This window comes from Phragmites australis, chromosome 4, assembly GCF_958298935.1.
Source record: "Phragmites australis chromosome 4, lpPhrAust1.1, whole genome shotgun sequence".
NCBI classification, from domain to species: Eukaryota; Viridiplantae; Streptophyta; class Magnoliopsida; order Poales; family Poaceae; genus Phragmites; species Phragmites australis.
In genome coordinates this window covers 3,198,151-3,252,018 of record NC_084924.1, presented here as the reverse complement: position 1 = coordinate 3,252,018, position 53,868 = coordinate 3,198,151, and the positions used below count along the sequence as shown (strand labels likewise).

Genomic DNA, 53,868 nt, shown 5'->3' with positions numbered 1-53,868 from the left:
TTACGCTTAAAACTATGCCGTAAAGCCTTATCCTTGAAAATATCCATTATGCATTTATCAACCCCTTTGAAGTAATATAGGACTTGTTGAGTACCTTCCGTACTCACTCTTGCTGTCATTCAGATGAAGAAGCCGATGCTGACTTCGCCGGAGGAGAAGCCAGAAATGAAGAATAGTATCTAAAGTCGCGTTCGCACCCTCGTTGCTTGTGGCTTGAGCTTTTGTTCCGCTGTGTGCTTTGATGGCCGCTAGGCCAGATATGTAATATACAGTATGGGTTGTAACCTTTTGTACTCTAAACCATATTAATTATGCACGAAGTTTGACTGTGATATCATTCTGTTGAATTCTGTGCGTATCAGCTACTTGATCCAGGGACTGATACAGGAGGCACAGGGGAACCCGGGATCGGGGTCCTGACACTTACCCTCCACATGAGGGAATATTTATTCATCATACACATGTTTTAACCTTCGCATGAGAAAGCCTTTATTACTCATTTGCAGGAATTTATTATCTTCACAGGATGGGGCTTATCCCACATATACCGAAGGTTTTATCCTTCACTACTGCATATATTCTTATACTAAAATATTTGCTCTTCGATTGCACCTTGCGTGCATTTATTTCACACACGCGCAGAAGACAGGGGCTAAGAGTGCTACCCCCGCACCAAAGGAAATTCACACATTCAGATTACAGAAGACTGGGGCAAAGAGTGCATGCCCCCACACCAAAAGTAATTCATGCCTTTAGGTTACAGAAGACATGGGCTAAGTATGTCTGTCCCCGCATCGAAGTCAAAACAGATCTCCAGAAAGAAAAGGTTGAAGTGTTGCTCAACCTTACATAGGCAATGCACCTTCGTAGGAAAAGTCAAAGTGTTGCTCGTCCTCGCTAGAGGCAATGCACCTTCGCGGAAAGAAGAAGTCAATGTGTGAAATACTTGCACTTCCATGAATTGCATTACATGAATACATCAAATTGACTTCTCCATATGCATGTGTTGAAATCATTTACTTTCTGCACACACATTATATCAATGCATTGAAGTATTTATTCTTCATGTGCACACGCCAAATCATACATCGGTTATAATGTGTATTTCGTCTCCAAAAAGGATGTGAAGCATCTATTGTCCTGTAGGATAGGAAGTCGAAGTGCAATTGGTCCTTAGGTAAAGGCAGCACAATAATCGACTTAAAAGGCGGACAAAGGCCCACCAAAGAGGACCGAGGTGATGCTCGATTTTACGTAAAGGCAACGCTCCACTCGGACCTCACACAATAAGTCTTGAAGACACAACCCTTTGCGCTCCGTTGAGCCGAAGGTCCCTTTGTATACAGTACATTGCCGACCACCCTTCGTCGACAATGGCTACTCCTTCGGCATCGACTCAAAGAGGGTCATCGTCGCTTTCGCTATCGATGTTGGCCCATAGGGGGTCGTTGTCATCTTCAACTTCGACATCGGCTCTGGATGGAGTTGTTGTAGCCTTTGGCTCTAGCAATGACTCAAAGAGAGTTGTCCTCGCCTTCGGCTTTGGTTACGTCTACGAAACTCTAATCAAAGTCTTCATCGCCTTCAACTTTAGCATCGACTCAAAGAGAGTTACCCTCGCCTTCGGCTTTGGCTACATTGAAAAAGCAGTCAGAGTCTTCGTCGCCTTTGACTTTGGCATCGGCTCAGAGAGAGTCATCATCACCTTCAGTTTTGGCTACATCGACAAAGCTCTAATTAGTCTTTGTCACCTTCGACTTCAACATCGACATAGAGGGGGTCGTTGTCGCCTTTGTCACATCCCAAATTCCGTAATCTTGTGATTAAGCTTAATCATGTGTCATTAGTGTCATAATTAAATTCGATGGAAATTATTTTGGCACATTAGAGCAATTCATTTTGGGTCAATTGGATGAGAGAAAGAATTTAGGGAGAGAAAAGAATAGAATTCGTAGTTAAAACAGACCTTTTTCTCTTATACGTGGGACCCACCGGCCGGTCCCACACCTTACCTCTCTCTCCCTCTCACTTGGCTGCCCCCACCAGCAACCCCACCGTGCTCACCTAATCCCACTCCCTCTCTCATGTGCTCAACCAAGCTAGCAAGGGCAGCAGCTCCCTCTCACTCCCCTCTCAAGCTCTCTCTCCATTCCTCCCTCAAATCCACCCACAAGAGAAGGATTTAAGGTATGCATGTAGTACCATTGCATTCTCTAGTTCATGAGCTACTCATCTATCCAATTCATTTTTGTTTTCATGGAAGAATCGAGTAGTTCTTGAAGTTCTTTAGCTTTTTGGAGCAAAAATAGAGTTTTGTGCAAATATGAGCTCTAGAGTCGTGTTGCTAGTTGATGAGTAAGTTCCAGAACCCTTGGACTATCCCTAACATGTTCCCTTTAGGCTTGAAAAAGATCGCAACTCGAATCGACCAAAAATCCACTCGAGAGCAGTTTTTTGGGCTGACCCAGATATTCCGGCCTCACCCGAATACTCCGGGTTTAGCAGAAATCGTCCGTCGAATTGTGTTTAAAATTGATTAGGGTTTAGGGTGCAAGTTGGGTTTAGAATCCTTTGGATAGGGCATATACACATTTGTGTAGCACATATTTGTAAAGTGAGTTGAATTGACCGAGGGAAAAGTTGTGGAAGAACCCAAGTCTGCATCACCCGGATAATCCGAGTAATCCCGGAGACTCCGGGCAATTACGTTAATGAATAACCGAGAGCCTCTCCTGGAGTCTCACCCGAAGTGTCCGGCACAGCTCGGATAGTCCGAACCAGCCCGGAGGTTCCGGGTTAAGTTAGAATAGTGGCCAACCGAGCACCTTCACCGAAGGGTGGCCCGGAGGCTCTGGAACCCGAATTTTCCAGATTCACCTGGATACTCCGGGTCAGACAAGCAAATAGGAAGTAACTGAGCGCCTCTTCCGGAGGTTCACCCGGAGGGTCCGAACCCGGATACTCCGAACCAACCTGGATACTCCGGATGACTGTTAGTTTCCATATTTCGTTTAGATCGTTTAGTGTTGCATTGATTTGCATGTCTTGTACTTCTAGTATGTTATTGAGCATTGTGGCATACCTTGTTGCATTCATTCATACTCATCATTGCATGCGTTCTTGTTTAGTGAACAAGGAGCCGAAGCGGGAGACGACCGTGGTCGAAGACGACTTCAATCTTCCGAATTTCTGCGAGTATTGCGTGGGTAACTATAGATAACCACCTGAGCAGTAAGGCAAGCAACTAAGCATATTGCACCTTTGCTCAATCGAATGAAGTCTAAAATTGATAAACTATGTTTATGTATGTTTGCATGTGTCGAGTCAAGATCGGGTACAAGTGGGTAGCTCCTATGTTGAATGCACTACTTCTACCTTGAATTGTTGTTCATACTTTCCTTATCGCATTGAGTATGTTGTTGGTGTCTAGTTTACAAGTTAAATCAAAATGCTTAGTAATGCATAGGTCATTCGGTAGAAGTAGAGCGATGAATTGTTTCATCATTCACGAGCATAGACGTTACTTACTTTTGTAATGATTACAATGTTGGTTATGGTTGATGATGGTTGGATGAATGGTGAGTATAAGACGAGATGTGGGCGGTGCTAGGGGTGTTATCTGCTCCGGAGGAAAGTCCTGGATGCAGGCCGGGAGAAGATCCTGAACACCGTAGACCGCTTGCATCGTTTAAGCACCGATCGTCGATGTAGTCGGCTTTAGCACTTATCTTACTCACCACATGCCGATCTAATGGTAAGACGAGCCGAATATCTTTGTAGCTGTGATCATTTGGGCGTGAACATTGACGGTGTGAGCGAGCGGGCTTGTAAGAAGTACTAGTTTGCTTCGAGAGTAGTTCTAGTACCTCCGCGCCGAGCGATACATGATCTAAATAGTTGGAGCTTATTGGGAAAGGTTGACATGAGTACCCCTTGTATGAATCTGTGTGGTCATGCAAGCCGTATGGTTCTCAAGTCGTGTGGGTCCAGGAGTATCCCCATGTAGGGTGTAAAAGCATTTCGAAATACCGTGCTCTCGGTCATGAGCATGCTTATGTCCATCTGCATCGGTCGTAGAGTTTTCGCTTGTGGTTGATGGTTGGATCTGTGGGAGATGGTTGAGTTGGTCTTTGTTACATGTATGTTCTTATGGCTCTAGTTGTATGTTCAGTTGGTTTTGGCATGGTAAATTTATTTTGTTGTTGGTTAAATTAGTTGCTCACACATATGTATTTAGGTTGCTTACCGCTTATATTTAACTTAACCGTATGGTTTTTTCTTACTAATGGCTCAATGCATAATCCTTGGAGTCGAGCTATATATATGTGCTCTATATGGTTTAAGTCTTGCGAGTACCTTCGTACTCATGCTTGCATTTTCAGGTGCTGCTGGTGAGGAATAGCCGGTGTTTGGCTACTTCGTGTGTGCCGATCAGGTTGGTGGGCAAGAGTAGTGCATCCTACTCTCGGAGGTCATGCTTTTGGGGTGGAGCCTAAGGGCATGTGGCTACACTCTCTTTTGTTGTATAGATTTATATTTCCGCTGCGTAGATGTTGTTAGCTTGATGTAAATTGTTGGAAACAGTTGCATGTTAAAGACTTGTAATATAAATGTTAATTACTTGCTCTTTCTTAAGCTATATTGTGTTGCTAGATGTTGGAAGGCATGTGTTCCGATCTTGGGTAGAAAACACGTGCTGGGACTACCGGGATGATATTCTGTTTAATCATCGAGGTTATGATTATAAATAATGATCCTTCTGGTGGTTAATTAGAATATTATTTAGACGGTTCCTCACAGCGTGGTATTAGAGCTTTGTTTAATGAATTAGCATAAACATAATTAGAATGTTGTTTAGTAAGTGGTTAACTTCACTAAGCAACTCACTAAAATTTCCTTCGTGCATTTTCTTGCCAATATGTATGAACCTGCTATATTATGCCTGTCGGTGACATGGGAATCAGGGGTCCCCGAGTCCCGAGGCCAGGACAGCAGAGTGCCACATGGCGCCCTCCCTCGGGGATTGTCTCCCCGAGGTCCGAGAAGGCCAAGTTCTGGGAGAGGGTGCTCAGGCCCACGAACAGTGGTCCCTGAGCACCCGAGTTCCCCGAGGACCCGAGCAGTCAAGTTCCGGGAGAGGGCGCTCGGGGCTATGAACAGTGGTCTCCGAGCACCCGAGTTCCCCGAGGACCAAGAAAGGGCATATTCGGGAGAGAGTGCTCGGGGCTATGAACAGTAGTCCGCGAGTACTCGCAGTTCCCCGAGGACCAAGGAAGAGCATATCCGGGAGAGAGTGCTCGGGGCTGTGAACAGTAGTCCCCGAGCACTCACAGTTCCCCGAGGACCTGAGAAGTCCTTCACCGGTGGTCCCCACAGGGGCTCAGCAGTGAGGTGTCAATTGGTGAGAGGCCCGATGCTGCATCTAAGAGGACGCAAGGCCTGTCACTTCCAACCACTCCCCCCCACGCCTGCTGTCAGACCCTGCCACGGTCTAGCGGGGAGGCGTGGGGACATTTAATGCGCATGTCCCATCGCGCGTCATCCGACGCGTCTTGGGATAACGTCGCAGGGCTCGAGGCGTATCGCCTACCACTCTGCTGTGTCAGGTTCGCTCTGACCAGGCGGGGACGCGGGGTGCTCGGTGGCTGTCCGGTGGGCCCTCCCTGTGGCACCCGCTGAAAAGCGGAATGATGACGACAGGACCGGACGGGGGCACGTTTTCAACCCCCCGTCACATCGGATTGCAGCCCATGATGGTTGCTTTCCATTTATGGTGCCTCGGAGGTCGCGTCATCTTTTCTGGGCACGCTACCCGCCCTAACGGGGTATAAAAGAGGGGCAGCTCCCCGGAGAAGGGGGACTTGGATCGGACAACTCTGGATTGATAGACCGAACTGAGAAGATCGAGACACACAGAAGGCAATGGCTTCTTCAAGACCGAGACAAGCTCACGAAGCTCTAGTTTTAGACAAACATCCTTGTAACACGAGAGATCCTCAGAGAGACATTCCCTGAGCATTTATAGCATACACGCAGGAGTAGGGTATTACGCTCCGTGCGGCCTGAACCTGTCTAAAATCCCCTGAGCATTTACTTCCTCCGGTATCCGATCATCCATTCCACCTGCATCTCATTTACTCTCATTTATTTCACGTACGAGGTAGATTCAGAATCATCCCCCCGACCGAATCTCAAATGGGGTCCCTCCGGATCCCCGCTTGTGGAGTTCATCCTCCGACAATGCCTCTAAGTATAACGTATGTAGTTGTGATGCTTGATGGGGTGAGATGCATTCGAGAAGGATACGTGTAGTTTAGAAGCGAGCATGCTTTCATGTTTCATTGCTCGTTTTGTATCATGCCTTTGAACATACATCTTCATCAGTATGTGGTATACGGGTCTAAGTAAGCAAGATCTGACACAGTAAAGTAGCATTAGTTGGAGTTTGATTTTCCACTTATGTCGGAGTTTCACCTTTTTCCTCTCTTTCTTTTCATCGTCACAGCAGGATGAGAACCCGTGGCAGTTTGGGTGATCTTCCTGAAGGTTCTAATGAGAATAATCCACCTCCACAGCCGAGCATGGTGGAGGTACTTAAGCAAATCGAGTAAAACCGTCAAGCTCAGATGGCGCTTCTCGAAGCTCTCGTGCATAACACGGCCCCTCAAGGAGGAGGTGGGGCCGGGCGTCGGGATGACTTCTCGGATTTTCTGTGGACTCAGCCGCTAACTTTCACGCGGGCTGAGGATCCTCTGGATGCCAACCACTGGCTCCGGACTATCGAGCAGAAGCTCGCGCCTCCTCAAATGTGAAGATCACGACAATAACCTTATTTGCGCTTACCGAAGCCTCGGCAACAGCCTTGGTCGAGCACTTCACCGAAGACCCATTTGCCGAGCATGACGAAGATGTACCTTCAACTTCAGCTATGAAGGAAGAAGTACCTTCGCAAAGCACCGGAGTCTTCAGCCTTCGCCGAAGACCCCTTCGCTAAGCAGGACGAAACGTAATTATAAGAGTGTATATGGCTCTAGCAATCATGTAAAGAAAAGTCTATGTGATATACGTGCTCTTTTATCCATGCCATTTTTTCCACTGGATTTTTGGGATGGAGTTTGTAGCAAGGCGTATATGTCAACAATAAACATGGATCTTTTTCTAGTTGTAATTGTTCATCCCGCTATCGCATCAGAGCTTAAAGCTATGGGGCTAATGTTGGGGGAAATATCCAAACTTAGAAAGAATCCCGTGTAATAGAACAACCCATATAAAGACCCAATATCCTCATTGTAATATATGTACCCTACCAAATGATGTAGAGAGAGATTTACCTCCCCTTCATATCTATATAAAGGACTCAAGAGTCAAGAGCAGAGGAGGCTGATTCCTCCCATCTCTACTTCTCTCTCTTCACCTGGAATGAACTCCTTCGGTTACTGTAGATGAAAATTATTTCAACACCGGAAATTCGATCAATAATCTAAATTGTTTGCTGCTCGAGTCATAATTATTATTACGCTTAAATAATGACTACAAATAAATATATTTATAACATATGCTGGGAATTTTCTATAACTTTGCTTTTAATCTTATGGTCGAATTTGATACCAATTAAGCTCAATTTACAAATTGAACCAATTTACGTAAATCGGATTAACAATCCTCAATTCCGGTGACGAATCCGACCATCAGAATTGATCTATGAATGGCTAGAGATTACATATGAGTTATCCTTGACGCGAAAATCATGGATCCGTGATGAATTTGGTGAAAGTCCTGGACTTTTTCTTTCCTTAGTTTTATTTTCCTTCCTTTTTCTTTTCTTTGTTCCCTTCCTTCTTCATCTTTGTTTTTCCCTCTATGTTCTTCTCTGTCTCACCTTACTTTCTTCTTCTTCTCTCCCTGTTGTTCAACACAACAGAGCAGCTGAGGTATCAGAATGCGGCAACTGGGAGCGTGGTGAGCTGACGGGCCGCAACAGTTGACGACGGCGGTGACTCGATATAGATAACGCAGCGGGTGAGACCGTCGCTAGATTAAGATTTGAGAGTGTCAGTTCGAGTTTAAGCTCGGCTTGATAGATGCCGATCCATTTTTAGCGGTGGAGACCGACCGAACAAGTCGGTTGTGTTATTTTTTTCATAATAGTATTTGGGTGCTACAGACTCTACCGGTCGGTATAAAATTTTGTACAGTCGATCTCTCCTCGGTCTCCATAAATTTTGAGGAGTTTTCCGCAGACCCGGACGCAGTAACCCTGGTGGTTCCAGAAACCAAGCCCACTAGCCGCTACGCGTCGTCACTCGCGCCTCGTGTCGTCACCGTCGCACTCACGCGGCCGTGGAAATCGAAGCTGCGAGCGAGCGCAAGGGCTGGGAAACCCCAAAACTCTCGCGACCTCCTCCTCGCGAGCGGCGCGGCGCGTCGGCACCGGAAGCCCCTCGTCTCCCGGCCGGCATGGACAGCGCCTTGCTCGCCTGCGCCGCGCCGACCGCGGCCGCCGACGCCGGGGCTGGAGCGGGAGAGGACGGAGGAGTTGGGGACGTCGTGAGCGTGAAGCGCTCGGTCCTCGCGGCGTGCCTCACGTGCCCGCTCTGCGGCCGCCTCCTCCACGACGCCGCCACCATCACCGAGTGCCTCCACACCTGTGAGTACTCGCCGACGCCCCAGCCATCTCTTGTCACACATGCTGGCAGGTCCGTTTGGGTTTCTGTGGCTTAAAGTATTTTGGGGGGGGGTTGCGTCATAGAGCGTGGAAGGTGGCCGCGCCGATCCTTCCGCGTGTCAGATTTGAACATTTGCAAGTGATCTGTGTGGGTATTGCGTTGATGCGCGAAAGGTGTCAGCTTCGGTCGTTCCAAGCGTTGAGAAGTGCATTTTGGATGCCATTTAGATGGGCAAAGGTGTGTCCTTTTGGTCTGTGAAATTCGCGTAGTCTTCCGCTCTGTATGTTTGTTGTCGAGAGTTTACGTTCTAATTTCGGGCAGTGGAAGGCCGGGCTCATTATTCACACTGTTTTAGGAGGACTTTGAGGTGATAGGAGTGATCATTCGCATGAACAGTAGCGGGTTCTGTGGATGTACTCAGTGATCCATGCGAAATTACATGGATTCTGCCTTTACCTGGAGTGTGGTGTGTGCTAACCTTAATATTCATTTAATGTTTCCCCCTAACAAAAGTAATTACTTAAGTAGTTTATTTGGGATTTCTGGTGATGGGAGGCTTACATAACACGGCAAAAGTGGAGTTTCCACGTTGTAGGCCATACATTTGTCTAGATTGGTCCCCTTATGCTGCTAAAAGAGTTGCAAGCCTTTTTTATGTGTTAGGAATAGGTGTATATCGCAGTGCATGAAAAGCAAAAATATTTTGTAATGGTGGTTATGGGAGCTTCATTCTTGGAACTTTGTTGAGTGGGTTTATCTTGACTCCTGAACTTCTGATACATCTTTAGTTATTGTGTGGTTTGAGATGATTTTACAGTTCCCACCCCAGGTAAAAGCTAATATGTTAATTTTTTTATGCTTGCAGTATGAAATTAGTAAATGTTTAACTCATAGGGAAGTGAAGCTTTCAAATTTGGTGATCATTGACTGCTAGGTTGGCTGTTCATTTGATTTCTGTAGCGGTTGGAAAAAAAGAGAGGAAATGTCTGATGTGGAGGCACCGCTAGAAAATAGAAATAGTTGGTTAACCTGTTCCTTCACAGGTTCTGGTGAGCCTTTCAGTGTGTTTGTAAAGCTGGCTTTTTTGGCTAATGTGCACTTGGCAATATTTTAACCTAATCCTTCCCATCAGGCACAGCTGGAGTATTTGCAGCAGCATTTGCGGAGACTGAATATGCCATTTGCACTGATTCACCCCCCATATCGACCACACCAACCGTCTTTGAGTAGTCCCCTCCCAACTTACCTAAAAGATAGTTCAGAGCAACCTACAGCGCATGCCACATGCATCAATGTTTGCAAAATAAGTACATGAGATACTACAGAAGTTAGGGATGCACATACCCATAGGTAAGATCCTTCTTGACATCCCTCAAGGACACTGATCCATTTGGGATTGTACTGAAATTTGCTCTTGCTGTGGACAAGATCCCGGACCTGTACATATCAAGAGACAATTAACCAAGCATACTTTATTTTTATCTAGATTACGCATAAGACATAATTTGGTTGGTAAGATGATAGGATCAAGCTACCGCTTCAAGATCTCCTCTGCCTTCTCGTCTCCGATTAATCTGAGACCAGCTGTTGCCTGCAATTTTGATAGGTAACAAACACTTAAGTACGATAATAAACCAGACTTTCAATGGAGTGGTAGGATATGCTTATTCTTTAGCCTTATTCATTGCTTAATCTTTAGCTTTTGCTAGCTTCAAGAGTTGCTTGTATGTGAAAAAAATGGTTACAGTTTCACCTATACTGTTCTGGAAATTCAGTAACGCACCACCATATTGAGAAGAAATATGTTATGTTCTTTGGTGAGGGAATGGAGGCCTTGGCCTTAGGCCATAGGCCTTGTTGGTGGCAAGGTGCTATAACATGGCGCTAGAGGGAGACAAAGAAGGACACTAGTGCTATTTATAGGATTGGCTCCTGACAGTTTCCAACTAACAGATGAAGATGTGCTAACTAATTTTAAGTTGTTGTGAACTCATCCTCAAGCCACGCCACCTTCCCCTTTGTCTGTGCCAGCCGTGCAGCCTGGTCAGACCCGCTGCTGGTAGTAGTGCCTGTCATAACAAATGACAGTATTGCATTAGTGTTTATTTATCTGCATTAGACTTGCAACTTCCAAGAAATTTTGTTTGTAATTCATGATTTTGCCTCTGCCATAGATTTTATAAATACCTTTAATCAGTTTGCAGGAAGTGCATATCCGAGGAGTTCGTAAATAAGGAAGTCTGCTGTTGCCCTACTTGCAGCATTGATTTGGGCTGTGCTCCAATGGAGAAGCTCAGGTTTGTTTCTGTTTTCTTGAAATAGTCATATCATTGTTGTTTTGTATAGCATAATCTTGAGGCTTTCTAACCAACTCGAGATATTATTGTATTTTTCATTTCGTATCGCTGCAAATTTAGCTCTTTTGAATTATGGCATCGATGTTAATGCATGTAAGCTAGTGCGAGTGTGCAACACAGATGAACATATATGCGCCAAATATGGGAGAATGTTTTCTCCAACACCTCTCCTCACTGCCTCACTGGTATTTATAAGTGAAATAGCCTTTGCGATCTACCATAGCAAGTGTGCCATCCTGGCTTTTGACATTATCTTGCATGCAACAACATGCCATCTTGGATCATCTTGTTTTCACAATGCCATCATTGCACTACCATTGCGCTGTACTGGTTGCATCATCTAAATTGCTAGCATTTAGTTAATCTCCTTTTAACCTTGGCTGCTGGATGGTCTTAACATGCTATGATTTTTTTTAGATTCCTTAACATGCTATATGTATGCTGTGTTTTGTTTACTTATTTATCTTGGGATTGTAGTTCCTCTGACCATAATATTGCATGGTGTATGCTCTTTTTGTAACTTCTGATGTGCCCAAATTGACTAATTTTAACTCTAATTAATGATTAACCATTCCCTTTTGGTATAAAAAAACTTGACTGACCTAGGAGGAACTAGGTGGCATTATAAATAAGACGAAATAGATACCCAAATTCGCGTCAAAGAGGACTCGAACCTAGGTGGTGTAGGTGTACATCCAAACCCTCAATCAACTGAGCTAGGCTCAGTTCCTAATTCCCTTTTGGTATCAAACAACATATAACAAGCAAGTGTAACTTTTCTTTATGTTACTTTTTCTTGAAAGGTACTTGATCTAATTTTATAGCTTATGGCTCATGCCAACTGATTTTCTGTACAGAGCTGATCATAGCCTACAATATGTAAGGTCAAAGATATTTCCTTTTAAAAGACAGAAGGTTGAGGCCCCAGAAGTCACATCCCCAGTTACATCACCTATCAAGAGGAAAGAAAGATCTTTATCTTCATTGACAATCCATGCTCCTCAAGTGTCTATACAGAAATACTTGACAAAGAGGAGAACAAAAATTTCATGCTTACGCAACATCTCTTTGGTATGTAACTTTTCTTTTATTGGTTCTCCTTAATAACTGATTTTATTAAGAATGGTTCAAGTTCGATAAATCCCACCATCGAAAATGTTTAGTATTGTACCCGTATGTATATGTATAGGAGGTCAGGTAACTTGCACTTCTCCTTTTATTTCTCCTTTGTTTTGTGTGCATGTGGTGTAGCATGTGACTAATAGGCTAATACATATCAATTGAGCCAACTCTTGTCAATCAATCTTGGTGAGCTTAAGAGTTCCTGTATGTGTTAGACCTGGGGACATTAGGGGAGATGCATGCTCAGTCTTCTTTTTTATGTCAAACCTGATAGTTTTCCATATATATCAATATCATGCCCTCATATTGGTAAGGTTGCATGGAACCTGAATGTGATCTATGCATGCATCATGCAATTGCACTATGTGTTAGAGAAATTTCTCCACATCTTAACCTCTTTCGTTGCACGTTTTGTGCTACGACAAAAATGTCTGTGCTGTTTTCTGTTTTTAAAGTCATGTCTTTGATTTGAATTCATAAATATTTTTTGTCATTAGTCTTATTTCCTGTTCTTTACGCAATTGATATGCAGCACTCAACCTTGCGGGGCAGTAACATCACAAAGAAAGTTGGGGGATGGAGACCTTTGGGCTGTCAGTTTAGAGCTACTAAAAATAAAAAGTCTCTTAGATCCAATTCAGAAGATGTAAATAAAACTGAAAATAAGTCTGATGATCCAGTTGATGGAACTCCTGCCAGTCAAGCAAAGACTAAGAAGCAGTTGACAAGATGTGGTAATCTGGAGAAAAGAACTGGAAGCAAGAAACTGTTAATTCTAAAGGGTAAACAGAAAAAGATCAAGGCAAAACTGCCCAGTAAGAAGAGGAGATTGCGAGCATTATGGTTCTACCTCGTTGCTGCTTTTGACCAGTGAGAACCTAGACTTGTTACAATGTTTCTTTTATTGTTTTAAATGAAAATCGGAAATCATGCTGTTGTGTTTTACGTTCATTTCAGGAAAGGACAGCCTCCTCTATCGCAGGTACCTGCAAAATTTTTGAGGATCAAGTGAGTTATCTCCTTGCGTTTTTTTTTTTTTTTGCTCTAAATACTATTTGTTTTTCTGCACTAATTTGTGATGCTTTTATTTCTTCGTCCTAGGGATGTCGATTTACCTGCTTCCTTCATACAGAAGTACCTTGTGCAGAAACTTAATCTTTCAAGTGAATCTGAGGTTTGTCTTTATTTCTCTTAGTGGCAATCAATACCAATTAGTTACGTCTTGTTAGATTCAATTATTAAAGTGTTTTTAAACAAAACTTATCATTTCATGATTGTATTTGAAAGATCGAAGAAAAGGCCAACCTATTGTTTTCAAATGATACTCCCCTGAAGCTGGTTTCACTTTGGAGAATTTCTTGCCGTTCTGTTTGCATTGAGCAACATCTGCAAAAGCTAATAAACAATACTGCCCAGTGCCCAGGGTCCATCCAATCGTCTTCTGGTCCTTGTCCAATACAGCAAAAAACTCCGATTACTTCCAAACTGATAACAAGGTAGCAAGGCAGTGAGCGATGTATAGCTCCCATAAGTGCAGTAGCCCCAAAGTTTTAAGTTACCGAATGCATTTGAGCATGTTTTTAGTCTTTTGACAAACATCATTACCGTTGGTAGATAGTATAATTGGTCACTGTAACAGCTGCCATTTTTGTTCCTCATTTTATCCGGGGCCAACAGAGGTGTGCTTGCAGGTAGAGCTACTGTGCGGTGGCAAGCCAGTGAGCCCAGGAATGACCCTGCACGACCTAGCAGATTGCTGGCTCGACAAAGGACCGAAGGGCCGAGTGCGGTCATCGGTGGGCACGCCCGCCACTGGATTTGTGGCGACGGTGTTCTATGGCAGGCCAGAACCACCCCCACTTGAAACTGAAAATAACAATGACTGATCGAGAGCTTTCCCTCGTCTCTGAATCAGAACTGCGTCATTTCATTCATAGGAGCCCCTGATTGCTCCGAGCATCGATACCAGTTCAGCAAGGGTCAACCCGCAGCTTAAGATGTAAATAGATGTTTGTGTTACAAGCCGTGTTCGGCTTGTAATCCTCTAGTTTAAGGCATTGGCTTCTTATGATCTTATATAGTTTGATGCATTCTTTAGTTTACCCTACTTTTTTCACTGACGAAGTGTCTATGTATATATATGTCATGTGTGTGAGATGATGTCTTCTGATCTCCATGGAGCTCGTAGAGGAGTCTTCTATATGACTGTATGTCGATGTATACTTGTGTACCCTAGGCACTAGAATTGTTTCGGTTAATTCACCGCACTGGAAATTATTGCTTGAGGATGTTGCCTAATATTGAGTACTGATTGAAGATTTTTCGTTGGCCCGGTATTTTCATGACTTGCCGGATTCCAATTTTATCGCTCACGTGCCTGACATATTTGGAGGAAAAAAGTCACAAAACAGAATAATTTCCTGAAACCAAATTCTTGTACGAGTTATCCGTATTGGAGCCCAATACCAATCTACTACTATCGAATTGTGCCACAAATAAAATCAGACTCCACCTTACAGCCCATTCATTTCAGAAATTTAGAATAGTGTTTCCAAATAAAATGGGTTTTTATAAAAGCTCCCTCTCCAATTCCCCAAATCGACGCGGAAAAAAATGGGCTTCCGCGCCGCGCGCCAAAATGGTTCCCCCATCCCCACTCAAAACTGACGTAGCTTGGTAAATACCCTGGCAGCTCCATTTCATCTGTATTATTAATCGTTTCAAAGGGGAATAATAATTTGAGCTTAAGTACACCAATTAGATGCTAGCTCTTTGTTAAAAATAACTTCACATGCATTACAGCTTTGCCCTTAAATTTGACGCTTTATTTGAAGCATAGCATATTGCAATTCCTTTCTAATTAACCTTCCTCCAACTTGTGTCTGACTATTAATACCATTATTCCAGGTACAAATTACGCCAGCCGACAAAACAATATGCTCCATGGTTTGAGCCTGTGCTGAAAACAGCAAAACACACCTGGTCCGAACAGGCTCCAGATTCCTGTCCTTTGCAGAGTATTTCCGCCCCAGATTCTTTCTCTTAGAAAACGTCAGGAACTTTGTTTCGTTCAACAAAGGCCAGACCTCCAGGCTAACACTGGCATCACTCCTGGAGATGGGATACCAGGTGCCTGATGTTCTTCCTACTTCTCTACTCGTAGTTCTTGCGCTCATAGCGTTTCATTCAATCAACGTTGAATCTTCTAAACTTTCCTTTACATGTTCCTAGGTTCGATTCGGAATTCTAGAGGCAGGGACCTACGGTGTGGCGCAGTCCAGGAAAAGGGCATCCATTTGGGCTGCTGCGCCTGGAGAGCACTGCCTTGGCTAGCATCCCTTCCTGAGTGGCCTGAACCGATGCACGTCTTCGCTAGCCCTGAGCTGAATATGAATCTAAAGGGGTCAAATGGACCGGGTCAAATGGACTGGCACGAGGTATGGTTATTTTGATCTGGCTCAGGCATGATAGGGCACGACGGCTAACCGGCCGAGCCGGTACGGCACGACCGTTTGGATTGTGCTTGGGCCAGAGCCGCGGCACGACGGGTCGGTACGACACGATCTATTTAACTGTTCATATTTTTATAATATTTTATATAATTTGTTTAATTTTAATACCATATAGGATATATGGTGTAATGGTAGTGTGTTTGACTCTTAAGTAAAAGGTTGGATGTTCGATTTCGAGTGAAAGCAAATTTTTGTGATTTTTTTTAATTTTTCGCGGACTGATGGACAAAAAAAAAATCGAACCTACCGTACCGTGGACCAGCACGACACAACCCGATCTTAAATGGATCGTGCCTGGGCTGAAATCGTGACATATGAACCAACACGGCACGACCCATTTAACTAACAGACCTAAACAGATCATACCGCAATAGATTCATACCGTACCAAACCGGACCGGACCGCACACTTAACCACCTCTTGAATCTCCCTGTGGCAAATACTACGCAGCTGCCAAGAGCACTGCCGCAGGGGCTCCTTTCCTGTCAATGGCAGTTACAGTTGGGGATCTTCCACCCGTGGAAAATGGCGCCAGCAAACCAACAATACAGGTATGTGTCACACCAACTTGACTGTCCCGTTTCTCCTGTCCATGCCCTTGATTTTGTAGTGTCAGCTGAATTCGCTCCTTTCCCGTGGCGCAGTACGGAACACAGCCTGTGTCATGGTTCCAGAAGAAGATCAGAGGCAACAAGCTTTCGTTAAGTGACCACATACCCAAGGAGATGAACGAGCTGGATTTTGTAACCATCTATAATCATATTCTCTTTATTTCATTACCTTCTCGATTCTCTTTCTCTTTCTCATTCTCTTTATTTTCTCTCACCTCTAATAGCTTTCTTTCGAGAGAAATCGCGAAAGAAAAGGAGAAATAATCTCATTCTGAAAGGAATAACCTGAGAATCTCATCTTTAAGAGAACCATGAAGAAAAACCGTTGAAACGTTGAAGAAAAAAAAAATCAAGATTTTTATCCCCAAAAGGAAACCGTTTGACGTAGCCCATTCCAAAGAGGCCTGGCTGGGACTGGCATGACCTGCCAGATGAGAAGGTAATTACTTTGTGCTTCCATTGCGTTCACTTTGTTCTACTACATTTGTATGTAACCATGCCAAATTGCCAATGATTATAATTCTCAAGGATGTGAGTACAGGTGAAGCTGTCGATCGGGCAAATGGTGGACCTGATACCGTGGTACTTGCCCAACACAGCCAGAAGGCACAATCAGTGGAAAGGCCTGTACGGGAGGCTGGACCGGGAGGGCACCTCCATGACCGATCCCCAGCCAATGGGCAAGGTCGGCATGTTCTTCCACCCGGAGCAAGACAGGATCGTCACTGTCCGTAAATGTGCCCGATCTCAAGTGAAGCACCTTCGCGTGTAGGCTCATAGATCATTGGTTCCTTAACAAGTATGCCTACCCCATTGTGCAAAATGAATCAATTCTCAGTAGCTTTTGCCTGCTTCGGTGCTGCTGTAGTGGCCGAAACATAACAAGAACAAGATATTCAGAGTTCAAAGCATTTCTTTTTGAAGGCTTCAGAGCATTTCCACGCAACTTTTAGCAGAATTGCGTAACTTCTGTTGCTATTTTTTTTTTCTGTTTCTGAACCTTGTAATGATATCCACGTAATCTGTGCATGAATGGCCTTTTGTACATCTAACGGATAGAGGATTGGGTGGCTAACACCAACAGGATTGGATCCTGATGGATACAAGCTTAGAAACATAATCGTAGATTTGGGGGTATAGTCTTTTGTAAGGCTCTGTTTGTTTTTTATTTTGATTATGATTTTAGTCCCAAAAGTAAAAACAAACAGTTATAATTTAAAATCATTCTCACGATTCACAATCTAATTTATACTACGAAATCTTATGATCCATAATGTGGTGGGAGAGGGAGCTTCGACCTAAGTCATTGGGGGTATAATCTTTTGTGGACGGTAACTTAAATCAATAGGATAGCAAGATGGTTACATGATGACATGAATTATTTAGTGGGATTTATGATCGCCTTTTTGTGCATCTACAAGCAGGGAGGGATGAGCACCACCAGGATCAGCTGAGCGTCTTCCTCGAATTGCAACGAGAAATGTGGCCATCTACCTCTGTGCTCAACATATCTAAGTTCTTAAAAAAAAATCTCCTATTGTGATATTCATACATAAACAGCATTGCATTTGGTGGTCAGAAGGTTTATCCCAATTTAGCTGGGAACGCGGCGTGCACCCCGAAAATCAACATATTTTCTTTCTCTTGAAAATTTAGTGGTCACAAGGGATGCCTTACAATTTTTCTTTCTCTCTTGAAAACAGATTTAAATCATCCCAATCACCTCAAAAAAATTCTCTGAAACAACACAACACTACAAACAAATCAACCCCGCCCCTGAAAAAGGAACGCAAAAGGATATGCACAACATGCAAACTACACAAACGGTTAAGAATACCTTGCAAAAATTTCAAGAAAATTACAGCTTCCACGAACACCTTACAGAATCCGACGGATGGATCAGGGCCACCAAGAATCCCCTCAATGTCACCAGCCAACAATCTCATCAGCTGAATGCCTCCCTTATCTTGGGAGAGCGTAGCCGTATCCGCTATCCGTGAAGGAGGCGCCGGCGCCGTCGAAGACGTCCCTCTCGTCGAGGTAGTAGTTCACCCTGAACGTGGCGTGCATGCCGATGACGGCCGCGGCGACGACGAGGGAGACGAGGAGGTTGAGCCCCGCTCGCGTGAGCGCGACGGCGAGGACCGTGGCCGCCGAGAGCACGGCCAGCACGACGCGGTCGTCCACCTCGCGGCGGAGGCACACGAGCGGCTCCCCCTCGCCGCGTCCGAAGTAGAGACCCAGCCAAGCCACGAAGAGCGCCAGGAACGCGAGCATGGAGACCGGGTGGTAGATGAGGCCGAGGAAGACGAGCACGAGCGCGGCCAACGCGTAGTTGGCGCGGAAGTAGGCCAAGTTCCGCCGCGCCCGCGCGCGGGCCTCGCCGCAGCTGTCCGGGCGCGAGAACGCCGTGGGGTCCAGCACCTCCCGCCACGCCCGCGGCCGACCCGCCGCGGCCCCCGCGAACGCCCGCGCGCGGGAGAAGAAGGCCACGCCAGCCTCCGCCGCCGTCGTCGCCGACGACGACGAGGCCGCTGCCTCCCCGTCCGTAACCGCGGCCGCCGCCGCTACATCCTCCGGCTTGAGCGGCGGCGGAGGCGGGGAGGTGGGGACGGAGCCGTAGCGTGACCAGGAGGCAGTGGAGGACGACATGCAGGCGAACCTCCGGCGGTGGCGCTGGATCGGGCGGGTGGAATTCGCGGCTTGCGTAGCTGGGTTTGGCTTCGCTTCGATCGGGCTGCCAAGCGGATCTGGATGGAGGAGAGAGACTAGAGAGGGGAAAGGTTTGGAGATTTTTAAGACCCAATTGGCCACTTCGCGGGCTTATTTAATGTCTTTTTTTTTGCGATGTATTTATAGATTGATTGGTTTTTGGTTAAGTTTCAATTCAAAATTAAAAAATCGAAAATTTAACGAAATTCTATCGGTTTTTACCAAATTCCACTGAATTATTGTACGGTTACCACAATTTTCGCAGTAATCATTGGGGGCCGGTTTGTAGAGGGAACATATTTGTAAACCCTAGACATGAAGTTGCTTGTCGAAGCGTTGATAGATTAGAGCGGAATTTAATTTTTTACCACTCAACCAAAAGGTTTGGAGATTTTTAAGACTCAATTGGCTACTTCGCGGGCTTATTTTAATGCCTTTTTTTGGATATGAAGCGGAAGCTAGGGATGCAAACGGGGCGAGTTTGTGGGCTCATAGGTATGTTTAATCATAATTATAGTTATATTTTTTATTCACTTTTGTACTAATTGGTGAAAAATAAAGTAGCATGCAAGCTCTTATGTGGGCTAGTGAACTGTCTGCTTACATTCCTAGTTGAAGCGTTGGAAGATCAAATGATAGAAATAAGGCGGATGCTATTTGTCCGACTCCTTTTTTTTTTTATCTGACGAATCTAAACCATCCAATCTTAATTCGATGATTTACATTAATTTTTCTATCTTCTATCTCCAACGCACTACTCTTCTTCTTGTTTTACCCCAGTCACTCTGCCCCCACGTCGCCTACCCCCTCTCGTCTTCAGTGGCGTCCCCAACTCTGAACCCGTCGTTATGCTAACCAATCTATTTTTGAGCTCCCTCACCACCAACCATACCCACTGCTCGCTTGCCGCCCGTGGCTCCAACAGTGTCACTATTGCCTCGCCGCTCTACCCCGCGTCGCCCACCTCCTCCCGTCTCCGGTGGCATCCCTGACGCCGGATCCACTACCCGCCGTTGCGCTAACCAATCTATTTTTGAGCTCCCTCGCCACCAAGCACGCCCACCACCCACCTGTCACTCACGGCTCTGGCGATGCCACTGTTGCCACGTCGTAACCCACTCAGCCTCCCTCTAACCCCCGGAGTCCCTGGTGAACCCTAAAACCCCGAACTCTAACCTCTCCCCTAAACTCGTTGGTATTCACATGGTCGCCTAAAATCAAGTGCGCAATTTTAGGCGCTGAATATTTGGAAGCGTGAAGGAATAAATAGGTTTAAAGCGTAAAAATGGGTTTCCACATACTTAGTGGTAGACCCAAGAATGAAGCAAAAGGGGTGCTAATTACTACAACTAAATTACATAAGGTGCTAGATTGTTTTCACTAAACCTAACATGAACAATTTATTCATACTGCTAAACTTTTTTACAATGGCCAGAAACATGAAATGTTCTGAAATTAACATAAGATTTTCTAGATGTTAAGGTATAAACTGACATTTTGGTAGCTTAATCAAAAGCACTGCAATCCAAACTTCATTAAGTTCTAAATTCTATTGCTTACACAAGTACAATTGTATCCCTTTGGAACGTCTGAATCAGTAAATGTTCTGACAAGTATTTGCTGAAACATAGTAGTTCACAAGCGTTTCACATGGAAATTAACTACTTTCTCGTAAGCAACGTAGAAATGTCATACCAATTGCTTAACGATAGCTAAAAGAATTAGCTAAAGCATGAGCTATAATGATATCCCAACCGCTCATCAGAAATTAACTATGCTGGATAGAAGTACAGAACAAAGAGCAGAGCAGAGTGAAGTCTGACCATGCAAGAATATGGAGAGGCTCCCCTTGGGTATGTAATCAAAGATGAGCAATTTCTCCCCCTTTGGATTTTCTCTCTCTGTTGCCCCCAAACAAACAGTACTCCTGCAGGGGAGCCTGTAGCTGCAGGGCGGCGCTAGTGTTAGTCGTCGGGGGCTCAGGGCGCCAAGGTGGAGGGAAGCCAACCAGCTGATGCCAGGCGGTAAGGGAGGCTTGGGGCGGACCAACGGAGGAGATCTGAGAGCCTGTATGCTGTATGGTGGCGTCGAGAATCAAGGATAGACAGAGAGGATCTCGGGTCCGTCCAGGAGCCTGTAGGGCGCACAACAAAGGTTGCAGGGTGGTCGGGGACTGGAGGGCGGCAGCTTCAGGACTGAGGCCGACGGGATTTGCCGACTGCCACCCGCCAAGACCGAGAAAGCGAGAAGGGTGTCATCTCATGGCCCACCGGTGGCAGGGACGCATGCTCCCTCGTTGCTTGCAGTCACAGGGGCCAGGAGCATGGACTGATGTTGTCTGGTGGTCTCACGGGCTCACGGCTTGGGTTTTTTTTTGCCGCTTTGGGAAGGGGGTGCTTAATAGGCTTGAGAAGGTGCTATCTTGAACCAAGCCCGTGCTAACATGCTCCAACCAAATGCAAATGATCATGCATGTACCATATGGATACATGAGATGGAAGACCGAATGTATGCTTTTGGAAAGAGATTTTCCTGGGTGAGATATTTCTACCAAAATCCCACAAATGACACAATTATTTTATTGAAAAACAAAGCGAGCAACAAGTCCCGTGGAAAAAACAAAAGGAAGGCTATTCTCTCAGGATTAGACGAGCAATCTCCTGGATCCTGCTAAAGTCCCCATTCTAGCATCGTCACGTTGACAAAACCTCACGTCGTGATCCTAAGTGACATAATTATTTGAAGTTCTTGAGAGAACTCTTTGTTCCAAACAAGCCTATGACTCTCCTTTCCAAATAAACAGTTTGTTTCTATTGATTTTTTTTATGATTTCTAATAAAAAAAATAATCTTTACTAAAGACTAAAAATAAATCTAGATACCCTTATATCAGAAGTAGACATTCAAAAAACCACCGAACAAACATAACCTAAGCCTCTACTATTCGAAGTCTTGGGAGAATTCCTGAACCATGCATGGTCTAGCCGATCACTACAGCTTTCTGAACAGTAGCCATCGTTATCGTGCCATGCAACCACATGCTGGTTGATTCCGGACACGGGGAAGCAGACACCGTACCGAATGGACGTCCCCACGTTGAACGGGCCTTTCCCGGCCGCCTCCGGCCTCCGGCTGACACACCCGGCCACGCCTGCCTGTCGGTATGCTCGTCCGGCGGATCGGATTGGACGGCCATGCAGATGCAGGAGAGGCAGAGCGGCCGAAGCGACCAAGAGACCCGGCCGTCACTTGTCACGGTCACAGAAAATGGGCAAGGAAGACATGTCACGTGCCGCGGCCCGATCGCCCAGACCAAACAGCATGGAAAGAGAAGGGGTGGCAGTCTCCAGAAAAAGGCGCGAGCAGTTCCAAACGCGCCGAAAAAAACGCACGTCATTTTGGGCCCAGCGGAGCATAAGCCATGGGCACTTCTTTCTTCTCTTCTTCATCTTTCATATCAAAAATTAAACGGCAGCAGCAGATCCACTGAGAAGGGGGCGAGGGGGCTCAAGCCTTACCACAGAGCACTTGGGAACTCCCTTCTATTTTTGGGCATGGAGGATAATGAGAAAAGAAGAATAGGAGGAGGAAAAAAGAAAGAGAAAGAGGAGGATGCAGAAGAGAACCTTATTTCATAGCTCTGCATTCATCAGTGTTGAAGGGGCTTCCAAGTACACCATGTGGATCCACCTTGTTTGGGACCATTCTCGAGTAAGAGATGTGGATGATTTAAGGGGCTCCAGGTCGCCGTCAGAGCCTGGCTTCTCCACTGGAGAGGAAAAAATGTCTTGCGGTTAGGGCCAAACATTCTAGCCTCCTGAACCAAATGGAAGATCTAGAGAAGCTTGGCTCCTCTGAATTAGCATAAAGATTTGGTTCGCTTCCTCTTGCCTGCTGGCTCCTAACCGATGGTGGCGACCTTGACCCGTTGCCCAGGGTTGATCCTCACTAGTGATCAGTGGTGACTAACCGAAATGCTCTAGGCAGCAATGCAAGACGAAAACCATTTCTGATTCAAATTGTTCTTTCAATGTTGTGTAGTAACTAATATGTAGCTTCGAAATTCTAGATCTATATATGCAGAAGCTATATATCAAGTAACTGTCACAACAAGAAACATATATCTCATTCAGAGGGAATGGTTGCGGATGGAGTTGGTAACAGTTGGTTAGTGCACAAGCAGCGTTGACAAAGTGCGAAACGGTTAGAGGGAGGAACCATGCATTCGGACTTCCAAGATGAACAAAAGGGAATAATCAATGAACCAGAAATCAACACATACACCTTTTTTTTTTTTCACCGATCAAGATGCTACGTGTCAGGGGTGGATTCAGCCTAAGGCTGGAGGGGTCCTGGGCCTCTTGTTATTGGGTTTTTTTTTCATGTTTCGCAGGCTAAATAACACATGGAAATAACTGAGTTTCTTATGGGCTTCCCTTAGGTTTTTTGGGCTGGGCCCGTGCTGCAGCCCCTCCAGTACGGGCCCTGAATCCCCCTTGTTAGTGTTCATTTTACATGACAACTTATGTGGATCCTAACCGATGGTGACTGTTGGCGATACTTACGCTATGTAAATAGATATCTATAAGTACACGGGGTTTGTCGTAGCATTTCATATTAGAGTATTTCAGGGTATCGTAGTTTCCAAAGAAAAACAAATGTGATATGAATATCAACACTAGGGTTAGAGTAAAAGAGAGCAATGAAGGTGTTTGTCATGCAAACTCAAACCTATTGCAGGACACTTGACACGACCAAGGGTGAGTAGGGAGCTAGCCGGAGTCTAGTAACATGTAAGACCTAGAAATGTTCAACATAGTCACGGATACAGCATCACCAATTTATTACATTTGCCATACACAATCTCATGATTTTTTGTTAATTAATTCAATACTTTGGGGCACGGAATAGGTCTATTTCAGATAATGGTTCCGCCACCATCGGGCCGCTAAATAAGTAAACTAAACTTAGCTGATTTCACGATGGCTGCTACTTATCTGCAGTCTCCCACGAGGTTACCAATATTCCAAGGTACCTTATAGTCTAGACATCACGTCTACGCATAGAATTAATACCTTGCAAGTTATCATCTAGCAATGCGGTCTAACATTGCAAAACTAGTCGAGGAACCCAAATAAATTAATTTACCCAACATGAAATGGCATATAAACAAAAAAGATAATAAAAAGGTGTTACCGGACAAGAAGAGGAGCCAACTCTTTGTATAGGAGAACTTCACTAAAGTTGTTGGAGCGCCGAAATTCTGACATCCATGCTATATTTCCTCCATTTATCTCTACTATATTTTCCTAGTCTAATACCTAGCTACTAACTCTCCTGGCATCACCAATAATACACCTTGGAGATGCATAAGAGCCTACATTGCACCTTAGAAGTGGTGGGAATGGAATTGGATGATTCGATTGGATGATATGTGAGAGTTAAAATGAAGGGTTATTTATAGGGGCGTCAATCAGGGTAGGTTGTTGCGCCAGGCAACACCAACCCTGTTGAGTGGAATACACATGGGCGCCAGTCGACCTTCCCATTTAAGTCGGTTGGATCGGTTGGCCTTTGTTGTCCTGACTTGGCACAAAGCACCAGGCGGCGTCCTGAGTCCGTCGGGTGGCTTGAACCTTAATGTGATTCCTGCCTTGGATTCCCCTAGGAGACGGTGGAAACCCCGCTGGGTGGCCTCGTGGTCATGGGGCACCCTTCAGCTGAATTGGGCCAAGGGAGCCAGATAACCTCGGTGAATGTGCCAACCGACCTAGGCAGAGGCACCAGTTAGCCTCGGGTCGAGCCCCTCTCCATTGGCCTAATGCATGCCAGGCGACCTAGGTGGCACACCAACCTAGGTGGAGTGGTCGGCCAGCCCATGGTTAAGATCGTCGGTCAACCCCCGAAAAGGATGCCAGATGGCCTTAATGAATGTGTCGCTCGGCCTAGTGGAGGCGCATGTCGGCTTTGGTGAATGCGCCAGCCAACCATAGGCCAAACCCCTCTTAGTGAAGGCACCAACCTGCCTAGGTGGAGATGTTGGCTGGCCTGGGCCGAGCCCCTCTTAGTTGGCCCTAGCAAGGGCGCCGACAAGGCTAAGGTTGGTGTTGGGCGGCCTCTGTGCTGAACAAATATTCGACCATGGGTTTCCCTGGCCGAACGACTAAAAATTGTAGCCAAACTCGTCCAGCCGTTCGATCGCAGACTTCTTTGGCCGAATGGCTAAAAATAGCAGCCAAACACATCCAGCTATTCAATCGTAGATTTCTCCATCCAAACGGTCAAAAACTATGACCGAACGGCTGAAAACTGCAGTCGAACACGTCTAGCTGTTTAGTCATAGATTTTTTTGGGTGAACGGCGGAAAATTGCAGCAAAAAATGTTCGGATTTGGTCACTGATTTCTTCGATCGAATAGTAACCGAATGCGATGAGGTTTGTCCAGTTGGCTGAACCTTATGCAAGAGGCTCGTTTTCACCTGAACCTTCAGTGGCGCCTTTTTATTCATCTTTTTGGTTTTTCTATAAAATAAGTTGGTGCACCAAAACTAGTGGAATAGTGAGCGTTAGTACGGCTAAAGTACGTAGAACAAAATATTTACCCTATTTATTTACCTGTTTCGGGGGGTGAAAAATAGGGTTTAACGTTCATCAATAGCTACCGTTACCCATTGCCCAAGGTTGATCTCTCACTATTGGTGACAAATGGAAATACAATAGGCAGGACAGAGATCGCCTTCACGCGAGACAGACTGTTAACCAAATGGCCTCTATTTCAATTTTTTTTCTTTCAAAGATCTGTAACAAAAACTAATATGTAACTTCAAATTTCTAGATCGATTGACGCATTCACCGCTTACATTGTAGAACACACTAGTTGTGGAAGAATCCTATAGAAACATGCTTAAGCAGCATAACAAGAGACATCATAAGCAGTGGTGGAGCTTCAAGAAAAATGTTGAGGAGTGCAAGCTAAGAGATGGCACACCCAGAGACACATTCAAATTTGGTGTTCTTATTGGTATAGGAGTGGTGAATATTAGTGTTTTCTAAAGAAAATTTCAAGCAGAGTTGGGCCCATGGCCACCTTTGGGCTCAAGGAGCTCGACCCCATGATGCTGACTGAATGCTAGCTAGGCCTCCTAGGAGTACAAAACAACAACAAAATTATGTTGCAAGTTCAAAACACACGTGATGTATGCTGGCATTCTAAACTAAACATTCTAGGATATAGGAGGATACATGAAGAGCAAATATTGGCAAGACGTTGAGGAGAATAGTGCATCTAATCAACAATTAGGGCCATTTGGAGCAGGGGGCACTCTATGAATTTTAGGATTCAATTCAAGTTTGTACCAAATTCTAAGGATTTGAGTTTCAAAGTATCCTTTTTCCTTCCAAACATGCCCTTGGGAGGTTTTCCCACCAGTCATCACCTATTTGGCATAGCTGGTGGATTAGTAACATGTTCTGCAAGTTTTTATCAGTGCAACCGAGCAAATTAGCCACACCAGTGCTAGGACGATGAAATGGAACTACTCTACATAATACCATGACCATCCATGTTTTACCATTGCCATAACCGTGCACAACTTCGACAAATAATAATGTAGGTGTGCACATCACCTCATGGTGCTCGTGACTTCTCCACACTCTCCCCTTCCCCACATCGCTGATGGCTTCCCCTTCCCGTCGGCGACGGCCGCCTTGCCATTGCGAAGGGCTTTTCTACTCCTCTAGGTTTTCCTTTCCCCTTCCCCACCGCTGCGTCCCTCCTACTCCACCACTGTGTCCATCCTCCACTTCTCCCCCAATGTGGCCTCGTTCCCCAAGTTCAAGGCACTGGGAGCTAGTGATGAAGCGTTGCTTGGGGCTTATGTTGTCCTGGCGATTTTTTTTGGAGGAATTTCAGATGGGAGCTGGTGCCACTTGGTTACTGCATAAGCATTGTGTGAAAAACAGTTAAAGGAGGAACCATGCACTCAGCGGGCCAGCAGATTCAGACTTCCAAGATGAACAAAAGAAAACAATTAACAAATCAGAAGTCAACAAATACACCTTTTTCCCTTTCACCAATCAAGACGATACACATTTCTTTTAATCACAGACTTATTTTATTGTGACTGATCAACTTATGAACAATCAGATGTTCTAAATACGTAACTTCAAAAAAAAAGATTTTTCATCGAGACAAAATGTTGCTAACGTTGTAGTATTGGAATATTGGGACTACTACAAGCAAGAATAAAAAAAGAAAAAGAGCTTGTTGTGAATCCATTCTGGACGAATATTGAGTAATCAAATCCTTCAATTCATGATTAATATAAATTTTGAGATATTTTAAAAAGTGGATTAATTGGACGAGGAGAGTAGAACCGACAATTCTATTCTCAAAGGTAAATGTCTACGATTAATACAAATGTTAAGGTACATAATTATAAATATTACAATACTAGGGATAGAACATGGGTTCTACTGCGCGGAGCAGAGATATTTCCACCTTCTCTCATGTGCCGCTTCGCTCTCCTCTTCTTCTTGGTGATATAGGAGAGCTTGATGCCTTTAAAGTAGTTCCTCGAGCCTCTGAAGTTTGGTCTTCTGCCTCCTTAAAATGTCCTTCCGGAGGCGGCTTTCCTCCTCTCGTCTTTGAAGATCCTTATCCTACCACTTGTGTTTCTATTCTCTCTGCTGACGTCCATGTTGCCACTCCTAACATGCCTCCTGCCTCTGTGTGCTTCCTTCATACTGATCTCGTACTCCCATTTGGTTTCTGCCTCTCTAATCCATCCCCCATTGAATGATGGCCTCACCACGTCGATCCATTCCTTGAAGCGACAAAGCTGCGGTTGATAAATGTGGCGATATGAGTGTAGTTCATAATTTGGTATTGGTAGGTACGAAAGAGTGGGAAAGAAGAACACACCATGAAATCGGGGTCAATTCCGTGACATGTGAAGAACCTTTTACCAAAGGTCGACATATGGGCTCAGTTACCACACAAGCACAACGAACACTCATAACAGAGTGGCACTCCGAGGAGGTGGTTCCTCCAGGAATCCATGGCACCCTGGTAAGATGTAACATCACAATTTTTTACATTAGTAAATAAATAAAGTACTCCCTAAAGCTGATGGAACGGTTCCTTGGAGTCCTCTGTCACGATGCTGATGGAGGATTGAAGCTAAAAAAATAAATCGTATGTAGGATACTAACATAGTAGAATAAGATGTGCACAATATCTCATACAAGCAACATAGTCACTAAAATACTCTCTAAACTCAAAATGTGTCCCCGCTTTGGGATGATCCTCCTATGCTCATATGGTCTCGGCGCCCTATGGCCCTGTGCTCTCACGTGGTATGTTGAGTAAATGAGCAGGTCCAGCAGGAAAACTGCCCGCGAAGGCCAACCGTTGGGAGCTAGCGTCGTGTACACCTCTGGGGTCGATTGCGTGCCTACGAGAGGTGCGCCACCTAATTGAGAGGGTCCGATCTCGTCTTGCCTATGACCCAGGGCAAGGAAGGTGTCAAGGTCATCCACATGGTGCATGAAACCCTCTTTGATGACCTGCTCCACGTACTCTATCGTCGTTTGTATGTCATTGAAATCGTCGAATACTACATGTGGTTTACAGAGAAAAACATGTTAGCACCAATTGTGAATGCGAATTTTATGAAGTACATAATCTATTCTTGATAGAGGTACCTGACTCTCTGATATGGGCATGAGATGAGGATGCACCAACATCTATGTAAGATGGCCTAGAGGAGTTACCACCGTAGAGCTTATCGACACCAATATAAGAGGGCCTGGAGGAGATGTCGTCGTAATGCTCAGTATACGTCGGACGTAGGGGTGGGGGAGGCCAAGCCGTGAACATCACTGAGGGGTGAGGATTCAGAGCAATGGCCATCGTCGTCAAGGAGGGGCGAGGAGGCCGAACAAGAGGCGTCTGAGCCGATCGAGTAGTGGGGGGCCAAGGAGCAACGTCCAGAGTGGACCTACAAGTGAACATCTTCATTATCTTGTGCACCTTCTCGTAGATCATGTAAAAAAACCCATATATCTCATGGGTAGGGACCTCTATCCATGGTCTAGCTAATGGACACTAGTAGTGGCCTCCACCTCTATCTGTTGCATGAGGTCCCTCTGTGAACAAATGTTACGTAGATTAACACAAGTGCTTTTGAAGTTAAATTTAGGGTACAATTATTGTTGGTGTCGAAGAAACATCTGTTTCTTCCATCTCGTGTGCCACCATTTCGTCATTCTCCTTGACAATAAGCCTACAACTCCCTAACTCTCTCCATGTACCTTCATTGAACAAGCAACATAGGTGGCCAACCTCTCTCAATTGTTTGCTCTAGGTACCTCCTTCAAACTGAGGTATTAGTTATCTGGAACACATTGAAAGTGCATATAGGCCCCCTATGTGGGTTTTGAATAATTGATGATAAACAATTAAGGACTAATAAAGTTAAATGAGTTTATTAACAGGTATTAGTCCCATGAAGAATTTATATGACGCTAGGAACCCTCAAAATGGGAAAAGAGAAGCAGCATATGAATACTCTATATATTTAAATTCATCTTTCTTTTGAATTTGAGTTTAGGAATATCGTACTATCAAGAGGGATGTGTGTAGATCTACTTGAAGATATCTCAATACTCAAAGTACCATTTTAGACTAAAAATAAGAGACACAACACCTCACGAACACTGAAATTTTTTTTGTTGCTCTATGTACCCAGAAGTTCCGGGAGCAACTCGGAAGTTCCGAGTTGCCAGAACCTCCGGGTGGAGCTCTGAGCAGGGGTGCTCAGTGTGGTGTTTTAAATTCAACCCGGATGGATTGACCTGGAAGTTTCGGGTAGCTGGAACCTCCAGATTGAGTCCGGACAAGGGTGCTCGGTTAGGGCCTCTGAGTTTAACCTAGAAGTTTCAAGTTGATCTGGAACTTCCGGGTGCTGGAACCTCCGGATTGTTTCCGGGTAGGGGTCCTTAGTTGCTAAGTCTATAGCTAACATAAAAGTTTTATGTTAAACCCGGAATTTTTGGGTAAGTCCAGAAAGTACTGTAACAGCTAGTTTTGGGGGGGTTAGGTATAAATACCCCCTCACCCCCACTTTCTTTTGCTGCTGAACAACCTTGAGACATAGAATTCAAAGCCCCTTCAGAAGCTCTCCCCACTCCTCTTGGCTTTAGTTCTTGCAAGGATTTAAGAGTTGGCTTGAGATTTTGAGAAAGAGTGCTAGTGAGTGTCATTCCCATCTTTGATCACTTGAGTTCATCGTCAAGCTGTTCAACATCGTGTTTGTTGCTCTTGGAGGTCATTCCCAACAAGCACCTAATCTTGTGGTGTGTCTCGGGACGTTTGTGAAGGTTCATCCTCGTCTCCATAAGGGAAGAGAACATTTGAGTAAGCCCAATCTCGATCTAGGTGGTCGCTTGGTGAGGATTAGGGTTGAAAGAGATCTAGCTCTTTGGAGCTCCTCAATGGAGACGCAGGAACCTCAAGTGGAGGTATCCAAACTTCAGAAAATAAATCTTTGTCTCCTTTCTTACTTGAGTTCATATTTATTCTAGTTGACTTTTGGATGATTTGCCCGATCTACTTGATTGTAAGCTTTTGACTACAAGAGAACCGTGGAGAAGTCTTTAGACATCCTTTGGAACATGTGGTAAACATTATAATCAATTAGATTTGCTTAGGGGCACTTTAATTTTGAATTCGTGTTATGTACTCGGATACTCCATGTTGAGCTCGGAACTTTCGGAACCTGAAAGTTCCAGATTCTATTAATCTGATGCAAAGTTTTATTTTATAGGAACATCTATTCACCCTCCTCCCTATAGGCGACATCTCGACCTTTCACACATCCTAGTAGACACCTTCATTTCCAGGATCCACTACAACGCTAAAGGTTGGCTCTTGTTACTTGGGATCTATTATGAAACCCTACATTAATCAGATGTACAATATCACATAAGTCTTCTCTATTGATCTAGATATACCTGTGTCCACCGAGTAAAAACCCAACAGGTCTAACCCTTGCGGTCCATAAACAATGCCCCCTTCTCCATAAAAACCTTGAAATAGCACTTATCCGAAACATACCTACCCACGATTGATAAAAAAAACTATAATATTATTTCGGCTTACAACAATTATATATGCTAGATCTACAATAATATAACATAATAAAAATAAACAACTAATGCTACTCTAAAAACATATATCTAAAAATTACTCTATGTTACTCTAAAAATCTAGATCTAATAACAGTTTAACTATCCCTAAAAAACATAGGTCTAACGGTTACTTTGGGTTACTCAAAAAACTTAGATCTAATAACAGTACAACTATTCCTAAAAACCTACTGCTAACATTGCTATAATATCACTAAATTCTAGATTATATGCATAACATATGTCAAAAACTAGATATGATGGCTATTTATGTCACAAACCAGATCTGATAGCTATCCTAACTGGTTTATAGAAAAAACCAAGATTTGAATTATTACCCCAACCATATAATGGATCTAGCAGAGCTTCACCGCTCTCCCCCCCCCCTCCCCCCCTTCCCCATATATATGAAAAGTTGTCACCTTTCCAATGAGCAACAACTTTTTCAGTAGGGCCCATGGCACAGAGGCAGTTGTCGCCCTTCGGAAGGGCGATATATGGGTGGCATCCGATGTAGATGCCACCATGGTCGATTCGTCCAATCCAAGGGATAGACCACCTCCTATCGCCCATTGCACGTTCATGTCACTCGTTGGAAGGCTGAGAGGAGTATAGTTTTCCAAAATTCAAAAACGGTCGTACATGTTTGCAAATTTTGGATTCTAAAAATCTAAAAGAAATCATGCCCTCTTGTGCTTTTCACTAGGCCTAAATTATTGGGCCCCCATAAAGTTTATAGTACTATACTATTTAGAAATCTGAAGTTATCATTCCAATGATTTTAGGACACGGCTATGTATTTTTAGTAAAATATTGTTTGATAGTCTCCACCCATTTCATTTTTTGTAATTAGCCTTTCAACAGACCAAAGAATGGAAGCAATACAGAGAAGCCAGACAGGGAGCAAGATGTGCCCATGCAGAAGGGAAGACCATCTGTTCTTTCCTTATCCACCCAAAAATAAAAAAAAACAATTATATTAAATATGTGAAGGTAAATCAGATGTATCTATTCCTTGAACAAAAATCAGAGCAATTTGTATTGTTCTTTTCAACAAAATCGGTTTGTTTCCAGTTTTGCCTGAGCAAATCAAGGTGGAATAGGCGCTATGTTATGTAAAATCAAAACCGAGGGGAAAAAATATCATAAGCAAATTAGTAATAATTAGAGGCAAATATTTGTATATCCGCAAGCTAAATCATGCAAACTTAAAAGCAACTTTGGCAAATCAAGGTGGAATATGCGCTCTATTGTGTAAAATTAAACCTATGAGAGAAAAAAAATATCATAAGCATATTAGTAAAAATTAGAGGCAAATATTTGCATGTCCTCAAGAAAAATCATACAAACTTAAAAGCAACTTTGATGGAGAGAGAGAGAGTTTGTATGGTTTTGTTGGGTTGCCTCAGGGCTCTCCGCGCGGGACTCCAACGCTGCAATGGGGACAGAGCTAGCGGTGCCCAAATGGAGGCGAAGCAATGATGGGTCAGCCGACTGGATGCTCGGGCCGCTCCTGCCAACAACCATTGTTGCCTCTGATCCCAACACGGAGATACTTAGATTCGATGAGGAGGAGCTTGATCCCACACGGAGGTGCTCAGATCCGATGACGAGGAGCTCGATCTCGCGCGGAGGTGCTCAGATCCATGAAGGAGATAGGCCAGTGGGAGGGGTGACGGGAAGAGATAGGGATGGCAATTGGACCCGTGGGTCTGGGTACTCGCGAGTTCTGCATTCGATGGGTTCGGATTCGGATCTAGATTTTCACCCACGGGTCTGACGGATCGCGTACTTGAAATGGGCCAGATTGGGTTCGGGTTTTCAATTTCACCTGCGAGTACCCACGGGTCCCCCAAAATACCAACCCATAGACCAGCCTAACTCACCCAGGCCACAACCCATAGGCCAGCCCAACTAGCCAACTCACCCATCAGGCCACTGTCACACGACACATGCCCAATCTCTCGTCTCCCCGACCCCCGCACGCCCTTCCCAACGTTCGATGGCTCGGCCTCTCCGCCGCCACCCCACCCGGCCTCCCAGCTGCCCCACACGACTGCCCCGATGTATGGCCACGCCGCCCAGCCACCCCATCTAGTCGCCCTGCCACCACCCCGCTCGGCCTGTCTAGTCAGCGAGCTCCCTGACCCGACGGGTACCTGAAACCCGACGATAACTCGGCGGGTGCCGATTCAGGTCTCAGATTTCACCCTATCATCATTTTGGGCTTAGGTCAGGTCTAGACTGTCGGATTTTGAGTCAGATGTGGTTTTGCTCCACCCAACCCCAACCTGACCCATTGCTATCCCTAGTGAGAGAGAGAGAGAGAGAGAGAGAGAGAGTCATCTAGTGGGTGGTGAAAGAGTGTTGGTGGAGTGGTGTGGATAAGAAGAGTGTGGTGCTGGAGCATGTTATGTATACGGGGAGTTAAAAACATGCGCAATTAAAAATTAGTTTTTACCATATTTTTAAGCACTATTCGATTAGTACAGTTCACTAATAGTTTGATTTTACTTAATCGATTAAAGGAGGTTGGAATTGATTAAAACAATAACACATTCTTTTTTTATCAAAATTGTGTGTCACAAACGTCAAGCTGGAGTACTATTTCAAGCCCGGTGACACATACACTCCACTGAACAAAAACAATTGAAATTTCCAGTAACCACACAATGTTGATCCATTCAGCCACTGAGTTGGCCAAAGTAAAAAATTCAGCACCAGTTCAGTCTTCACTAAATAAGTGGCTATACTAAAAGCATTTTATTCATGTTATTATTACTAGTTCAATGCACGTGCGTTGCAATGGAAGCATAATATTTACAACAAATAATATAGTTGGCTGGGTATTCTCGTCCTTGCCGCTCCCTGTGGTGCCCGCCGATGTGGATCTCCTTGCACGACAGCCCAAAGACGAGCGTGGTGATGGCCTAAGCGATGAGGGGGACGCAACGTTGGTGGGCCAAGGATACAGGACGCGGGCCGAGCAGGTGAAGAAAATTGAGTATTTATCGAGTGGTATAAGGTGGGTAATTTATGTAAAATTTAAGATTAGTCTGCAGGACGTGAAGGTAGCACTACGTGATTTTTAAGTAGTAGTGATGTTATCAGTGTTGTGCGCTTAATTGACCAGCTAAAATAAAATAAAAAAACAAAGAATATATAGTTGAGAATTCGGGATGCATGTTTTGACATCTTGAAATTGTTCAAAAATTCATTTTAAAAAAATCGAAAGGCATCTTGGCCATCCATTGTTCCAACGGCCGTGACACCTATCTGATCATCACCCTCGTTGACTTACCTAAATTTTATTCTGATCGTGCTCCACCTCTCATTCCCAAATGGAATACTATACTCACGAATTACTTCCTGCACAAGTGAGTGACCCAATGAGACTACCTCACATATGCTCTTCTTGTATAAGATCACAGAAAGATCACGCAAAGTCTCTTTCCAACGCCACCATTGCTGCGATTCTTGCGACCTTGATCCTGACCGCTCCAATCTTCATATCATCTACAACCAATTCATATGCAATCTTATTTGCATTATCACATCTTCTGATCCGTGGTCAAAATCTGATCTTTGATCAGTTCTGTTCATCTTGATAATTCTATTGCACCATCAAGATTAGCAGTGTGCTTACTGCCTACTAGCACTTGGATTCTTGGTGCAAATTCTTTGATCACCATGGAGAGGGTGGAGGAAGCCAACCGGGCGGCCGTGGAGAGCTGCAAGAAGCTCGTCTCAGTCCTCTCGCGCCCGGGCGGCGACCCGTTCCGGCCCATGGCCGTCGCCACGGAGACCGACGAGGCGGTCGCCCGGTTTGGCAAGGTGGTAGCCGTCCTGAGCGACAGGCTCGGCCATGCCAGAGCAAGGGTTGGCAAGAGTTCACCTCCTGTCGATGCAAGCTGCCTCTTGGATCACCCGTCGTTAGCACCGTACCACGCTTCCAACGGCGGCCTCCTTGCCTCTACTCCTGCGACGCTGCCGGCGCCGCCGACGAGCTGCCAAGAAATGGAGGTGGCGCCGGCGGTGGTGGTGGCGCCTTGTGCCAACGTGACATTGACGCCGGCCAAGTTTGACAGGAGCATGTTCCTCGAGACGCCACTGCTGGATTTGAACTCTTGCAGCGTACTTCCCTCCACGGCCATGGCGGTGCAGAAGAACTCCGTGAAAGCTGGATTGGTTCAACACAACGTGGATTAATCACGGAACATGTGTACATATATACTGGACCTTGCGTAATCCATCCACCGATTTATAGCAACAGAATCGGGAGGATTAGAGAAGGAAATCAGCAAAAACAGAAAGAAGGATAGACATGCTATATTTGCGCTAACACGCCCCCGCAGACTGAACGTCGTTTGGACGAACATTCAGGCTGGACCGAAACTCTGTGAAGACCGAGGATGGCAGCCCCTTGGTGAAGATGTCAGCGTACTGGGAGGTGGTAGGCACGTGAAGAACACGGACTGAACCAATGGCGACCTTCTCACGAACGAAGTGCAAATCAATCTCAACATGTTTCGTGCGCTGGTGTTGCACCGGGTTAGTTGAGAGATAGACTGCGCTGATGTTGTCACAGTAAACAAGAGTGGCCTTGACTGGAGGGACGTGAAGCTCATGAAGAAGCTGTCGTAACCAACAGGTCTCAGCAACAGCATTGGCAACTGCCCTGTACTCAGCCTCTGCACTGGAGCGGGATACAGTATTCTGGCGCTTGGATGACCATGAGACAAGATTGTCACCTATGAACACGGCATAACCCGAGGTGGACTTGCGCGTGTCGGGACATCCAGCCCAATCGGCGTCAGAGTAGGCAACCAAATCGTGCGACGCGGACCGACGAAGGTGCAGACCTAGATCCAGTGTCCCTCGAACATAGCGAAGAATCCGCTTGAGAGCGATGAGATGGGGCTCTCTGGGATCATGCATGTGAAGGCAAACCTGCTGAACAGCATACTGAATGTCAGGCCGAGTGAATGTGAGGTACTGCAATGCACCAGCGAGGCTGCGATAATCTGTAGGATCAGCAACTGGGGACCCGTCAGTGGAAGATAACTTGGCGGTGGTGTCAACTGGTGTGCTACATGGTTTGCAGTCAGACATGCCTGCGCGGTCCAAGATCTCCAAACAATACTGCCGCTGAGTGAGAAACAAGCCTGAGGACTGGCGACAAACCGAAACACCGAGGAAGTGATGGAGCTCACCGAGATCCTTCATACTGAACTCAGACTGGAGGGCAGAGATGGTCCAGCGAAGTAAAGATGTCGACGACGCAATGAGGACGATATCATCGACATAGAGAAGGAGATAAGCCACGTCTCCGCCACGTCGACAGATGAACAGAGACGTGTCTGCCTTGGCTTCAACAAATCCAGTAGACTGAAGAAAGGTGGCGAAGCGGCTGTACCAGGCTCGAGGTGCTTGCTTGAGGCCATACAGTGACTTATTGAGGCGACAAACAGAGTTTGGCTGCGCAGGATCAACAAACCCAGACGGCTGCATGCAGTAGACTGTCTCGGCAAGGGTTCCATGAAGGAAAGCATTCTTCACATCCAGCTGGTGGATGGGCCAGTCACGAGAGACTGCCAGGCTGAGCACCGTGCGGACGGTGGCAGGTTTGACGACGGGGCTGAAGGTCTCGTCGAAGTCGATGCCGGGTCGTTGAGAGAAGCCGCGGAGGACCCAACGTGCCTTGTAGCGATCCAAGCTCCCGTCGGCGAGAAACTTGTGGCGAAAGATCCACTTGCCGGTGACGATGTTGGCGCCTGGTGGTAGTGGCACAAGATCCCAAGTGCGATTTTCCATCAGCGCCGAGTACTCCTCTTGCATGGCGTCGCGCCAGTTTGTGTCGGCGAGAGCAGCACGGTAGGTGCGAGGAATCGGAGACAAAGCAGCAGCATGCAGGTTCAAGCGTGAGGAGGGAACCCGGATGCTGGCCTTGCCGCGTGTCACCATGCCGTGGCTGTTGTCGACAGGGGAGATGCCGAAACCGACGACCGGTGGCCGTGCGAGAGGAACGCGAGCACTCCTGGCGCGCGTCGGGACCGTGAGCGGCGGCTGGAGGAGTGGCTCGCATGGCGCGCGTGTGCTGGACCCGGCTGCTGTGGAAGCGCCGGCAGAGGCCGGAGGGGACGCGCCGTCATGGGCCGATGTAGAGGCGTCGTCGTGGGCCGAGGGTGATGAAGAGGCCGACCCGGGTGCTCGTGAGGCCGAAGGAGCCGGCGTTTGCGAGGCCGAAGGAGCCGGCCCAGGTGACAGTCGCCCAGCCCAGCCGGGCGAGCGAGGAGAAACCGACGGGCCGGGGCCTGCGTCGACTGTTGGTGGAGACGGCCCGGGAGCAGTATCAGGGGAAGATGCGCCATGCTGCTTGGGCCGGCTGGAGCCAATCGGAGCCTGTACAAGTGAAGTGAAATCCTCCAAAAAAGTAAGATCCATAGCACAAGCAGGGTCGCTGGACTTTTCGGCAAAGGGGAAGGTGTGCTCATCAAACACCACGTGCCGAGAGATAATAACCCTGTTAGTGACCGGATCGAAACACCGGTATCCCTTGTGTTCGCTAGGATATCCAAGGAAAACACACATGGTGGACCGTGGAGAGAGTTTGTTGGGCGCGATAGCGGATAGGTTGGGGTAACAACGACAACCGAAGACGCGAAGATGTGTGTATGAGGGATGGACACCGTGGAGGGCGAAGTAGGGAGTGTGTTGGGCTAGGGTTTTTGTGGGGTGGCGGTTCATAAGATAGGTGGCGGTGTTGAGAGCCTCGACCCAGAAAGATCCGGGAAGATGTGCCTGAAACAGAAGCGAGCGTACAATGTTATTAAGAGAACGAAGAGTACGCTCAGCTTTACCGTTTTGAGGCGAGGTGTGAGGGCAGGACATGCGCATGGTGACACCTTTGGTGAGGAAGAAGGACCGAGCGGCGGAGTTATCAAACTCGCGACCATTGTCGCACTGGATGCTGCGAATGGGTGTGGCGAACTGTGTTCTGACATAGGCAAAAAAATGTGAAAGAGTGGAAAAAGTGTCGGATTTTAAACGAAGAGGGAATGTCCAAACGTAATGAGAGCAATCATCAAGAATGACAAGATAATATTTAAAACCTGACACACTGGGAACAGGAGAGGTCCACAAATCACAATGAATTAACTCAAAGTTTGCCTTAGCCCTAGACAACGAAGTAGCAAAAGATAGGCGAATGTGACGACCGAGCTGACATGCATGGCATATGGTGGAGGTGCCGCCTTTGGGGGGTGGGATGACCGAGGAGTGAGCCAAACGGGTGAGGGCGTCGTGACCAATGTGTCCAAGCCGGCGATGCCAGAGTGTGGTGGTGGTGGCGGCAAAGGAGCTGGCAATAGTGTTGAAGAAGTTCGCCGGAAAGGAGTACAGGTCGCCGAAACTATTGCACCTGGCGATCACGGTCCTGGTAAGTAGATCCTTCACAGTGAAACCAAATTTGTCAAACTCGATGGAAAGATTGTTGTCAGTGACAAACCGACGAACAGAGATGAGATTTTTGATAATGTCAGGTGAAACAAGAACGTTATTAAGAACAAACGTCCTATTAGCATGAACAAAGGAAGTATTGCCAGTAGCGGTGATGGGCAAAAGGGAACCGTTACCGACGATAATGTGGGAGGGAGTGGAAGAGTTGGGTTGGGTGGCAGAGGAGAGGATACCGGCGTCCGAAGTCATGTGGGAGGTGGCTCCGGTGTCCATGTACCAGTCTGTGGAGGCGGGTGCCGTGAGCGTCCCGGTCTGAAACAGACTTGCCAAAGTCTGCTGATCCCAAGCAGGAGATGGGCCGGAAGCACCATAGCAGGCCGACGGTTGGGCCGACGTCTGCTGCAACTGTTGTTGCTGAGGGAGGCCGGCGGGGGTGTAGTATGGGCCGGCCTGTACGTGGGAGGCCGAATGCGGGAGGCCAGCAGGCCCGCCAGTCATGACTGCCCCCGCGAACGGAGAGCCGCTGGGCCGAGGGCTCAAAATGCCTGGAGCGCGCACCACTGGGCCGCCAGGCCACATCTGAATTGTGCCGGCCCAGGGGTGCTGTGGAGTAGGCCAGGCCGGACCGGCGCGGGGCTGTCCAGCGGCCTGACTCGCGCCCTGGTTGGAGCCGCCCCCGTTGCGATTGCGTCGGCGCCGGTTCTTGTAGTTGCCGCCTTGATTCCCGCCGCCGCCTTGATTGGGATTCCCAAAGCCCGTGGCGTGCGCTAGGTTCATGCCGCCGGTGCCGCTACGGTTCCCGCCGGCGGTGGCGGCGATGAGGGCGGTGGAGGAGGTGGTGGAGCCTTTGGAATCCTTGGTGATCTCGGCGAGGATGAGTTGACTCCGGGCTTCGACAAACGTCGGGAAGGGTCGTTGCATCGGGAGAATAGTTCGAAGATTTTCATACTTCGGGTTCAGACCATGTAGCATGGCGAGGACGAGTTGTTTCTCGGTGATGGGGTCGCCGAGTTCGCCGCGGGTGTCCGCCATCGCCTTGAGACGCCGGCAGTAGTCGTTGGCGCTGAGGTCGCCTTGCACGAATGTGTGGAATTCCGCCGAGAGGTTCATGGCGCGCTGTTCCTGATGACCAAGGAACATTTGCTCGAGGGAGAGCCAAACGATGCGCGCGGTGACGACGGGCTGCATGACGGACTCCAGGAGGTCGGCGGCGATGGTCCCGTAGAGCCACGTGAGCACGACGCAATCCATCCGTGCCCATGACGCGTGGTGAGGAAACGCGTCGTCGGAGAGGACGTGGTCGGAGAGGGCGTATTTGCCGAGCGTGACGAGGAAGAGGCCACGCCATTTGGTGTAGTTTGCGGCGCCGAGGTCGAGGACGACGGGAACGAGTGCCTTCACGTTGAGGACGGACACCGCTTGGGCATGGAGAGCGTCGACGTCGTCGGAGGCCGGGGGCGCGCCCCCGGAGGCGGAGCCAACGGGAGCCTCGTCGCGGTGTTGGGGAGGTTGCAGACCGAGCGCGGTGAAGAGGCTGGCGAGGTCGGGGCCGGTCGAGTCGACCGGCGCGCCGTGAGAGGGTGGCGCGTCGACCGGCGGGAGGCCGAGAACGGCGCGGAGAGCAGTGGCGTCGACGGTGACCTTCGACGAAGAGGGCGGGCTGGATGCCGTGGTCGCCGCGGTGGACGGAGGGACGAGGAGCGCAGAGATGGCCTCCTGGACGGCTTTGACAGCCGCGGCAGAGGTGGCGTCGGCAAGAGCCGTGGCAGCGGCGATGTCCTCCGCCGAGGCTGACTCGTCGGCTGGACGGAGCGTCTTCCGGATGGCTAGGGTGGCTGCATCAGTGACGGAGGAGATGGCCGCCGAGAGGGCCGCGTCGTCGAACGACATGGCGCCGGCAAGTAGATGCTGGTGGCGGCGGCGAGAGAAAGCTAAGGATAGAGGAGAGCGGAAGCGATAGGATTGGTTGAATCTGATACCATGAAAGCTGGATTGGTTCAACACAACGTGGATTAATCACGGAACATGTGTACATATATACTGGACCTTGCGTAATCCATCCACCGATTTATAGCAACAGAATCGGGAGGATTAGAGAAGGAAATCAGCAAAAACAGAAAGAAGGATAGACATGCTATATTTGCGCTAACACTCCGCACAACTTGCAGCTGTCCCCGCAGCCAATCCTTGCACCGCCACCACTCATATCCAGTTCCAGCAGCAGCAGCCGCAGAAGAAGCAGAAGAGCTTCCAGTTCGATCAGACGCCGAGCGGCGAGCACTTCCACATCGAGGTACCGGTGCCGTTGCCGCGGGGCGGCGGCGGCGCCAAGGAGGTGATCAGCTTCAGCTTCGACAACAACTCGGTGTGCACCTCGTCGGCGGCGACGTCGTTCTTCACTTCCATCAGCAGCCAGCTGATCAGCATGTCCGACGCCGCGACGAGCTCTGCCGCCCTGTCGTCGAAGAAGGCGTGTGGCAAGAGAGGGGAGGACGGCAGTGGCGGCAAGTGCCATTGCCCAAAGAAAAAGTTGGTGCCATTTGCACAAGTGTTTCTTGGCTGAGGATTTTCCTACAAGATGTTGTGATTTTGGTGTGGTGTTTGTTGCTGATGAATCTCTGCAGGAAGCCAAAGGAGAAGAGGGTTGTGAGGGTGCTGGCGATCAGCGACAAGAATGCGGATATACCGGCGGATAATTTCTCTTGGAGGAAGTATGGACAGAAACCGATCAAAGGATCTCCTCATCCAAGGTATGTATCTTGAGCAGTTTTCGTACGGCCTTGCTAATTTTCAATCGCCTGAAAATTTCTTAACTGTTTGGTTTCATTGGTTTGTTACTAGCAAGAACTCATGTCCTACGTCATGCAAATTAAGATGCCATGGCAGCCATGGCAGTGCCATGTTCTTTGTGCTACTGCACTTTGATCACTATCAAACCAGCAACTGAAATACATCGGTTTACTCCAAACTCACATTTGAGCAATTGATGAAACGTTGAAATCGGAATTAGTAGCCTGGGAAACAGTTTTCGTCAGTCAGTCAGTATGCAGTTCTGAGTGAGAGGAGCAATGGAATTTTCTCCTTAATTTGTGCGTGCAGGGGATACTACAGGTGCAGCAGCAAGAAGGACTGCCCGGCGAGGAAGCACGTCGAGCGGTGCCGCAGCGACGCCGCCATGCTGATCGTCACCTACGAGAACGACCACAACCACGCGCAGCCGCTGGACCCGTCGGCGCTAGCCGCCAACTCAGAAGCCTGAGGATCGGAGGCTTTCAATGTCATGAGCCATGGACACAGATTTCCTGCGATTCACGGGCAATCCATTTGGCTTACACAGCCACCCGGATCGTTCTCAGAGCTCAGCTTCAACTCGATCCGTCCCAAGAAACAGGCAGTGCAGGAGCAGGAACATGCATGAAGCATCTTTGGTTGTTCAGTCTGACATAAATGAAGAGCAAGCAAAACTGTAGCAGAAAGTAGCATGCTTTTCATGATGTATAGTGATAATTTGATGGGATTTCGTTGCTTTTCTTTTCTTGTCTTTGTTCAGCTACATTAGTTGGGTTGAGAGAGACATCTACTTTGTGCATCCGAAAGACTAGATTGCCTTGTTTTAGTCTTTCTTTCTCTGTGACTGCAAATTACTTTAGCTTATGTTTGATCATGCAAAGTAGCTGTGGTCGTCAATGATGCAGAATCCAGACATTATCAGCTTGTTCTTTGCTACATACTACTTACCTAGCTAATCTTTCCTGCTATCTACTGTAGATGTGAGGCACGAGTGATTGAGAATGTTGACACATCAGCTCCTGAATCATCACAGATTCTTCCAGTAGCTAAGAGCAGTGATTAGATGGTGTTTTTTTAGATAATGGAAAGAACGTTTCCGGCTCTGCACGCAGCCTAGAGTGATTAGATGCTGTACCACTCATCCCCCGTCTTTTCCGAGTCACCAACGTGAGGTTAAGCGCATTCCATGGTCCCTAATTGGCATTGTCACCACAGCGCACTCTCCATAATTTAATTTACTTGACTGATCGAACAGCTCGATCAGTTGCTGGAAGCACTTACCAAATCCAAATTTAAATTTAATTCCCTCACGGTGTTTTAGACTTTGAAGGAATGAAATATCCTCAAAGAACTATTCATAGATAGAAACACGTGTAAGTTAACAATATTTTTTCTCAAATACGCAGTAGAGCTACGTATCTTTATATTAGATAGAAAATGAAATATGAGATTACACGATGACCCGACGGGTCAAAGAAAATACCAAAGGCATATCATACCAAACTGAAAGTTTACACGCGTAAGATCAACTAGGTAAACTAAGGATGTCTAAGGTTAGGTGATTGAGCCGACGCGGTGTAACCACTGCATGGTTATCCCTGACTTCTTTGCCCCGGCTTCGCACCAACAGCAGATGTCATCCCTGATGAAGTTCGAAGAAATGTGGTGATTATTGAATGTGATGTCATTGCGAGATAATCAAATTCTCCAACAAACGAGAAGGATCAACGAGTCCAAACCTTGCCAGAGCTCGCTGTCAATGTGTCCTCACAGATCAATCCACCAACTACACAACATAGTCGTTGATGCCGGTGCATGGATTCCTAAGATCCGTCACCATATCTCCCTAGTCAAAATATAATGGAGCAGAAGATGGTCAGTAGTTTCTGAAAGTTGCCAGCAATGAGCGCAGGAATCATCGGTTTGGAGGCCATGCCGTCGTCGCCTTGCCGCTGTCCAAAATCGGCCATGAAGGGCCAACCAACCGAAGAACTTCACCTTAGAGGGAGCCTAAGCTTTCCATAACACCGTTCGAACCGGACGGAACCTAAAAACATGGCCTAACACGTGTAAGTTAAAATACACATGTCAGAACTATAATTTATGTATCAGTCTTCTTGCACCGTTATTATTATTATTTTTTACTATTGCTAGTATATTTATTATTATTATTATTATTTTATCATCTTTTTAGTTGGATCTTATAGATTTTATCCCTAACTTACCTTAATTTGCTTGAGATAAAGGTTTTGTTGTTGTTGTTGTTATGGTGTTTTAGACTTTTAGTAGACTAAGCATGCAGTTAAGCAACTGTCAGCTGCTAATTCGGCTGGATCGGTTCCGGTCTGAAGGTGCCCACATCCACATGCGTGCGTGAAGGGAGATACTAGATGATCAGCAGGACCGTTAGGGCATTAAATGCACCCCCACAAAGGGCGCCGATGATTCGTGGCGCTAAGCATGTGTATACCCCTGTGCTGTGGATCTTACTGACACTAATCCTGATTATGTTCAGGAGAGACGGAGCTGGCACACGATTATTTCGACCTCGCTTGATTAGCCTGTTGATCATTTGCAGGGCTTATATACTGTATTTGAATGATAAATTGAAGCTATATGGCTGATGTGATGTGTACAGTCTGTGTTTCAGCTTCAAAGCAACTTGTTCTTTGATTACAGCTTAGATGCTCTGTATACTGCAGTACAGAAATTTCTTAGGATTTTGTAGTAGGGTAATGGGCTATTGGCTGTATAATAACGTTTATTTTTTTCAGTGCTTCAATAATTCAGTTAGTGACAACAAGCACTGCTCAATTTGTTTCTATTCATGGCCGGTAACTTGAGGCTCGCATCACTGTTCTCGTCTGACGAACGTTGCCAGCTGCAAGACTAAAAGCAGGATCAGAATGATAGGAGATGCTTGAGATAAAACTAGTCAAATTCAAAATGGAATTAGTCTTTCGTGAATTGTAAATAGCAGAGGTCCACGCGGCTAGCTACGGATGTAGGTATTTCACCAACACCTAGTAGGGGTTGACAAGGCAAATGAACGGGAATTTGACTGCTAATTTGTCCTTCTATTATAAAATAAAAACTAGTATACTGCTAAGTAATAGCTAGCTGGTAGCAATGCACCTGTAGTGCAGTCAACATTATCAGCTGCAGAGAGAATGGTCGGGGTCTTTGCTATGTGAGTGAGCACAAGAATTATTAAGGTTGCAACTGTAGTGTGGACACTCCAAAGATCTCTCAACCTCCCCAAACTGTAGTATACTTGATGCTCCAACAAACTTCTGATTGGTATACTTTTTAGATAAATGTGAAAATACATTTCTCATGCTTTAATAAAAAATAGAGAATGAAAACCGCCAGCGCACCGCATGGACTAGATAGTTACACTATGTAGTTACCAAGCCATGTTAGGAAACACTTCTGAACCTTTTCTGGAATTGTTGGTATCATTCAGCACAAAGACATTTTCGGAACTGTGAGGCTGGAAAGATTGAACAGAACAGGCTGCTTTGAGCAACGGATCTGAACTGGCAGAACTGCAGGACATGCTGCAGATGCGTATCGCGTGGGAGCAGACCGCTGTTCCTCGCTGGTGAAACTTGAGCTGCTCGGCAGTAGTGCGTGGCAGAAGGGTAAAACTCTGCAGATGCATGGCAGCAACCAGTTCAGTCGTTTGCCTTTGGTGTTCATCCCAGCCTGAAGGATGTTTAATCCTCCAAGGATGACTGAACTGAAGGCAGGTTGATGGGGAAGAACAGAATGGACAAGGTCACGGGAATGGGCATTCTGCTGAACGAGACCTGCAGACCATTAGGATTAGGATTTAGGACACCACGGAGCACAATAAACACAGGCAAGGGGCACTGCCTTTAGTAGGATTAGGATGACAATCGGGTATGGTGAATACAGGTAGTGCTCATCTATATATGTATCTGTCAGTTTTTTTCACCCGTGGGTATACTTACGAGCGACCATGGGCGAAGAGCGGGGACCAAACTCGTCGCCCGCGGGTACTCGTCGCCTGTGGGTATTCCCATTTACCCGCAGTGACACGGTGGCGGCGCGGCGCGAGACGGGGTGGGGCAGAGCGGCGTGAGGCGGTGGCGCAAGGCGGGGGTGACACGGTGGCATGAGGAGGCAGGGCAGGGGGCGGCGCAAGGCGGCGGGGCGGGGCAGTGGGGTGGTGGCGCATGGGAGAGAATGGGAGTGGTGGCCGGTGGTGATGGTGAAGGTGGCCGGCGGCGAATGGGGCAGAGATGCGGTCACTAGAGACTATCAGTAGCTGCAGTGCACCGCAAGGGGGGCATATGTGTGCTCCCCGACCAAGGGGCCCGACAGCGGCACGGACGACGGCGAGTGTGGTGGTAGCGGCGGAGCGAGGATGCTGATGTAGCGCAGGCCGGCGACAGGGCAATAGGAAACTGGTGCGTGGCATAGCTTCCATGCGTCGAAGAGCTCACCATGGTATGCATCGGCGTTGAGGAGCTTCAAGGCAGTGACTCGACAGTGAGCTTGAGGATGGCGGGGTGGGAGCAAATCTGTTGTGGGCGGCGGGGCTCTCAGGGCGGAGGGACGACGAGTCTCTCTAGCAGAGGGGCAGAGAATGGAGGAGGGATGGCGGACGACGACGACGTCGAGCGACGCGGTATCGAACAACAGGGCTCTCAGGGCGAAGGGTGGATGGACGACGGTCCGTTGGAGTTTTCGGGTCTGAGGTTACGGTGGGGTTGGATTGGGGAATAGAGCGGACATAGGAGGGGCAGTGGCGTTAGATTGGAATTAGCCCACATATCATATGTATATAGACGGATAAATAGGTACATGTCTTGCCTATATCCATCAGGTAGCAATTTGCACTCGTGAATATACCATAGACAACAAATAAAGAACAAATCCACCCCCATTAAAATATTTACCCACGAGTAAATAGATAATCAAGTTTAATTGTCATCCCTACGAGAATCAGGTAGACGGGTGCCACAGGTAAAACCGCTCATACAAGAATCAGGAGATAACAATCTCAAAGACTGGAACTTTCTGCTAGCAGTTTTGTGCGATACCCATAAAAAAATCGGCACAAAGGTAAACCATGTCACGCAGCAAAAGCATAACCCACACAACCCATAGCTGTCCAGAAGTAACATGCACTTCATGAATCCATATGACCCTCTCAATTCAGAAACAGCATACAACTAAGCATCTCGGGCCATCCGTGACCAACAAGTCAGGGTAGCCATTCAAAGAACAACACCACAACAGCACAAACCAAGGCAGAGGTTTGGGTGAAAACTACACACGAACAGGCAGACATCAGCAGGCGAGCACACCAATCCATCCAAACATACAACACGGCTGCCGAGCTTTCATGACCAGCAGTGAGCAACACAGCAACAGACATTACAGAGTGCAGGTTCAAGGATAGACTGATAGTAGTAATTTTTCATGCGAAAATGGTGATAGAAATAACATGTCAAAATAACATCACAGTTAATAAAGGTTCCATGAAGAGAACGCTCGGTAAATAGTAGGTATACGGAGTTTGATTTAACAGCTCAAACTACAGAGAAAACTGAACTCTGGAAGAGAACAAAACCCCATATCTGACCTCACTTGAGAGGAATGAACCGCGAAGAGTGAGTGGCACCGATACCGGGCCTACCGTGCTTGACTGGCTTGTAAGAGATGGAGAACTCTGCAAGGTAGTGGCCAATCATTTCGGGTTTAATCTCAACCTGGTTGAAAGTCTTGCCATTGTAGACGCCGATGATGCTCCCAATCATCTCAGGCACAATGATCATGTTCCGGAGGTGGGTCCTCACAGGCTCTGGCTTCTCACCGGCTGGAGCATCCTTTTTCTGTTTGCACGAATTTCATACAAGGACAAATGATCAGGATGCTAGATGTTAGAATAAATACTGAGATGTACGAAAAAAGTTTGCACGGTGAATACTGAAACAGTAGCAAAAGTTAATCAACTGGCATCATCAGTATCGAACGGGAAATGTTGACTAAGAGATAAAATGGTCCATGAAACACAATTATACATCTTAGACAACCAATAACAAACCCATCCTTGGTAGAACAGATAGCAGCTAAGATGCAACTGATCATACTGGGTACTGGCATGTTATTATGAATTGGCATTTCAATACCAAAATCCTTACTACCTATCCACCTAAAATTAATTGACAAAAAAAAATCCCCAAGATTAACTGAACAGAAATACTAGCCTACGAAATGTGGATAAAGATACAAGATTCTACCTATTATATAATAAAAGACAGAACAGGGATAAGTGTAACACACGCACACGAAGGACTGAGGACATGAAGCACTGGATTTTCTAAGGATACCTAAGAGGCTAAGACAAATAAATAGCAACACCTCCTATAAATGATTACTCACAAACTCAATAAAAACAAACTAGGATTTGGGAACTGAATTTCCATTAACTCCAAAAAACCTCTTAAAAAGTGAATGGCTTCTAAAATTAAAGAAAGAAAAATCATTTTCGAACCCATGTTTATATACTCAGCAATAGTAATATATAGTCCAATTAAAGCTAACAGTTAGGCCATCAATAGATTCAGTTAACAATCCTATTAGTAAAACGATATAGGTAACTCAACATGTAAACAGTTGTTCCAGATAAGTAAAGATCAGAGAGACAAGGTGGGTACAGGAATTTAAAAAGATGCTTCAGTTTAATGGTTAACTTCAGCCAGAAGCCAAACTTAGTAGAAAGCAATAATCTAAATAGCAATGTTCGCGTAAACGACGCGCTAGACGATGACTAGTCGCTAGTCAAAGCCTAGACGCAACTCTAGACGGCTAGACCGTCTAGACGGTCAACTCTAGTCAAAGACGGACTAGTCGGCGAATCTAGATAGTGGCTAGACGAGACTAGTCAGCTACGCGTGTGACTAGGCAGCCGTCTTGGCGATGCACAGTTTGGCATCTGACAAGTCAGTGCAGAAGGATTGTTTTGGCCGTGCGCGGGACCAAATTTTGGCCCCGAAACTATTCCCCACACCATACAAAACCTAAACCAATCCATCCATTCCCCATTCATTTATCGACTATCTCCTCTCATCTGTGACGGCACTGCTGGTTGGAGCCATTGTGCGCCCGCCCCTGCACCGTCGCCCACGGCCTCTCACCCGAGCCATCACCCGCTCCCGCGCCTACGCCTGCGCCTGCACCCATCTGCTCTACAAATCCCCTGTCGTGGGCAAGTACTAGCTCTAATCCCCAGATCCATGTATGCTCATCCTCCACCGGATCTATGCTCTAGCTCTACTCAACACAAACGGCACGCTCCAGATCTATGTTTGCATTTTTTGCTCCTACAATACAAAATCGTCTAGACCGTCTAGTCGGCCTAGTAGCTAGTCACACGGTGACCAACTGTCTACGTCTAGCATCTAGGTGAACATTGCTAAATAGACAGAACATGTGATTACAGGGGTAGAAATGCTAAAGTGCACCATATCATATGCTTCCAAAATTGACGACAAATGCATTTGAAATTCAATGAAACACCAGCAACAAAAATTACTGGAGAATTAGCATCATCCTATGCCTATCAAACATCAATCAGACATACAGCTATTGATTATAGCCTACATGAAACATGAAAACAAGTTATATTTAATTAATACTAAACCAGCATTTCGCAAATCTACAATGAATCAATAGGATGCAAGATCAAAAACAACTCACGTCACATGGTGGAACCTAAATGCATTTACTACCAAAATACATTTCATCCTAAGTAACTGGCATATTCCGTTGATAAAGCGGACATGCTAGTGCTTAGCAGCACAAATGCAGACCGCAGTTTACCATCCAACTGATCTAAGGGCATGATAAGAGACTAAATCGTTCAGCCCAACCGAAATGGAGCTCTGCACACGGACCAAGCAGATCTACACAAGCTTTGCAATCGACAGTTCACAATCTAACCCAGAACAAAAGTAAATAGAGCACCCACCGCCTTGCGCAACTTCTTGATGAGCGCCATCGGCTTCCTCTTCAGGCCCCTCTGGAACCTGCACAAACCCAGCACCACAACTCATCATCACACACCAGATCAGACAAAACCCAAATCCGCGAGAGACAGCACCACAAGCAGCTGGTTACCTACGGCGGGCGCGCGCGGGGAAGAGCTGGACGAGGTCGTCGGTGGACATGTCAAGGAGCGCGTCGAGGTCCACGCCGCGGTAGCTGTACTTGCGGAACGTCCTCTTCTTCGGCAGGCCGGCGGCCGCCACCTCCGTCTCGACATCAACGTCCGCCTACGACAAAACAACTCAAACGCATCAGAGGTCGGCGCAGGGTGGCCAATAGGCTAGGTTTTCGGGGAGACGCGCTCACCATGGTCGAAGGGGAGAGCGGTAGCTCGAGACGAGGCACCGGCGATTGGAGCGGAGGCGCTGCTTGTTGGAGGAGCAGGCGGCGGCGGTGGGTAGGGTTTGGAGCGCCGTTCGTGGGGGGTTTATATAGTGGTGGAGATGCCACGTGGCGCGCGCGTGATTGTTTGGGTGGTGCAGTTGCTGGGCTGAAATACTGGGCCTAGATAGGCCGGTCTGGCCCATGTGGGAATTTCGTGAAGTTCCCTTTGTGAGCCGGTTGCCTCATGGGCCGGTTGGGAGTTGCATTTTTGGACTTTTTATTTTTATATTTTTTAATCCGAAAATTGTGTGTGTGTGTATATATATTAAAGGCCATTTCCAATTGATTTCTCTCTTATATATAATATATAACACATGTCATGCATATCCAAGCCTTTCAAAACATGTGGCCATTTTAGGGTCCGAATTATATCGTGGTATCACCCTGACAAATCTTGAGGTCTCCAGGGACAACTGGATTCTTATAGCCCTTGTATTGCATCCATGCTTGAATTTCGTCGTAGTCACACACATATATATATAATCTCATATTACACTAATACTATTTATTGCTGTTGTTTTGCTTGCTTTGTGTTGCTTCTTTGGTCTCGCTGCGAGCACTTAATGTTGTCGGAATACGCAAAGGAGGGGAAATGCAACTCCGCAACATATTATGTACGTACCGTCTATCTTTATCGTTCATCTCTTTCATTCATCCATTGATTCTCTCATCTACTCTATATTTTTTCACCTAAACCTTCGATATGAATCTCAACACAAATAAACGATCGAGATAAACAGTGTGTGGACACCACACTATGAAATTTTCTCTTCCCGCAAAAGTGCTTGAACAGCACACGCTACCTCTTATCATTGTGCTCGCAGCATTGCCACAATTATTCAATTCGAGAGAGGTGTTTGTTCTTCAGGAGACTTTTTTTTAATGGATGAGCTAATGCACCTTAATTGCATACACTATTTAGTCCTATAGGGTATTGAGTCATGCCGATGGAGGTAACTAAAGAGGAGATAGAAGTAGAGAGTGTCTTGGGTAATTAAAGTAGAAACACAAAATATATATATATTTAGCAAAAAAATAATAGTAAATATATCTATTAAATTAAATAGCTTTGTAAATGTATTATTTGTACAGATGCACATCCGTGACCTTAGCTAGGTCCTCCACTGCCAATTTATTAGCAACAGGGAAAAAATATTTGACCAACAATTAGCCTCTCTTGGTGCAACAACAGTAGTACCTGAGCTTCAGCTTGGGAAAATTAGCTTTCAACCAAACTAAAAGTTTTAAATGGAGCTGCGACGAACCAAACTAAAAGTTTTGGGCTTGCTCTTGGCGGCATATGCTTCTGTTTGAATAGTTTTAGACGTATCGCGTACGAGATCGAAACAATTAAAGGCAATGTCGAAATGAACGGCTGTATTGTAGCCTTGTAGGTGCCCATCCCTTTGCTATTAGTATCGTCCTCCCCTCACACAACAGGCTCTGAGACCTGTAGATGCTTCATCGATCGATAGAAACGCGTCATCAGGTTCACGAATAGAGTAGACGTCGTACGTACGTACATTGCATGTTGGCACTTGGATTGTACGTGGCTTGTTTCTATTGTTTGGTGATTTGATTTGATCATCAACCGAAACGGGCACGTGTTGAGCCAAATCCACGAACCGAGCTGAACCGGTTTGGGAGCGATAGTGAATTAGCGAAAGATTATACTGTCAGTTTATATTTTGAACTGATAACGATAATTCATATATATATATATATATGTAAAAGAATCTATTAAAAACTCTTTAGTATTTTAATCTGTCTCAAATTAAGATACAGGTCTCGTGCCAAAATATTTATGGTACATTATTTTAAATCTAAATAGTGAAAACACAATTTAAAATCATAGTGACAAATAAACACATATGTTACGAAACTGTTCTACAGAAGCTTTTCAGCTTAGGGACTTAGTCTTAAATCCTCATAAGTCGAAGAGCTCCCGGTAGAGTAGTCTTGCATCATCCATTTTATATCTCGTACTATCCGAAGCTGTCAAACTTAGTGATAATAGTAAATCTAAATGAATGACGAAAATACAATCGTCTTGAAATAAATGTATTTTCTGACATTCTTTTAGATCATATTATGGTCACAATCTTAAATATTGAACTTATTACCATTCATTTTTAGGCCTGAAGAGAGATGGGAAGATAGGGAGACCGGCGGGGCGGGGCAGCCGCGAGATTGGCGATGGGCTTCAAGGGGAGATTGGGAGACTAGGAAATAGGGAGATGGGGCAGCGCGGCCACGAGGTCAACGACGGGCTCTGAGGGGAGATAGGGAAGACAGGCATGAGGGGTAGCGACGATTGAAGTGACGACGGTGATCATCGCACTACTTCGATAGCCACTACCTATCGGAATCGATTTATAGAGAGGAGTGAGATTGGTAGCGAAGTGAGATAAGGAGCGAAGTGAGGGAGGTCCGAGATATTGATAGAAGGATTATCACTATCGATTCATATTTTAAACCAATGGTATCACTGTCGATTCTTAATAGCTTAATGTTAGATCTGCCGGTTTAGCTTATGAACCGACAGTAAAAGAATAGTAAGGATGATATTTTCTGTAGTAGTGAAGGCACGCACGCCCAGTCCAGACAAAGTAGAGGCTCAATCATGTGTCACAGCTAGCCTCTCAAACACAAAAATTATACTACAGCATACGTAGATATAAATTATCAGGACCGTTCATTTATGTTGAGATACGTGTTAAAGGATATATAAAACTGATGCCTCAGCAAGTCATGAGTGGTATGGAATGGAATGGTCAACCATGACAAGCTAAGTGCTATGCTATCTGTGCAAGCAGCCAATTTCCATCCTGCATGATTCCTGAAGGCTAAAACTGATGCCTCAGCAAGTCGTGACAAACTCAGCGTCTCAATGACTGGGGATGCACCACCCAGCTGCAACCAGCAAGTCAGCAGCCAACACAAACGTTTCGGCAGCAACATGAAGGCAGGCATGGCCGTAGCAACGATATGACGTCCTTATTACAAAGCAGCTGCTTAATTTCTTAGCCACTGGTGTCATTCAGCTCCTTCCGGCCGTGGAGAGCTCGGTCGTCGTCTCAACCCAACCAGCCATGCATCAGGAAGTAGCTAGAGAGAAGATCTCTATTTGAGCCTTTCCTTGAGCGAATTAACTCGATCGAGGTTTTAGCCGTCCTATATGATCAACGTGGGACGATGACACAGCTTCTAGCTAGCACACAAACATGCATCCGTGCTTGCTGCTTGCTGCTTGCTGGATAACATTATAGCCTCGGAGACACGACGGATGGATTGGTGTCTGTCACCAGTTCGCCACACAGCTTGGCTGTCACGCATGCGGAGCCACGTCATGGAGCTTGCGACGATGCAACTATGAAAGTTTCTTGTGGCAAGCCGGCAGAGAGCTCCGGCCGCAACTAGAAGGGAAACCCGGCCGGCCCACCCCGCAACACGCCGTACCTCCGATCCTCTCCGGCGACATCCTTGGAATAAGCGACCGAGCAAGGGCAACACACGACACGCCTGCCTGTGTTGTGCCCCCAGTTCTAAGCGAATAAAATCACGGTAGCGTAGCTAGGGAAAGCAAGCAGTTGTGCAAGATCGAGTTCCCTAACTCTACTGACGAGATCGCTCTATGCTTCCTGAACACGTTACTAATGATATGTAATAAGTGACAGATAAAAATCTGTTATCAATAAGATTATTAGTGACAAATCAAAATTTAATCTGTCACTTATTAAGGTTATTGGTGATGGATCACAACTATGATCCATTATTTATAACTTGTTTGTGACCCATCACTTATAATTGATATACGGTTTTCGCGTTTTTTATATGAAAAAAGTTAAAAAATATATTTTTCACCTAAATCAATCCAACTCAGACCTATCACCATTCGCCACGTGTCTCTACCTATTTTTCAGGCTATTTTTATAATGTGCGTTCTGTGGAAATCGAACTCTCGACAGCCCCTCGCGTGCGTAGCT

The 53,868-nt window shown here is 46.3% G+C and overlaps 5 protein-coding genes and 1 pseudogene across 8 annotated transcripts; 4 read left to right on the top strand and 2 right to left on the bottom strand.

Annotated features, from left to right (window-relative positions):
- Positions 1-8,259: 8,259 nt before the first annotated feature.
- Positions 8,260-14,481, top strand: LOC133915249 (E3 ubiquitin protein ligase DRIP2-like). 4 transcript variants are annotated; one of them, XM_062358334.1, is made up of 9 exons: positions 8,518-8,647; positions 9,627-9,715; positions 9,799-10,016; positions 10,864-10,963; positions 11,881-12,094; positions 12,678-13,015; positions 13,103-13,153; positions 13,247-13,319; positions 13,837-14,481. In XM_062358334.1, the coding sequence occupies exons 3-9, from the start codon at positions 10,001-10,003 to the stop codon at positions 14,029-14,031; spliced, it is 987 nt and encodes a 328-aa protein (XP_062214318.1). In that variant the 5' UTR covers positions 8,518-8,647; positions 9,627-9,715; positions 9,799-10,000; the 3' UTR covers positions 14,032-14,481. The 4 variants fall into 4 exon arrangements, with proteins under 4 accessions (XP_062214316.1, XP_062214318.1, XP_062214320.1 ...); XM_062358335.1 differs by having other exon boundaries at positions 8,521-8,647; positions 9,532-9,715; XM_062358336.1 differs by lacking the exon at positions 9,627-9,715.
- A 277-nt stretch (positions 14,482-14,758) lies between these two features.
- LOC133914010 (DNA (cytosine-5)-methyltransferase 1A-like) lies at positions 14,759-17,313 on the top strand (annotated as a pseudogene).
- A 624-nt stretch (positions 17,314-17,937) lies between these two features.
- LOC133915248 (PRA1 family protein E-like) lies at positions 17,938-19,073 on the bottom strand. The gene has a single exon (XM_062358331.1). It carries the CDS (start codon positions 18,918-18,920, stop codon positions 18,231-18,233), a length of 690 nt encoding a protein of 229 aa, XP_062214315.1. The 5' UTR covers positions 18,921-19,073; the 3' UTR covers positions 17,938-18,230.
- A 15,443-nt stretch (positions 19,074-34,516) lies between these two features.
- LOC133914009 (protein WRKY1-like) lies at positions 34,517-35,377 on the top strand. The gene has a single exon (XM_062357176.1). The coding sequence runs from the start codon at positions 34,859-34,861 to the stop codon at positions 35,375-35,377; it is 519 nt and encodes a 172-aa protein (XP_062213160.1). The 5' UTR covers positions 34,517-34,858.
- A 5,398-nt stretch (positions 35,378-40,775) lies between these two features.
- Positions 40,776-42,020, top strand: LOC133914008 (protein WRKY1-like; the record flags this gene model as incomplete). Its single annotated transcript, XM_062357174.1, has 3 exons — positions 40,776-41,155; positions 41,251-41,376; positions 41,726-42,020. Coding segments are annotated over 3 exons (666 nt in total), but the record flags the coding sequence as incomplete, so codon positions are not given.
- Positions 42,021-46,847: 4,827 nt separating this feature from the next.
- LOC133915247 (small ribosomal subunit protein uS19-like) lies at positions 46,848-49,914 on the bottom strand. Its single transcript, XM_062358330.1, has 4 exons — positions 49,805-49,914; positions 49,571-49,725; positions 49,422-49,479; positions 46,848-47,283 (listed from the first exon to the last, which is right to left on the bottom strand). Exons 1-4 carry the CDS (start codon positions 49,805-49,807, stop codon positions 47,035-47,037), a joined length of 465 nt encoding a protein of 154 aa, XP_062214314.1. The 5' UTR covers positions 49,808-49,914; the 3' UTR covers positions 46,848-47,034.
- Positions 49,915-53,868: the final 3,954 nt, after the last annotated feature.

What these genes read in the sequence shown, in the direction of transcription:
- LOC133915249 (XM_062358332.1), top strand. Translation starts at nt 8,458, where the DNA reads ATGGACAGCGCCTTGCTCGCCTGCGCCGCGCCGACCGCGGCCGCCGAC. An exon ending in GCTTACGCAACATCTCTTTG is followed by an intron (nt 12,095 to 12,677) that starts GTATGTAACTTT and finishes ATTGATATGCAG; the next exon opens with CACTCAACCTTGCGGGGCAG. An exon ending in ATCTTTCAAGTGAATCTGAG is followed by an intron (nt 13,320 to 13,836) that starts GTTTGTCTTTAT and finishes GTGTGCTTGCAG; the next exon opens with GTAGAGCTACTGTGCGGTGG.
- LOC133915248 (XM_062358331.1), bottom strand. Translation starts at nt 18,920, where the DNA reads ATGTCGTCCTCCACTGCCTCCTGGTCACGCTACGGCTCCGTCCCCACC.
- LOC133914009 (XM_062357176.1), top strand. Translation starts at nt 34,859, where the DNA reads ATGGAGAGGGTGGAGGAAGCCAACCGGGCGGCCGTGGAGAGCTGCAAG.
- LOC133915247 (XM_062358330.1), bottom strand. An exon ending in CCCGCGCGCGCCCGCCGTAG is followed by an intron (nt 49,480 to 49,570) that starts GTAACCAGCTGC and finishes GGGTTTGTGCAG; the next exon opens with GTTCCAGAGGGGCCTGAAGA. An exon ending in TCAAGAAGTTGCGCAAGGCG is followed by an intron (nt 47,284 to 49,421) that starts GTGGGTGCTCTA and finishes TCGTGCAAACAG; the next exon opens with AAAAAGGATGCTCCAGCCGG.